This window comes from Cavia porcellus, unplaced genomic scaffold, assembly GCF_034190915.1.
Source record: "Cavia porcellus strain 051 isolate PalLab524CR breed Dunkin Hartley unplaced genomic scaffold, mCavPor4.1 scaffold_6, whole genome shotgun sequence".
Taxonomy (NCBI): Eukaryota; Metazoa; Chordata; class Mammalia; order Rodentia; family Caviidae; genus Cavia; species Cavia porcellus.
In genome coordinates this window covers 56,692,786-56,753,733 of record NW_026947489.1, presented here as the reverse complement: position 1 = coordinate 56,753,733, position 60,948 = coordinate 56,692,786, and the positions used below count along the sequence as shown (strand labels likewise).

At 43.8% G+C, this 60,948-nt stretch overlaps 3 protein-coding genes and 1 pseudogene across 3 annotated transcripts in view; 2 read left to right on the top strand and 2 right to left on the bottom strand.

Annotated features, from left to right (window-relative positions):
- Positions 1–12,416: 12,416 nt before the first annotated feature.
- LOC100734813 (GTPase IMAP family member 5) lies at positions 12,417–13,376 on the top strand. Its single transcript, XM_013152011.2, is given in 1 exon segment — positions 12,417–13,376. A coding segment is annotated over 1 exon segment (846 nt). The 5' UTR covers positions 12,417–12,530.
- Positions 13,377–16,835: 3,459 nt separating this feature from the next.
- LOC100733970 (uncharacterized) lies at positions 16,836–33,021 on the bottom strand. Its single transcript, XM_063249738.1, has 9 exons — positions 32,532–33,021; positions 31,843–31,999; positions 31,133–31,359; positions 30,098–30,145; positions 28,166–29,042; positions 27,165–27,198; positions 23,581–23,943; positions 18,930–18,978; positions 16,836–17,742 (listed from the first exon to the last, which is right to left on the bottom strand). Exons 4-9 carry the CDS (start codon positions 30,138–30,140, stop codon positions 16,856–16,858), a joined length of 2,253 nt encoding a protein of 750 aa, XP_063105808.1. The 5' UTR covers positions 30,141–30,145; positions 31,133–31,359; positions 31,843–31,999; positions 32,532–33,021; the 3' UTR covers positions 16,836–16,855.
- A 12,550-nt stretch (positions 33,022–45,571) lies between these two features.
- On the bottom strand, positions 45,572–46,719 carry LOC100733691 (GTPase IMAP family member 7-like; annotated as a pseudogene).
- A 10,898-nt stretch (positions 46,720–57,617) lies between these two features.
- Positions 57,618–60,948, top strand: part of Gimap6 (GTPase, IMAP family member 6) — a 5,758-nt gene continuing 2,427 nt past the window's right edge. Inside the window, 2 exon segments of the mRNA XM_013152288.3 lie at positions 57,618–57,942; positions 59,819–59,894. Of these exon segments, the coding sequence (XP_013007742.2) occupies positions 57,778–57,942; positions 59,819–59,894 (241 nt within the window). The 5' untranslated portion in view covers positions 57,618–57,777.

Here is a 60,948-nt window from a genome sequence, read left to right as displayed (position 1 = left end):
TGGCCCTGACCCCGTTCTGATATGGGGACACGGTTCAGTGTGTGTTTACTCTCAACAAGATAGAGAGGCTAGATGGCTACCTGAGTGCCTCATAAAACAAGTAGACAGTTCTTCAAAGACCCCACGCAATGCCCAGGAATAATGTCATTTCTTGAGGCACACTCCCCTGTGTTCTCTTACAGGTGACACAATTCCTTGGAGCCCTATGCTGCCTACTCAGCCTTCTCCTTGAGCCGTACCACACCCATGGTGGATTTAGACCCCTGCCAAACAGACTACAACTGCTGACAGCCATGCACACAACCCCCTGTGACTGCGGAGGAGGCTCTTCTCGTTCTGGAGGAACATAAACCAGCCAAATAGACTGCATCTGGTGTTATGCGAGACAAACTCCAAGAAATAGAAGAACGACTTCAACAGTGACAACAACAAATGGCTGCCAACCCCTTCTCCTCAATGTGTGTGTGGGGAGGAGCTTTTCCCTTACCTAGCGCCCCTTTTGGGTCCCCTAGCTGCCCTATTGCTTCTCCTTTCTGTGAGTCCTTGTATTTTTCAGAGGATTATGATGCTCATTAATAACTGGATAGACGCATTTATGGCAAAGCCCATTCAGGTACACTATCATCAATTGGAGATGGCAGATCAACAAACCTACTGGGAAAGAATTCCCTCAAATGGCCCATATGACAATGTAGCCTAACTGCCCTGGGGCAATGGACAGGCAGTCAGAGACAGGCAACTAGGACATGCATGTTAACTCCATCCGCCGCCTAAGACAGGCACAGGACCAACTGCTGTCCTGCAAGCCCGTGATAGGTAAGGCCTGGTTGGGTTCATGTAATGAGGTCCTTGACCTAAGACAGACGCTGTCCTCACAGGGCCTGCCATACTCCTGATTAAATAATATAGAAAGGGAGGAGATGTAGGGAGCCGCGTGACAGCCCCATTGCTGCCTCCCTGCCTCTCTCTCTCCTATGGGCACAATGTGTCTGCCTACATTAACCATAATCCTCTCCTGCTTATGTCACATACCCAGACGTGACAATGACCCTGTTGTATTCATCCCCGTAGCCTCTTCCTGTCCCACCTCCCGCCCTTGGCCTATAAAAGATGTAATCACTTCCAGAATAAATGGGGCTTGATTGGACTCTCTCAACTTGCCTCAGTCTCTCTCTGTCTCCCCCATGTTTTTATTTAATCCCCATTTCCCCTCCAGGTACACCCCATGGATTGATCTGCGGGCCAGATCAAGAGAGGACCAGATAGAGGGAGATGCATCCTCTCGACCCAGGAAGAAACCAAAGGGAAAAGAGCTGGTCAAACCCTCAGTCATGGGGCTACTATTAGAGCAGCTCAGATTTGAGGCCACGGCACTCTCACTGGAGCCACCCAGACTCATGGTCGTGGTCTGCTCATCACTGGAGCAATACTACAAGCCATTAGAAATTTTTCAATACTAAAGTTTTCAATACTAAAAGCCATTAGAAAAAAGAAACAGATCACCTATAAAGGAAAACCCATCAAAATCATGGCAGACTTGTCGACACAAATCATCATATCAAGAAGAGCTTGGAGCAACGTATTCCAAGCTCTGAAAGAAAATAACCTCTAACCCAGATTGATAAACCCTGCATTGATGTCTCTCAAAATTAATGGAGAAATAAGATGCTTCCATGACAAAGAGGAACTGGGGGAATTGTGACCACCAATCCAACCCTACAAAAAATACTGAAGGACATTCTAGAGAGAGGAAAAAAAATACCAGGATTTCAGGAACAGTGGCAGAGAGGCCTCAATGAATGGGGCAGACAGTGGAATGAAGGAGAAAAGTAGACAGCCAGTGGCAAAAAAGTAGCATGGCAGAAATGAGGCAGAGAGGTTGGCCATAACTGCTAACATAGATGGCCTTGATATACTCAGAAAAAGAAACACAAGAAGAATAGATTAGGAGATAGGATCCATGGAGATGCTCTGTATAGGAAATGTAATTAACCTGAAAGAGGGTTTATGGACTGAAAATAAAATATGGTAAAATAATGGTCTATGTGACAGGGAACCAGAGAGAAATAGGGGCAACTCAACCAGCTCCTGCGGATAGGTTGGAAAGACATGATACTTTTGTGCAGTAGAGAACTACTCAGCTATAATAAAGGAAAACTTTGAGGCTTTTGTAGGTAAAGGAATACGACTTGAGATCAAGTCTAGGAATTAGAAGGTTTAGAACCACTTAGGTAAATAGCAGGTTCCCCCCAGAATCTAAAAACTGAGAGAGTTGGTGGGACCCAAAATGTGCAGTGCACCTTGTGGGAGTGAAAAGAGAGGAACTGTCTAAAAAAGGAAGGCAGGTAATATTGTTAATACTGTATCAGGATTTAAAATCCACACTACTCTTACTGCTCTGTTTAGATGGATTATATTCTGTTCCAGTTTGTCTACTTGTACTAGATTAGGCACAGACAGCTATCCTGAAAATAGCAGAATATAGTATGGTAATCATCCTTAATTTCCTATAATATGAAGCCCTGTATAATTTACACTGTCTTATTATGACTGATCTTATTTGAATCTGGTTTTTTAGATTGCTGTTTTGTGTTGACTGACTTTATTTGAATCTGTTATGATTGATAGTATCAAGTCTGAGAGTACAGGCAACTACACTGAAGATGACAAGATTCACTATGATACCCAGTCTGGTTTGATTATTACCTGCTTTTGAAGTCTTATAATGTCTCCAATGTTTCATTTTTATTAATATCGTTAGAACTGCTATATTTAATTATACAGACAATTCTATTGAAGATAACAAGAGACATCATAGTAACCATTGTAGATCACCTTGTATTACAGTTTTGTATGATTTTTTTGTTTCATGTTTTTCTAGGAATTTGTTTTGCTTTGTCTTACTCTGTTTTGTTTTTCCCTATAATACAGAAAGGATAGATATACATGTAGAGACTCTGCATATATAAATAGTTTATGAGAACTGATTGTATAACGCATGATGAAATGAACAGCTACTTTGAAGAAAAAGAGATATTACAGTACACAGTGCTGATTCCGTAGTGTCATGATGTGAAATCCAGCAATACTATTATTCTTTGTTCAGAGTGATTTTAGTCTGTTTTGTTTTCTTTAATTTCAACATATGTGAAGATATGGACAGCTATTTTGAAGCGAACGAGAGACATTATGGCAGCCATTGTTGACTTCCCTATTGTCTGGTCTTGAAGATCTAAAATGCCATAATCATTCTGTTCTGATCATTTTTATACTATGTTGTTTTATATGAATTCACTGTACGTGAAGATATGGACAACTATTTGGAAGAAAACAAGAGACTATATGATAGGTAGTGAAGATCTCTGGTTGTCTTGCTTTGAAATCTATGTCTCTTACATTGCTTTCTTATGTTGTTTTGTTTAATTTTACCCTCTTTAAAATAAAAAAACAAAAAATCTTAAACAGCTTTAGGTAAATAAATAAACAAAAATCACAGACTCACAAATAATTACTTTTAGGTCATACCACACTATTAGACATACTGGACCTAGCTGAGCTACAGCTATAATAATCTGCTGTAGATTTATTATAAATTAGTCAAAACTTTTTTGGGGGATGACCAATCAGCATAGATATTTCTTGCAATACACTAACATCAGTAAGGAGGTGAGAGAGAAAAACCCTTTACTATAGACTTAAGAAAGAATTGGAAGGGTGAGGAAATAGTTTGAAAATTTATTATTTTAAACTTTTTATCTTCTAATTCACCTTTAAAGAAAAAAAATCAACTTTTAATTTAACTACAGATTGAATATCAAGAAAACCAGAGTCCATGTGGTAGGAGGCATTAAGGCTGTCTAGCTCTCTTTTTGGTAACCAACAAAAGAAATGAAAAGGGTTGGAATTGTTCCCTTTTTATATTTAGCCAAGCTTTTGATTTAAATTTTTTTACAATTTTGGTTATATTTCTTTTCTTTGTTTGTTAAAGACCTGAGAAACAGGGCCACAGCTCCTCACCCTGATCTTTTTTCAAGCAACAATCGGCCTTTAGAAGGAACAGCTTGGGCTCCGTCAAACCAAACAGCAAACATACATATTTCTTTTCATAAACTGCACCCTCCACAAATTTTTCCTCAACATACTTGAGGTTCCCAGTTCTGTCTTTATCTCTATCATTCTAGCAGGGCAAAACTTTTATCATATGAAATTCTCTCGTGTCGTAAGTATATCTCATACTTATAACCTTATTTATATATTTTTCTCTGTCCTATTTATTATAAACTTTTTATAACAAACTTGGTTATAGCTCCTTGGATTTTGAAGTATCCCTCTCTCATTTTTATTTTCTATCTTTCTCCTTTGGACTCAGACTATCACATTTTTGAGTTTGACTGGCTGTCAACAGATTTTCAAGTAATCTTGAATTAGTACTCTTATCTCAGACCAGGCAAGAAAAGAGCAAGTTAATGATTTAATTCAAGTTTTTTTTCATCTGTGGAAGCCTGCCTGGGTCTGGAAACCTACCGAGCTCCTTCTCCACTCAGGTTAGAGGGAGGATACCCTGAGGGAAGGGCAATTGGCTGAGAAGTAGGAGACAGCCATGACCTCAGAATGTCAGCACTTTTGAAAGAAACCAAATCTCTTGATGTCATTATGGCTCCAAAAATCTCAATGCCAAATCTGTCACTTCTTAATAAATCCTTTAGATTCTGAAAATTACAATGATAAAGTCCTGCTATAGGCTTTTAATTCAGATAGTGAGATGTTATGATAAGTGACATGATCTTACCATTGATGCATATAGAATGTTTTACTTGTATTTCATCATTAGTGTATTTCAAAACATCTTGTATCATATTGCCCATTACAGTTTCCAACATTGGATTGCAGTGCTGGCATTCCGTTCAATAGGGTTTATCCCTAAATGGATTTTCGGGTGACACTGCACTGAATTGGGCTGGTTCTATAAGAAAAACTAAAAGAAAGCATAATAGAAATCATAAATACACAAAAAATGTAACATGGCACATAACATGGGTAAAACACACCCATTTACACTTTGACACATATGCACACATATTTTGATGTTCATTGTATCAAGGGGGTGAACACAAAGATTTCCTGCTCTGTCCCCCTAACACAGTTACTAATATGCACAGCCAGCCACTGTTACACTAAAGCACATTTTTGGTAGAGAAATCTGGTTGGGGTATATTTTACCCACCATGATGCCCCAAAATGTCCAGGCAGAAAAACTTGCCATAACAGATTTAGGAGAACAGCAGGGAGTGGTATTTGTAAGATATCTGACAATGATTAACAATCCTGCTTTACTTAGCACATTATGGATTTAAATGAAATAAGATTCTCAAATTCTTTGGCGATTTTATTTTATTTGATCATGGGCATGTCTGTAGTAGAAATGGGCATGTTAGCAATTAGAAAATGCATTGTGAAATAAAGCAATGGTTATTCCCTAGAAGACCTTTAGAGAGGAAAGGTTATTTTCATAGGACAAAGCCACAGTGTTTGTATACTAGATACACATCTAGTATACACACCCCTCACAGACTCTTGTGGGGATCATATTTGCTGTTTTTCTCTGTAGTGGTAGAGGAAATAATAATCTTTCTTTATTATTGGTAGGTTGTTATCGCTGTTAGATCTTTCACCAGCAATTACAAGAGTTTACCCTTTGAAAACCAGCACTAGTTCACACTGACTAGACAGAAGGAGGTCAAAGAACTCTGATAGCCACAGAACTCGGAATATGGAGAGGAAATTGGACAGGAAAGGGATGTAAATGGGTGTGACATAGCATAGGTAATATTTTGCATCTATAACACACAGGACCTTATTTAACCAATAACGAAGGAAATATAAATAACAATGTAAAGATCAACCAAATATAGAACCAGCAAGGCTAGAGGAAAAAGCATTCAGTTGACCCAAATAGGTGGGAATCCTGTCCCAGCCTGGAGGTCATGGCTGAAGATGGAATCAAGATTCTTGTTTCAGTAATTGGTTTGCATTTTCTCTAAGGCACACAGTTGGTCAGGACCCAGTGTTCCCCCCACAACCGGGATGCACTAGCGTTACCTGCGTGGATTCAGGCTAGAACCAGGGAGGCTCAACACAGCATGTGTAGATCTGATACCTTCGAGCAACACCCACTTCTTATGCATTAGGTAGTCACAAGACTATAGCTTAATGAGTTGGCCTCTAGTATAAAACTATTCATGGTAAAACATTAAAGCTGATAAAAGTCTCCCAAAATAATTATTTTTATTTCAGGCAAATTGATCTTTAGTTCTTCGTATTTTTTTCCTAGCAAAAGTGAGATAGCAGAACACTCTAGAGCCAGGCATGGTGGCTCATGCCTGTAATCCCAGCACTTGGAAGACTAAGTGTGAGCATCACTGTGAGTTTGAAGCTGGCCTGGGCTACAATGTGAGTTCACCTATCTCAAAGTGAAAGCTTGTCTACAAAACAGAACAGAACAGAACATTTTAGGCAGCAAAACATTCTGTAGTACACAATCCTGTCTTTCTGTTCTCTCTTGCAGGTGGGCATGTGACTACCTTATCCAGGGTCATGGTGATTATAATTTGAAAAGTTAAAATTACAGGTTGAATCTAGGAGAGTATTCTGGAAATCAAGCCTGGCTATCATTGCAAGATGTGATCTGTGTGTTATTCAAGATATATCTGCCTTCCTTTCTAGATGAAATTGGGATCCAAGAGTTATATATATCTGCTTATAGTTTCTTTTAAAAAAATTAATGTGAACCCAACTGTTCAAGAAACTGGTAAAACTCTTCCCTCTGCCAAAGCCTCTGTTGAGTGTTGCTGTGCCTAAATCCCTCAATGGGCGGTCTTGGCTATCTCCCTGGTTCCTGCGGAAAGGAAGTCCACCTGGGTCTGGAAACCTACCAAGACTTGATCTCCTCTAGGGTCAGGGTGAGAATAAATGGAGGGCAGGGCAATTGGCTGAGAAGTAGGAGGGAGCCATAGGCGGCCTCAGGATAGCTGCTTTGTGTGCAGGGAGCCCCCCTGAGCTGCCTTGGGTTTAGCCTGCGCTGCCATGCCCAGCCTCACACACCAGGCCATCTGTGTGGGCAGAGGGGAGGGGAGGTTGGAGAGATGCGCGTGGCCTGCCTGGGCCAGAGGAGGCAGCAGGAGTCTTGGCCTGGGACTTGATGGCCCAAGTGTGTCGGCTTCTCTGGGTCTCTGTTCCCTTCTTACTGCTAGTAGAGAATTTGTTTTGCCCAGAAGCATTCCAGCAGGGTAGCAGGAAAGAGAAACAGCTGCTGTTTCCTCTGGATATCCGCATCAGAGTCACCCTCCAAGGACCACTGTGCAAGGAAACCGCCACACCTCGCCTTTTCCTGTCTTGTGGGGATGTGATAGCTCTGTCTCTGGCAGACAGACTTCATAGGCTGGTTCTCCCTGCCCCACCCTGCTTCCCCTGTCCTGGGGATTGAATTAAGGCCTTAACACTGTGCTCTTGGTTTTTATGCAGCAACTAGGAACCAAAGACAGGCTGCCTAGGACGGGAGGATTGCCCAAGGTCGAGGGTAGAACTTGAAAGCGTTCTACATCTGCTTGGCTTCTCCTCCTTTATTACCCACTCCCCGTTTTCTGTGGTCTTCCAGCCCTTCTTAATTTCACCGGTAGCAGCAGCGGGAGCCAAGTGGGACCTTCCCACACCTGTTTCCTAATTCCAAACTAGGATCCAGGATTGTATATCCTGAAGTCCCAAATAACAAATGCTGAAAAACCACAGCAGAATTTCTTTAGGACCCCAAACGGGTTACTAGTGTGCGCTAAGGCAGTAGCCCTGGTGACACTGGGAGTTTTCCCTCTCCTTTGTACAAGGGCACTGCCACATGTCCATGGCGGAGGCTGCACCCAGATCTGGAACACCCGTGGGGCTCCCCACACTAAAGGGCATGGCAGACCACACAGAACCCTTCCTCCCATCCCCATCGGCCCCAGAAGTCATGGGATGCCCTTCCCTTTGAAGAACTGGCTGAACGCTCACCTTTGGATTTTAACGCTGTTTCTTTCCTGTTGCTTATTGTTGACGACTTGACTGGATGAAAGCAGTTTTTATTTTCAAGAAAAAGGTTTTAGGAACATGATTCAAGTTGATATGCCCTCACACGACATTTGCTTTTCATTTCTGATAAAGAGGCGCAATTTTTTGAAAAAGAATTCGTTAAAGCACATAATTAGCTGGAAGGTAGAAGCACTAGAGGCTTTATTCCTGGAAACCCACCCTGCCTTACACCCCTGAGCAGTGGCAAATCTTCACACTAAGCCTTGGGTTTTCCTAATCAGGGTGCCACTGGTCCTCAGAGACTCGGGGGACGTGGGGAGAATAATATCATCACTTTCTGCAAATGGAGCCAGAAAATCTGCCTCAAGCCAACTCTCCATTTTGAGCCATTTCATATTTCATGTTTCCCAGTCCTTCCCAGCCTCTTCCAGTTGGAGATGCTACAGGAGAGGCACAGGGCATGTCTCGCCTCTCTCGTTAGCTCTGAGGGCTCCGTTCCAAGGCAAGGACATGGCTGGTCTTGGAATTAACCCAGCCATCCTCCTGGGGCAGGTGTTGTCTGGTAAACAGAGCTGCTTACCAACACTGTGAACGCACTGACAAGACTGATGGACAGGAAGTGATGGAGGTGGCCTGGTGGCCAGCCCTAAATGAGATTTTAGGTGGGGATGGGAGGACAGTGACATCCTGGGCAAGGTTCTCTATAGGGGACAAAGTGGGGTGGAGTGGAGCCAGTAAATGGTGACAATCACTTAGTTCAAGGTGCTGTGACTCAGATTAGAAAGGTAGCACCATGACTGGAGGAAACATAAAAGCTTAAAAAAAAACCATGAAAATGAGGAACCATCAGTATTTCCTCCCCTGTTTTCACTTCTCTTTTTGCTCAGGTGGATTCTGAGAGCATGGCAACATAAGATTCTTATTCTTGGGGGAAATGTTCTGCTACCAGTCACTCCACCAAAAACATCATGTGAGTAGCTTGTGATGCCCAGTGGCCATGGGCACAGCTGTGACCCTGTCCTGTGACCAGCTGACCTGAATGAGGCTCAGCTTGCCTGGTTTCAGTCAAATCACTGCCCCGGTTCCCTCCCAGTAGAGCAGGGAGTGTTATAAAAATTTGGCTGGCATAGAGATGCACACCTATAATCCCAGCACTCGGAAGATTGAGGCAGGAGGATTGCTGTGAATTCAAGGCCAGTTTGGGCTCCATAGTGAGTTCAAGTCTAGCTCAAATGTAGCGAGACCATGTCTCAGGAGAAAAAAATAGCAATCTCTCCTCTCCGAATTTAATACCATCAGCCTCAACTTTCCTCCCATCTCATTCTGCTGCCCCTCCCATATAGAATTCCTGCTCCTTAGCACACACACCCAGCTGCTTACCTGGGGCCTCCTCAGAAGCTCCTCCTTGCTGTCTCCCTGGGGGCCACCTTCCAAGGTGATCCAGTGGTAGGGGAGGTAGGGGATGGAGGACAGTCTTGATTTCAAAACCATCAGCATCATAAACAAGTTGATGCCTGAAACACTGGCTTCTCCATTACCCATTTCTTGTCCCATGTGTTCATGTCTCTCAAACCTCCTCCCCAGTCTCATCCCTTAAAAACAGGAAACCCAGCCAGAGCTGAGAATGAGTCCAGGCTTTTTGTCCCCAGTTTTGGTAGACAGGTTTAGCTTTTCTAGAGATGCAGAAACATCAGGATGTGTATATCCAGAGATTTATTTCAAGGAATTAGCTCATATGATTTTAGGGCCTGGCAACTCCAAAATCCACAGGGAGGCTGCAGACTGGAAACTGAGGCAGGAGCGAATCTTGCATCCTTCAGACAGAATTCCTTCTGCAAAAGCCTTAGTTTTGCTCCTTCAACTGATTGGACAAGGCCCACATTGTCATAGATGGTAACCTTTCTGTAATGTAGCCACATCAGCACAACAGCCTCATGACAATGTGTGTGTCAGATCACCGAGTGCCATGGCCTGGCCAAGCTGACCCAGACTGACTCCCATGCTCAGTTTGAAAGTTCCACGGACTAGAGAGGGACAGAAAATACCCAAGGGATGTTTTTCATGCCAAAGATCAATGCCAGATAGGAACATGAAATGAACACAGACTCATGAAATGAACACAGAGGACTTCAGTGTGGACAGCATATTTCAAATTGTGCATGCTCGGGGTGGGCTTTGCAGGTCAGATTAGAATAGTTTCTGTGGGATTGAGATGAAAAACAGAGTCCAAGAGGCAGGAAGTTTCTACTGTTTTTCTTTTCTCGATCAACAGACACTCTCAGAGGAAACAATGAACAAGTAAATGGGGAACTGTCTGCTAGAAGCCATATTTTGACACTGAGTGTTTAAATTAAAGCAGTCTCAGACTTATCTATTGTCTCATGTGTCCTGGCCAATTTCTGGAGGAACTGGCACCTTTCAGGATGTGCTCACTAGGAATACTAGGAAAACCCACTTGTTCCAGAAACTTTATTTTTTTATTTTGGCAGCCCATTCTAGACCTTAAGATTCTGAGACGCTCATTTTGAAAGATTAACTCCTTGAACTTGCTACAAGAAACCCCCTGAAGCTTTGCCCGCCCCCAGCAGGGTCCCCAGCTAGGTTTGGGGGTTTGTTCAGGGTTTTCCCAGTAGTGAGTCCTGGGAAGTCATTCTGCTTGCACGGAGTTCAGGAAGAAGGAGAGGGCAAACCAAAGACCATGAGATAGACGTATTTGAGGTTTTAAATTACATATTCCCTAAAAGCCGCATGTACTCAGGTAGGCTTTGGAAAAGTGTTTGGGCTATGGGGTTTCCAGCTGAATTGCTGCTGGGAGATGGTTCTGGTTGGAAGAGGTGGTTGCTGTGGGTGCAACCCAGGAGGTTATGTCTCCCTTTCCAGCTCTTATCTTGACTCTCGGCTCCCAAGGTCCCATGAATTGTGCAGCTTTTTCTCTTCTCTGCCCCAACGCCAAGCTGTTCTGCCCTGGAGCTGACCAACCAAGGACTACAACCATGAGCCAAAATAAATCTCTCCTCCTTACTGTGGCTCTCAGGTGTTTCCCCCCAGTGATGAGGAGAGTGACCACCAGAAGGGCCATCCGAAGGGCCATCGGCTGGAGGAAAGATGCTCTGGGGGCACCGCTGGTCCAAGACTGTGCCACCAACAAGGAAGCCCTAACATTTCCTTCACCTCAACACCCTGCTCTGAGCCTCACGAACCAGTTCTTCCCTCCAATTGCTGGACTCACCTCTACCCTGGCCGCCTGATGGTCTACCACACCGGAGGTGAATTGCTCTTCCTGATTTGACCAAGTTTCACCACAGAGTCCTGTGATCAGGACTCTGCTCAGTACTCGACACACCAAGATGGTGGCCTCCCTGTGCCTCCATCCCCAGGGCATCTGGGAAAGGGTTCTTCTGGGGGTTTACTGAGAAAGGCTAATTGCCTGGCCACCTTCAGATCAGATAGCAGCACTAAGATGATGCAGGCAAAGAAGGACACCAGACAGCCACATTCTCAGTAGGAAATGACAGGCTTGTTCAGTCTTTGGGATGTTTGCCCAGTGTCTCTGTCCCCAGCTGCTGGAGACAGGTCCAGGAAAGGTGAGCACGTGCAGGGTTCCTGTTGGGGCTGTCTTGTCTTCTTCAGCATGAAGCTCAACTCACTGCTGGGAACACCTGGGGCCCCCCACCTGGGTGATCTCGGCAGGGCTTTTGGGTTTGGTTTTCTTGCTCAATATCCTCATCGATCAAATGTGATGTTGTGTGTTGTCTGTCATGTCCAACTTCAGTGTGAACCATCCCTGTGTGTTTTCCTCTTTAGAAAAACATAGAAAGGATTCAGAAGGGTGGAAAAGGTGCCATTCACAGTCAAGGAGGTCACCCTGCACAGAGCTCTTCTCAACAGGCTAGGATCCCTGTCAAGCTCTGGGGCAAACTTCTACCTGGCAGAGAGGTACACGGCTGAGTCCACGCCAATACAAGGTGAGCTCATGGGATAAGGCACTGCATACATATTGGGCCACTATCTGTTACCTTCTCCTTTTGGAGGGCAAGTTTTCCCAGATAAAATCTTGCCATCTTCTGAAATAGAATTTGAGCAGGATGGGAGGGGCAAAAGCTAAGGGGCATAGAGCCCAGTGCTGTAGGAACTTCTGAGCACTCTGCAGCAGCCTGTAGTGGGCTTGGAGTCTGGGACAGTCACTGGTCCAAGACTGTGAAAGGTCCTGGAAAGGGTGGCAAAATCCTGCAGTCCCTGGAGGAAAGATACCTGGACTCTGTGGCTGGCTGGGAGAATTTGTCCCACAAGCCCTGTACCGGTCTCCTTTATTTACTACATGTGGCTGTCGGTGATGGGAAGATAGGTGGGGGCACCCTAATTGGTCTGGGACACCAATTCTGCTGGGATTTTATTCTTTGGAGTACTTTGTCTCCAAGTCTTTCTCACATGTGAACTTTACATACAGTGGATGAAGAGAAGGGTGCTTCATGGGGTCATCAACCTTGAGGGTCATCCTGGTGGGCAGAACAGGCAGTGAGAAAAGCGTTATGAGCAACAGCATCCTCTGCCGCCCAGCCTTTGATTCCAAGTGGGAGGCCCAGATGGTGACCAGTGCATGCCAGGAGGAGATGGGCACCTGGGACAGGAGGGCCATCCTGGTGATTAATACACCCCCTATCTTTGAGGCAAAGGTCTGGACTTAAGAGACAGACAGGGACATTGGAGACTGCTACCTGCGGTCTGCCCCAGGGCCCCATGTGACCCAGCTGGGCCGCTTCACGGCCCAGGACACCATGGCAGTGAGGAGGGTGAAGGAGGTCTTCTGGGCAGAGACCATGAGGCACATGGTCATCTTGTTCACCCACAAGGAAGACTTGGGGGCCGAGTCCCTGGATGAGTACGTGCAGAACACGGACAACCGTGGCCTGCAGGCCCTGGTGCGGGAGTGTGGGAGGAGGTACTGTGCCTTCAACAACCAGGCAGCCGGCCAGAATCAGCATGGCCAGCTGGCCGAGCTCAGGGCGGCGCTGGACAGGCTGGAGCGCGAGCTGGAAGGCTGCTTCCTCAGCAATGACCTCTTCCTGTGGGCCCACGTACTGCGGCAAGGTGGGGACGCTGCCGGCTAGGAAGACCACAGCCGCTACCTGGCCCAGGTGAGGCAGCAGGTGGAGAAGCAGAGGCGAGAGCTGAGAGAGGTGGAGAGCGGCTGCCTGTGCAGGGCATTCCTCCGAGCCCAGCACTGGATGACTTTACATGAGGAGATCTGTGCTGGTTGCATTTGGTGCACTCTAATTGTTCTCCTGATTTTTGTGATCATATTGATTCATGTGTGATGCTTTGCATCTTAGAGCATTTTCTATAGTCTGACCTCACATATGCACTGCTCCCAGTGTCACTGATTCAGAAATCACTTCTCAGCGGGCAGGCACTGCTTCTCTGGACCATGCCTTGGGCTCCCTTCTGCACAGGTTTCCAGGTATCTCTGCCCTGACCTCCGAACTCAGTGGGTCCGGGTGTGTTGCCTAGAACATCAACAGCTGTCTTGCCATTAATTTGATGTAGAAACAAAACTTCATAGCAAGACAGGAGGATGAAACAAAAACAAGCCCCCGAATCACCCAGCCCTACCCTATCGCTGCACTTTCAATTTTATGAGCCAATACATTTCCTAACTTTATAAACTACGTGAGTTTTGGCGTCTCTTATCTGTACCTAATGACAAGTGCTGCACATTCCTTTTTTCACCGTTTAAGTCCATCCGAACTTCCCTCTTTTCTTGCTTCTTTGAGGAAGAGGGAGGGAGCAAGTGTCTTTCCTGGTTCCCAAGATTTGGAAGAATCTCTCTAACTGTGGTGTTCCCTGTACTGCAGACTGAACTTGAATAAGGAGAAGTGCTTCCAGGAGTGGAAGGGAGGGCAGGAATGTGATGGCAAAAGGCAGGGCTCTCCCTGGCTTTCCACATCAGTTAACGGGAGGTCAAAGTGAGCTCAGGTCTACACACTCCAAGGAATCCCTTTGCCCAGGGTTGTCATGGAGGAAGCTCTAGGGGTGTTATGGCCCCTCCCTTGCTGCAAAATGGCCCAACTCTATTCCTCAGGAAGTCTGTAAGAGGGGTGTCCATGGGCATCTGGCAATGTTGTTGGTGGACTGCCTTTGGACCAGGACGGGGAGAAAGCCATCCGCATCCCTGCCAAGAGGCATCCCCTGTAGTCTGTTCCCAGTACCTATCCATTTGGGGCCAACTTGTGGGTGGTCAGAAAGATTTCCCTAGAGGAAGGATGACCCTCCCTCCTCCCGCCTGCTAGACAGGAACCTGGGGACATCATCGTGGCACATCTAGAGCCAAATGCTGAACCCTGCTCCTCTCAACCCTCATGTTCATCCTTGCTGTGAAGGCAGCTGCTTTTTAGGGGGCTTCCCCAATGCTGCCATCAGTGCCCACCTTGCTAGGATCCCCCTCTTAGCACCTCCGTGCCTGTCTTGCCCTCCATGCCCACTGCCAGCAGACACCCAGGTACTGATGACCAGTGTGGCATCCTTTCCTCTGAATGTGACCCCTGTCTTGAGCCTTATGTAATCCACTCCTATCTGCCTTCCTCCCTGCACTGCTGTGCCCATTGTGAGCGGAACCCCTGGTGTTATTTATCTCATGTTCCTGGCACCGTGCAGAGACCCTGGCACTCAGGATGCACGAGATAAATGTCTGTGACGTTGAGTAGAAGTTGGTTAAGGAGGAGATAGAGTCAGGTGGGAACAGGTGATGTGCCACAATGAGCTGTGGTTTCTTCCCATTTCACGATATCTATTGTACATTTTAGACCTTATCTATTATTTCCCACACAAGGGAGACAATACAAAAAGGGGAAAGGACACTAAGGGAAAAAGGGGAAAAGGCAAGTCAGTTATACTATTAGTGCCTTCCAAAGGAAGGTTTGTACTAACATCTCCCGAGATCTGCGCCATGTTGGAATTTAGGACGCTGTGAAACCAAGCAAGCAGCTCCTCTCCCTCGTAAGCAATAGTGAGCCTTCTGGTGCACGGGCTTAGAGTCAAACATCCCACTTCCTCTGTTCCCCTTTAGTAAATGGGAACCAGAGATCTGAGCATCTCTTGGGAGGCTGACCATATGCAATATAGCAAATAAGGGGAATTTCCTTCTACCATCTTTTTGAAGGCAAATATTTTTACTACTGTTTTGCTTTATTCTGATTAACGGTACTGTTCTATTCAATATTTTGTTTTGATAAGTTCTATAATGTTCTGTACTTCATTTTATTTTGCTATACGTGATTGAAAGAATAACTATTGTGAAGATAACAAGATATATTGTGATACCTATCACTGTTATTGGGGTAACCTGCTGTGAAGTTCTGTACCAATTTCACTACACTGTCTCAGTTGGCTTTATTCTGTCTTGTTCTGTTATATGTTACTATCTTCAAAATAATAAAAAATTTTTTTAAAAAAGATGCAGGATTCTGCAGGTTTTATGGGACACAGCCTCTTGTTCACGGTGACTTTGCTTGCACATCCAGTTTAGCAGTGGTGATGTCTACCAAGGAGTCCCCCAAACCAAAGCAGGCACTGCTTCTCTGGACCATGCCTTGGGCTGCCTGCTTTGCGGCCCTTGCCATCCCTGCTTTAGGGTTCCTTGCTCCGTATTTCCAGGCTGCTGAACCTGCTTTCCATATGGCAAGGTTGCTGTCACCCTTTGCTTTGCTGTCCCTCATGCCCAGGATCCTCGTCCCATCCTCTTTCTCACTCCCAAGTTCCAACTTTGTGCATCAGACCTCCCCATCTTCCTCTCAAGGGAACTGAGGGTTCCCTCCATTTACAGCCCATGACAAGGTCTGGAAAGAGTTTTTTAATAACATAAAAACTTCCACTCCCACTCCCAGCTTTGCAGACAGCATTTTTCTATTTATAGCATCACATCCACAGAAAGCAGGGGTTCAGGACCACACAGGTTTCTGGCCTTCCTTCTTGCAGGCCCTCAGAGGCCTCATGATGGTCAGTATCCAGCTAGCTTACTGTTAGTGCTCACCACTGAATAATGGATGAATTGACCGATGGATGGCAGTTCATGTTTGCAGTGCATGCTGACCACATTCCCTGGGGGAAATTGGCACACACAGAGTGCACCTTCATTTTTTTACATTTCCCCTTGGCCCATCCCCTACCACCATCTCTTGGTACCCTTCCCACTTGCAAAAGATTTACCTTTTGACTTCCTATTGCAGTGGTACCCCAGCTGACAAACTTGCTCCACGATTTGGGACAAGATGGCCATGTTTGCATTAGTGACCTGATGCAGAGTTTGCAAACAAAAAAAAATTTGCCCAAAGCTTCCATTTGTGAGCCAAATAGTTCAGAAATTAAAGTATTTGTGAACCAAGTATCACTGTATCTATATTTTAGTTTGCTTTTTTGCTTATACTTTGGGTTTCTTGTGTACCATAAACCATGGGATGTTTAGGCTTGTGGGTCTGATTTGTTTTGTGTAACATAATGGTCTTAAGGTGTATCCATTTTCATGCAAATGACCCAAGTTTATCCATCGTTAAGAGCACAGTAGTACTCTATTGTGTGTAGATATCACATTTTGTTTATCATAATTTTTTAACTAAACAAGAACATAAAAATTTTCCTTTGAGTTATTTACCTAAAAACACTTTCAGGAAAACATATAACATGTCTCATGTAAGAAAGCAAAACTTTACGAGATTACATAAAATGTAAAGCACCACACACATAAAGCCTGAGATAAGGAACCTGGAAAAAATACCTGAATGTACAAATTACCAGAAAATGTTTATTTCCCCTGAAGAAGAGTAAAGTTAATTAAAAGTACAAGAAAAATCAAACCACATATAATAAGACAGGCAGATATTACAACATGAGACCCTACCCAGTGCTGGGCTCTGAGGAACGCCCTGCACAGGCAGCAGCTCTCCATCTCTCTCAGCTCTCGCCTCTGCTTCTCCACCTGCTGCCTCACCTGGGCCAGGTAGCGGCTGTGGTCTTCCTGGCCGGCAGCGTCCCCACCTTGCCGCAGTACGTGGGCCCACAGGAAGAGGTCATTGCTGAGGAAGCAGCCTTCCAGCTCGCGCTCCAGCCTGTCCAGCACCGCCCTGAGCTCGGCCAGCTGGCCATGCTGCTCCTGGCCGGCTGCCTGGTTGTTGAAGGCACAGTACCTCCTCCCACACTCCCGCACCAGGGCCTGCAGGCCACGGTTGTCCGTGTTCTGCACATACTCATCCAGGGACTCGGCCCCCAAGTCTTCCTTGTGGGTGAACAAGATGACCATGTGCCTCATGGTTTCTGCCCCGAAGACCTCCTTTACCCTCCTCACTGCCATGGTGTCCTGGGCCGTGAAGCGGCCCAGCTGGGTCACCAGGAGCAGCACGTGGGGCCCTGGGGCAGACCGCAGGTAGCAGTCTCCGATGTCCCTGTACATCTCTTGAGTCCAGGCCTTTGCCTCAAAGATAGGGGGTGTATCAATCACCAGGATGGTCCTCCCGTCCCAGGTACCCATCTCCTCCTGGCATGCACTGGTCACCGTCTGGGCCTGCAGCCTGGAATCAAAGGCTGGGCGGCAGAGGATGCTGTTGCCTGTGGCGCTCTTTCCACTGCCTGTTCTGCCCACCAGGAGGATCCTCAATGGAGGCCGCACTGCAAACCTGTTGTCTTCCGGTCCCCCTGTGAAAAAAGAGTTTCGGTAAGTGAGTAAGATGCTAGGGCACAGATTTCCGTGGATGTCTTACAAAGCTGTGCACACGCTTTTCAGAATGGTTAGGTACCCTTCGGTGCATTTCAGTGTCTGAATGGGGCTTCAGATGGCTCTTGGATTATAAGGGGCCCCCCACTGAGGAGCCCATATCTGGACCCATAGCTAAGCAGTCCGAACTGCCACATTGAAGAGATTCTCTGTGTACCTCATCTGGATTACAGCCAATAGATTTTCTCTGTGCAAGAGAAGTGGTCACTGTGCCTTTCCCTGGTGATATTTAGGACCGTTCCACACTGACATTGCTAAATAAAGGAGAGATAGAAGGCAGGAAGTGAGACAAGAGAATGAGAAAGTGCGATCATCTCTCTCTCTCTCTCACCCACTTTCCCAGGACTCTGTGTAGACACGGGCACCCTAAGCCACAGGGCAGCGTGGTGACCCCTGCCAAGGACCCGCTGAACACCCTGGGTCTTTGCTCTCCGGGGTGAATGGTGCTTAAATTTAAGAAAAGGGAGCTTCAGAGTTAATGTAAGGACAAAGCTCTGGTGAAGACTGAAGAAGGGGAGAAGGATGTGTAGAAGGATGTGTGTGAGAGAGATCATTCGCTTGTTAGAGAAAAAAAGCACAGAAAATACAGCCAAAGTGGTGCTGAAGAGGAAAACACCAAGACAAGGGCTGAAATCTTCAACACCGAACGGAGGACAACCTGAAGTTTTCTAGAGTTTTTAATAGCCCACAGGAATGCTAAATACATTCTAGGCTGCTTGCAATCTATGATTTTATTCCTTCTACTCTGTGTTGGTTCTTTTCCTTTGTGGTGTCTCCGTAGGTAACTTCTGTTTCTCAGCTTAGAGGAGATGAGAAAAGAGAAGCTGTGCTCAGAATTCGGTCCCGCACCCTCTGCCTTTGCTTGCAGCTCCTTTCCCACCTCCCTCCATCCTGAGCACTGGGAACCCACACAGGCAGTGGTGTGATGTCAGGGGACCGGGCACGACAGCATTGGGAGGTAAGGAAAAACGCCAGCTGCCTTTTCCTGCTTCAGTCCAGAATAATTGCATTTCCATTCCTGTGTTTGATGTGGGCAGAGATGGGGTGCAGGACACAGAGAACCTCCCTGAGCTGGTGCTCTTTAGAACTGAGGCAAAATCTTTCTTACCTGCAGCCATGGCTCCGTATGTGGTCTTCTGCGAGCCCTCCATGCTCTTCTGGAACGGAAAAGGAAAGGAATGAAAGGCAGAGCCCAGGTGGGAACTGGTAGGGCCTCTGGATTCAGATACCTGGAACGATGACCCTAGACAAGACATTTTCACTGCTAATTCTCCAGTCTGGAGCAGATCTCACTCTTGGACATCTATAAATGCCTGCACAAATGAGGTGGTCCTGGAACATGCTACAGAGATGCCCCGAGGCTTTGGGTGCCAGCATGAAGCAAAGAAGGGGACACTGTGAAATAAATCAGCTGATTACTGCCCCCCAAACTGAAAGGCAATAATGAAGGTGGAGGGGAGCTGAGCGCCATCCCCTTGCATCTGTAGGAGCTGGTGGAGAGACGCTGTTGTTTCAGGATTAAAGAGAAAGAAGCAACATCCAAGCCAAATTCAAGACAAACTCATTTCCCACTCAGTTTTGAACCAGCGCCTTTCCTGCTCAGACCTGATGTGCTGGTCTCTCCCTCCTTACCGTATTTGTATCGCAGGGGATTTAACTGGAACCTAGCAGAAGCATTGGCAGCAATGTTTCAAATGTGGTACTGTGTTGTGTCATTCTTTGTGTCTTAGAAAAAGTCAAGCACAGGGCCGGGATATAGCTCAGTGGCACAGTGCCTGCCTGGTCATGAGTTTGATCCCTGGTACCAAAATAAAATCAATAAATAAAAATTTATAAAAGGCAAACACACCTCAAACATGATGAGCGTGTGTTGTACCACTGCCTGTGCTTTCTTTATTCAATTTTAAAGATGCTGTGGTTATGATGCACATTTTTTAAGTGTAGAAACACACAGAACAATAAAAAATGCTCACCATTTGCAGGGAACCTGGTTAAGTGTTTTGCATTTTATTGCAGCTATTCTGTTCTACTGAAAAATCAAAGCATTGCAGATGCAGTTTACTTTCTTCTTTTCTAATTTCCAGTCTCAGTCTCCTCCTTCTTGCTTTTTTAAGGCAGCTAACATTCTGAGGTGTTTTTCAGTCCTGGGGATCAAAAGTCCAGCATCACACACTTGCTAGGCCGCACCTCTATAGTCAGCTCTCTGGGGTTTTTATATATCAGTCTTACTTGTATATTTACCTCTACAAACTATACACCTGTGGTTTTTGTACTTTAAACTTTTACCCAAATGGCATTATTTATGTAACATTTTGTCTAATTCTGTATTAGCAAACACTTAGGCTGTTCAGGAATATTTGCCTGCTACTACAAATGATACTGCAAGATAACCCAAAACATACACAAACAATAGTTTATCTAGAATGTGTATTTCCTACCCAGCTGGATATGGCCAGCTCTGACTCCAAGTGGCTAACACCACTGGCAAAGTGCTGGCAAAGCTTTTTAGAGTTTTCGTTGACACACGCACCGAACAGGTTCACTACCAGTGACCTATCTGTACCATAACATGAGATTCCCCAAATTCTCACAGGCACTTGGGTGATGTTACAGTTAATGTGCATCATCCTTAGACATATAAACATGAAAGTTTTCATTGGTTTAAACTTCAATTGACCAAATGCCACATGATTAAAAAAACAGCTTCCATAGCTTATTTGCTATTGTGGTTGCTCTGCTATTTGTGTTTTGCACATTTTTCTGTTTAGTCAGTGGATTTTCTGTCCATTTTCACATTATCAGAACACATGAAGGCAGCTCCTTTCCTCCCTTTCTCCTCTTCCCTCCTCTCCTCTGCTCCTTTTCCCTCTGCTTTCCTTTCCTTAAACGCACACATCTCCTCACCACCACCTCCCCCACACAGTTTGGCCTTTGCTGAATCTTGCCAAAGTCTTTGATGCTTTTTCCACTTTAGATGACATTTTCTGAGACTGGAATCAATGCAATGATATGGTAAAATTGACAATGGCAGTGGCGATGACACTGATGATAAACTGCACAATTGTGACGAGCTTCTGTGCAGCCACTTGTGATTTGCACTCTGTTTTAATGTCCACTGCTTTAAAGGTACTAAATTCCCTGGGGTGTGATTAAGACTGCATTAAAAGTTCTATTGAAATCTCCTGACACAGCTTCAAATGAGCTGGCCAAGTTGCATACTTGCTGTGAGTGGAATCCCTAAAACAACTTCTTTCATACGTCAGCTCCCTTGACTTCACAGTGGGGAAGAGATGATTCCGGAGAAGTCAGGGAGCACCCTGGAGCACCACATCCGGTGCTGCCAACTTCCCATCAGGGCACCCACTGTTGCTGATGGGTGGGAACCTAATACCCAGCACAGAGAGTGGTACTGCAGGACCTGGAGTGTGGATTTTCCAATTAATAAATGAAAATAAATAAGATTATCAAAGATAAAATTGCAGGCAGCAGAAACTGCTCTGAATTGAATTATTTCAATTTGCGACAACCTTGTGTTTTTGACTTGGTTCTCTGTGTGACCCAAATATGCAATGGGCTGTCACAAAAAACAACAAAACTCAGTTACATTGGTCAGAGTGAGGCAAAAACAGTCCCCGGACCCACTTCTGAGCAGATCAGGCTGCAAGAGAGAAGACATATGTCCTATGAGGAAGAGATTCTCTGGCAGATGTTGACAAAGCATCCAGAGGTGAGTCTGGGAGGTTCCTGAAGGAGATGCTAAAGTCAGTCACAGACAAGGCACACAGAGGACTGAATAAAACATAGGCAAAGACTGCAGAACACATTGTGACCCTAACGGAATGTGAGAGTGGAGCAGACACAGTGGGGTGGCGTGGGGATTGAGAATGGAGGGAGATTCCTCCTCCAAAGAAAAACTCCTACCCATTTCCCCCACCATGGGACTCCGGCAGACAGAGTGCCTGCAGATGGGCAGCAGCAGCGTCCACCTTAGGAAGGAGGACAAAGCAAATAAGCATGGTGTACATCCTGGTGCAGAGGGTTAAATCCTGTGTGGTTCTCTCTTATGAGAGACCTAAACTATAAACAACTTACTTCTAAACTTTTTATTTTTATTAGTTCATCTCTGAAGTACATTCTGACTACATTCTTCATGGGGAGTTAGGACATGTGCATAACACATCTTCATTCTTTTTAGGTCTCTTTCTCCTCCCTTCTCTTCATCCCCAAGCATAATAAAGAGCAAGATAAAAGGTAGATGATGTTCCGGAAGCAGGGAGGTAAGCGTTGTGGAGAAAGGCAGGGAATCCAGGGATGGAGGAGATAGAAAGTGGAAGTAAAAAGGGTTGAGAGGGACGTGTGTATGTACCAACTCCCCATGAGCACTGTATCATGTATCACAAATATATACACAAATAAATTTTTTAAATGCACATTGATTTGAAATTTGCATAAGCCTGATTTTATCATGATGATAACCTTATTGACCCAAACACAAGAAAACAGAATCCCCTCTGCTTCTGTAGGAAAGATAAAAATATCTTATCTTTCTTTTTTATAAGTATGTCCTCCACCTGGCTGTCCACTCTGAGTCCCTGTATTTTGAGAATCAGGGTCTCCAGGCTGCAGGTTAGTCACTATAATTCCTTCCTAGGCTCCCTCCAAGTCTGACTGACAAAGAGATTCCTCACACTTGTGCTGAACAATAGGCTGCTGTTCAAGAGAGGTATGGGTTTAGTAAAGGTGATGGGTATTTAGGGAAGAATATGTGGATTTCAGAGAAAGAGGAAGTTCTCTGAGGGTCTCTTGTGGCACTCCAGGCTCCTGGTGGTGGGCAAGGTGAGAGCCCTCATTGCCCTGTGAAGCCCTAAAGTCCAGTCTTGTGCCCTTGGGAGGAGAAGCCACCAGGTTGAGCTGGGCTGTGAGAATGCAGGCAGGTGGCCTTGCAAAGATGTCCCCACAACCCTGGGGGAGCTGGAGAAAGCCCAGGCTCCCTGGAGAGTTCCACTGCGTTCAGGGGGATGAGCAGTTAGATGAGCTTTGTTCCTGAGAGACCCAAGAAGACTCAGTGGGCAGCAGTCACGCAGGGGAAAGCCCAATCTCCCAACCCCTGCTGTGTGACATGTGATGGAAGAATACAAAAAGTGTTTAAATTTTAAAAAGCATTGCTGCATTGCAGTAAAAGACACAGCCGTTAACTTCCCTCAAAAGACTCCTTCTTGTCCCAAACACAGATGGTTCTGGCCACCTCGGAGGCAGTGCTGGAGCAGTTCAACTCTATGTCAGGTGTCTTTGGTGTGCTGCATGGCTGCCTTGGGGTGTGGAATACATTCAAACTGTCCATGGCCTTTTTCTGGGAAAGAGCGCCAAGTTGAACAGTGCCAGATGCGGTGAAGACGGGTACATTGTAAGGTCTCTGCCAGCCTGACCCCGCTGGACAGCGCTCGGCAGCAGCATTCACGATATGTATATATGTATTTTATATATTTTTTTATCACACCTCCTAAAGACATTCAGGAAAGAGCACTTCCAGAACTGCTTCAGAAAATGGCAAGTACCGTGGAATAAGCATGTGTTAGAAGTAGGAAAGTACCTTTTCCGGGGGACTGATAGCACCCTGTCTTTGGCTCTAATACATTTTTAAACGTTAGCAGTCATCGTGCAGTTTGGCCACCTGCGTGTCCACTGTCGCCCTCTTCCACCGACCCCGACCCGAGAAGGACCCGAGCGAGAGCGTCTGCACCGCGGTTCTGCATCCTTACCCGGCACGCTGGGCTCCTCCTGGGTCCCGCCACCTGCTGCAGCTCGGCGGCGGCGCAGGCGAGGCCCCAGCAGAGGGAGAACCGGATGGGTGGGGGCGCTCGACCCGCCTGGCGCCCGCAGGGGGGGCTGCGGCTGCGGCCGGCGATCGCGCCACCTGCCGCCCGCCTCTGCCACAGCCACAGCAGGGCGGCCCCGGCCTCGCCCTTCCTTGGGGACCCACCCGCGAGCGCATTTGGAGACAGAGGCCGCGCTACGTTTGGGGACTGTGGGTTTATTGGGGTGGGGTTGAGGGAAGAAAAGACCGCTTCGCTTTTTTTTTTTTTTTTTTTTGTCCTCTTCCTTTTTATCGGTACCGGGGATCGAACTCATGACCGCCTGCTTGCAAGGCAGGTGCTTATGCCGCTGAGCTAAACCCAGCCCGGAGTGCTTTGCTTTTCTAAACGCAGCTTTAAGACGAGCAGGGCACGTAGAAGAATTATCTGCCAGACACAGACTGAAATCTTAATAGGGATTTAGATGGAGTTTGAGCGCAGAGATCTCTCTGCTCCTGTTTGCTGGCATTTGGATTTAGGCTTAGTATCCCACCCTGACTGTTTGTCTTAGATTTGATGCAACAAGACCGTTTCCAGCTACCCCAGAAAACCCCTCCAAGAAGGAAAGAAAGAAAACGGTTTCATTGTTGAATAAGCATTAAACCGGAATATGAGACATGTCACAGTCGACCTGCTAAGAGACTGCAGAGACAGAATAGGGCGGCATCTAGTCGCCTAGCCAAGGGGGTACAACTCTCCGAGGTGTGTCCCCAAGCCACAGCTAGTAATCAGGGCAAGGACTTGTTATTTCAACAGTTCATCTTACATCTTTATGTTCATGTTCCTTGTGTTGAGTTGGTGCATGCATGTAACACATTTTATTTTATTTTATTTTATTGGTAACTGGGATTGAACTCACAACTTCGCACTTGCCAGGCAGGTGTTTATGCCACTGAGCTAAATCCTTGGCCCCAACACAATTCAATTCCTTTTCTCATCCCCTTCCCTCCCCTTCCTCCCCTCTCCATCTCTTGACCTCCTTTCTATGTAAGAAAAATAGATCTCTCTATTTCCTATTATCTGCCTTTGTTTTAACTCTTTCAGGAAGATACCTAACAGCTGAATCAATGCAAGTTCGTCTTAAATTCACCTTGTAACAAACTTTGTTAGATAACTGTGTTTGTCCAGAGGAAAAATAAACCTTGTATGCTTATGGCAAGAAAAAGTTTTGCAAGGTGGGAGTGTAAAAAGTTAAGCTCCTAGCCAAAGTAAGTTCTTAGACACTACTGCTGGTGTTTGAGAGACACCCCTGATTTGAAATTCAAAGTGATGCCTCCAGGTGCTGGAGGAAGCCTGGGGGAAGGGTTGTCAAATGGCAAAAAGCTTTTTTTTTTTTTTTTTTTTTTTTTTTTTTATCTTAAAGGGGCAAAAGAAGAATTGACAATTACAAACTCTCTTCAGTGAAGTCTAAAAAACTCATATATACAGGATAGATGACTGACCTTTGAAAGTTTAATACTTTGGACGCCTTCTAAAGTGCTTCTCCAGTTTGGGTGGATTTTGATCTTTTACTTTTGTCTTGATTATCCTGTAGGACTAGTAAATTCCAAGTTGTAGCCACACTCCTACCTAAATTAAGTTGACTCCCATCATGGCAGTGGTCTGAAACCTATGACTAGTCAAATATCAAAATATGTCCATGAGATTTTGGAAGACTCAGTAATCTAAAGAATAAACCAAAAAGTGTTATGTTTATTTTTTTAATATGAATTCTATTGAGCAAAATTATTACAAACTCCATCTCATAGCTTTTGGTTATTTGGAGAATTTCAATCTTATTTTATAAAGACATTTCTTCACAGTACAACTTCCTCTTTGAGGTCCACATTTCTGTCTTCCTAAAATTCATGGAAAATTTAGTAAAACATTAGAGAAGTTACAAATGAAACCTCATGACCTGCTTTCTCTATAAGGGATGAAGCTCTTGTTACTGTTTTATAGCATTATTTCTACAGCTTTATTTCTTGTTCCTAGGTGTTTGGATATATATATGACATTAAATTATATTTTAAAAGGTAAAGTTAAGGGCCTTCCACATGTACTTATTGCTTTGCTTTGTTTTTTAAACCTAATGATTAGGAATTAGCAATATTTTAGAGAAAATGCATTTTTGGTTGTACTTTGTAACTATGCTTGCTAATCACATCCTGACTATTATGGGGTCCGTAATGTCCCAGGAGCTTCACACACTCGGAGGCAGACTCTTGGAAGGTGACTGAACTATGGGTGGCTACAGCTGATCTGCTGTTAGGAGCTGAGGCCTGGGGAGAGGCAGGTTACTGGGGTGTGACCTGGGAGGGTGTATATTCTTCCCTATGTCCTCCTGGGCCTCTCTGCTTTTTGTCTGCCATGGCATGAACAGATTCCCTCTACTGACACCATTCCATCACGTGCTTTCTATGTTTGGGCCTGCCAAACAGAGAGTGAGACTTCTCAGTGTAAGCCAAAATAAATCTTTCCTTTAAGTGGTGAACATTGAGTATTTTATCCCAGCAAGGAGAAAAAATGACTAAGATAGATTTTGTACCAGGATTAGGGTTGGTTCTTTGAATATTTCTGGCTATGTGGGTTAGAAGTCTTCGGAACTGGTTCATGGAAGGAGTTTGGAAAGCTTTAGTTGCTGGTTGAGAAGCCTTGAAATGCTATAATCAGAACTTGACGAGAGATTCTGGTCAGAGCTCACAAGATCAAAATGCTAATAAAAAGGAAAATGGTAAAGGATGGGCTTAAGGGATTTCAGTTGGGAACAAAAGACTTCATTGGCATTTGGACTTGAGACCATGAGTGTTATGTGCTGTTGGAAAGTTTTTCAACATTTTGCTCCCGTCCTGAGACTTTATGAGACTAATATTAGATGTGATAGAGTAATTAATCTGGCAGAGGAAATTTCAAGGCAATCAATCTACTTTCAGGTTGTGGCATGGGTACAGCTGTGGGCTTTTAACCAGTCCTTCATTGAGAAGCAAGAGCAAACAGCACAGCTGAGTAACTTTAAATGCTTTGCATTTCACTAGTATGGATGGTCCAGTAAAATTGGGGCTTCTAAAATTTTGGCGCAGGATAGGTTAGTTGCTGAAAAGATGAGCATTAAAAAGAAGGCAAGTACTTTGTATCAGGACAATGGGAAGTGTACCTTGAGGGTATTATGTGAAGCAGCAAGACCCTGTTCTTTACTCTACAAAAATTAAAGACTTCCCTTTGAAAAAATAGCCTCAAGGAACCCAGCTCTTCATTGGCCAACTAGGAAAGAGTTTGCTGGAGCTCAGCCATCCAGGTATTCTGAAGCCTCTGTATCCATAACCCAAGGAGGCCCTACTGCTGCTGGCAGCAGACCTTGCAGTCATTTACATGATCCTGATTTTATGGACATGCAAAACACGAAAGTCGTGGGTCGGGGGATCTTCCAGAGTTCAGAAAACATCTTGGGAGGCTAGGTGATGTGCCTCTGAGAAGGTAATTGTATGAAGCTGTGAGACTGAAGCCAAAGGTACAGTGGAGAACTTAGAGAGTACAGATGCCAGGAAGCTGGAAGTCAGTGGAGGAAAGCAGACAGAGAGCAAAGCCACCCCAAAAGAGAGGTCAGGAGATCTGCAACCACCTGTGTCATAGAAGAAGGACACCCTGTGGCTTCTGTTTGAGCTTGCCAAACATAGACTGAAACTTCTAAAATGTGAACCAAAATAAATCTTTCTTCCTTTAATTTGTGGGTGTTGGGTATTTTGTCCCAGCAACAATGAAAGTGACCAGGACACTGACTTTAAGTGATGCCTAGATTCCCAACTCAGATGCACTCAGTGCACTCAGATGCACATCCACAAATCTGCTTACTACAGTAATGATGTCTCAATTACCATATTGTGTTAATGAAATTTAACCTACAAGAGCTTTCATTCATGTTATTTTGTCACATGTGTAAACTATAAAGATTCATATTCATGTGTACATTTCAGTGAAAACCTTAGTCCCAAGTCTCTGAGCATCTCAGGGCATGTGCTCATCGCTCTGTGACCTTTGCTGTCCCTATCATGTGGGTGATGCCCCAACTTGGTCATTGTACCCACAAATGTCAAGCTTTCCTTTGATCCAGGTATATTTCACACGTTAAGGTCTACAGAGAATTCAAAACTCATAATATTTATTTTAAAAATCACATTTATATTTACAAGACAAAATTTTAATGACAACTCCAAAGTTATCAGTCACCTCAGTTTTGCAAGAGAGGAAAAATGCACTAGGATTATGAAAGTCTTCAGGAAGTTTAAAAATTAGACAAATTAATTTAATTACACATAGTTAAAAGTTGAAGCTCAAACACTTCAAAGTGAATTTTGAGCCTCGGCAAAGGTGATGCCCTGTTTTAAGTTTCCCATGTCTTCAAAACTCTGGGTGTGAAACTGCAGGATTCTTTTAGTAATGAAGTTTTATTTTCTTCTTCAGCACTTAAGTATTTGGTCCTTTTTTGCCAAGTTATTGAGACTTGTAAGATCGTGGCTATGCAGGATTCAGGTCACTGACGGCCTGGGGTGCGCGTCGGTGGAACAGCACATACACCAGGACGGCGACTCCCACGAAGATGCCCACACAGGATCTCCAGCAGATCCAGGGGTACTTGGGCCACCCCAACAGCCTAGCCAGCAGCCTGGCTCTGAGAGACCGGGACATGTAAACTGCCAGCTTATCTGCCACACGTGAGACCTGATCCTCCGGGCATGTCCCTTGCTGCGTGTGCATGAAGCTGTACACCTGGTTGGTGTAGGGCGCGCCCCCACGCTTGAGCACCAAGGCCTCAACCTTGTGCAGCAGCTCCTTCACCTGCGCCTCCAGCTCCTTACCAGTGGCCCGATTGTCCAAGGCGTAGGCTTGGCCACCACACTCGTTCACCATGTTCAGCAGAGCCTGGTTCTTCGTGTGGTGCAGGTAATCCTCCAGAGAGCCGCCAGCCAGGTCTTTCTTCCTGGTGAAGACAACGATGGTTTGCGCCATGACTTCCTCCCCGAACATCTCCTTCACCTTCCTCAGCGCCACCTGGTCCTGGCGAGTGTAGTGGCCCAGCTGGGTGACCAGGAGCAGTGCGTGTGGCCCGGGGGCAGACAGCAGGTAACAGCGCCCTCTCTCTGTGTACGCAGGGTCTGTCAGGTCAACTTCGGAGCTGAAAATGTCTGGGGTGTCGATGACAACCACGTGGCACCGGCCCCACTTCCGGCTGGCGGCCTCACAAGCCCTGGTCACGGTGGTGCTTGCAAGCCTGGACTGGAAGCGCTTGGTGCCCAAAATGCTGTTCCCAGTGGCGCTCTTGCCGGTGCCGGTTCTGCCCACCAGGATGAGCCTCAGCTGAGACTCCTGCAAGGACCTCGGGTCATGATCTGAACCTAGGATTGCAAATGTTACAATCTTACCAAGTGTAATGAGCAAATATGGTGTTTCAATTAAGAGTATTTATTACAGTAAAAGGTGTTGCTGGGAATCTCCGTCCTGGTTCTCCCTCACTTCAGGAATACCCATCCCAGCTCTCTTGCCACTTTCCGGAGCCTCTTTCTTGAATGTCTGCAGTTGTATTGTGTGGCTGTCTGGATGTCTGGGATAGAATCAAAACATCTACTTTGCACGGTCATCCTGACTTTGGGGAGAAGGCAGGAGTTACACTGTGCCACATCCAGGGGCTAAGGCATTCGAGAACACTTGGTAATGCTTTTACCAACGAGTCTGCCTTTCTGTTGGATGGCACCAGCTAGTGGCATTGGCTATATTTTTCATCACAGCTCATAGACACTCAGGAAAAGAACTTCCAAAGCGGCTTCAGAAAGACGCAAGAATCATGGAATAAAGGGGGAGCCTTCTGAAGAGGATTAATAGCAATGTGTCTTTTACTATGAGTTTTTTAGATAACCCTGAACAAGTGCTTGGTCAGCATTAAATCTCTTCTGCAAAATGAGATTAACACAGAGCTGTTTCTCATGGGATTCTTGATACTTTCCTTCCTTCCTTCCTTCCTTCCTTCCTTCCTTCCTTCCTTCCTTCCTTCTCCTTCTCCCATCTCTCTTAAACCTGTTCCCTAAGGAAGAATGTCTTTAACCTTCCTTCCTTGTTTTTTAACACAGCCTTCCTGTAAGTGATGCTCACTCTAGCACCTTATTTGATACCTTCTGTACTGAGCATCACTCAAATACTTCTTTTGGTACTTTCTGCATCCTTTTGCTACTTCCTGCATCCTCCCTGTGGAGACCAGAAAGGTTCATTACCCTCACTGTATCCTGGAGGAACCGCAGGACAGCTGAGTTAAAGAACATCTCACAAAAGCAGGTCCCAAGCTCCTGCTGTTTCCTGCCAGCCTTGATGCCCTGGATCTCTCTGTGTTTGGTCCTGAGTGAGCCCCACTCCCTCTCTCACCCTGGGAGGAGGATGTGTTGCAGAGATATGTTCTTACCATAGGCACTTTCTTTATCCCTTGCCATCTTCCGATTTCTCATCTTCCCTGAAAGAGACCCAGACATGTTTAATGCTTTTTCATGTGTGCATTCTTCCAAATAATCATAACATCTACACTGTCTAAAGGACTGGGGGTACCCCAAAGTGACCAGATGTGGCTCCTGCCTACAAGGGTCTGAGCATCATTTGTGTGTTTTGGAGGATGAGCAGGTGGTTAGAGAGAAAGCAGGTGCATGTTGTCAGTTATAGGAAAGTGTACTAATTCTTCTTGAGGGATAACAAGAGTTTTTGAAGATAACAGCATGATGAATTGGGGAGGACCTGGGACAAGAAAGAGTTCAGAGGCTTTGAGACTTGTCGTATTGCAACTCACCCCAAGGTTAGATTGCTTATGGGACCACAGAAATATCTTTTGCATTTGAATATGCAACTTGGCCAGAGTCCTGACTTTAGGTTGTAATTACACCATGAGGATATTTTGTGAGGTTGGATTTGTTGTTTCAGGGACTTTAGATGCAAATAAGTTATAACGTCAACCCCACACAATGGGTGGATTTAAATTAAAATTTTTCCAGTAGTCCAGGTGACGTGACACATGCCTGTATTTCCAGCACTTGGGAGACTGAGACAGGAGGACTGTCACGAGTTTAAGGCCAGCCTGGGCTACGTAGTGAGACCCTGTCTCAACACCTGTCCCCCAAAGATTTTCCAATAATGATAGGTCAATGATAGAACTATAGACTTTAGACTTTCTCCTGGGAATCAATGGCTGGGCAAGACTTAGGTAAATTCTGATGACTGGAAAATTTCCTCAGTGAGTTAGGGACCCATTCTAGGCTTGCTTGGCCTGGAAAACAAAAGGAAATTGTAACCATTCTTTTGGAAACTGGAGAACACATCTATTTCCCAAGCTGATCTCTGCCTCTGCTGTCTTCAAGCCAGAGCAATTAATTTCAGTGAACTTTCACCCAGCCAAACTTAGGACCCCAGGGTCCCCCCATAATTATAAATATGTGTAAGTATTTACTCTCACCTTGGGTTGCACTGTAAGTGATAGATTGGAGTTAACTCACTAGAATTCCAAAACCCCCCAGACTGCGACAAGGATGGGAAGGGGACTTCTATACTTCCTCCCCGTGACTGGAGATCACCCACATTTGTGTCTTGGTTCTTAATTGCACTTCACCATCGTTTCAAATTCTTCCTCTTTATATCTTCCACCCTGGTTACTGCAGGTGATGTGATTCTCCCCAGTTGGTACTATACATGAAGAAAAGCAGAGAGGTTGACCAAACAACTTGTCTGGCCAAGGGATTTTGGGGACAAGTTTACAAAGTGTTCAACCCAAAGCGAAAATTGTGCAGTCACCCCCGAGCCATCTCCCCACAGCTTTCATTGAAGTTCACCCCCAACTCCTATAACCTATAGGAGAGCAGAAGTGAAGCTGTAGTCACAAAATACAGAGCCAAGAGCAAGAATGCAGCTCAAGGACAAAGTCCTGATGAAGATGGAAATGAGAAGGGGGCTGGAGGGAACTCAGGTCGCTCAAAGAGCTTTCCACAGTTTGCAATGGATGTAGATTTTAAACAAATTTTAAGACAGAAGTAAGCCTAGCTGAAATTTGGGGTGATAAAAACTTCTTAATTGTTTAGGAGTATAAAATAGGTAGAACTGTAACTGATAATAACTTGAGATCTCAAAGTTCATCCAGTTCCTTGCCTTCCAAACCCACTGTTTTCTTACCACTTGAGTGTTCTGTCCAAATTCACATTTCTTGGGCCCATTTTTGGAGATTCAGATTCAATGACTGGGATGTTTCTGACAGTCTGTCCACAACTCCATGTTTGGAAGTCAGTTGTTTTTTAAATTCCAATGTACAGATGAGGCAACTGAGGTACCTCTGCAGATGGAGCAGGAAAAGCTCAAATTAGGGAGCAGGCATTTAAGGGACCTACAGGGACAGGGTTTGAAGAACCCTTTTCTAACTTGAGGTGTCTCCTGAGGGTCCTCTGCTGCAGGTGGGGAGAAGGAACTGAGATCATTTACTTGTACCCATACTTGTCACATTGGAATTGCCCCCCAAGGTTGGATTGCTTACAGGGACACAGAAATACCTTGCCTTTATGGATATGAAACTCAGGGAACGTTTAATGCCTTTTAAACTATCTGTTGTTCTTGGCAGTGTGCCCAGCACACATTTTTCTTCCTCCGTGTAGGAAGTGTGAGAAGAGGAAGGTCTTACTCCCTGCCCAGAACACGTGTGTTCAGGGAAGATGCTCCTAAGACTTCCTCTGAACTTGAAACCGGGACAGGGCATCTGTGAGATCTCAGAAGCAGGATCTTGTCAGGCATCTCCTCACCTGAACTACAACCTTTCTGGTCTCAGTGCCCCCACCCAGCTCCCAGCTGCCGGCTCCCAGGCTCCCACTCACCTTTTCTGGTGACATGCTCTGAAGTGGCTCTGAGAAGCCTTGACTTCCTACTTTCCCTTCTGCTGAGAGTGCTGGAGGCTCTTTGCCCCGAGAGCGCGAGAGAGCTTGCAGAGGAAGTCAGTGAGCCTCTTAGCTCAGGAACTCAGGGAGTGTCCACGATGACGACTTAGACAAAATCATTTGTATCCATTGTGCATTTGCAAGGCTTCTACATACTCCACCCACTGTGTCCAGACTGTGTGCGTTCCAATAAGCTCTGATTTCAAAAACCTGGAAAAGGAAGACTTTTGTGGACCCCTGAGAACTGATTTCATTTCTAGAACTGATTACTGCTAATCCTCATTTGCAGTTTGCTTTTCAGGGATTTTTTCCCCTCTGCAAAATAGGCACAGGAAGATTGTTGCTCCAGAACAAAGAACATGATAACTGATCTCAGTGACTGCCTGTTGGTTGGACATTCATGTGGCCATTGCCAGCCCAGGGCTACCAGAAGAATCTAGAAGTAGAGTCTCTCATTCTCTGAAAATGAAAGGCTCTGTATTGGAGAACCCAACGCAGAAGATATGTGGAGGAAAAAACATCCTTCCCTTTTCTTTAAAAAAAATTTTTTTTTTATTTTAAAGACAGTAAAATCAAACAAGGTACAACAGAGTGAAGTCAATCAAAACAAAACAATGAAAGGCATACAGGACTTCAAAACAAGATAATAGGAAATCAACAGTGGCTACCGGAATTCCCTACTCTTAAGACAATCCTATTAGGAGGCTTGTTTGTTCCTCCTGGTTGTTTTCACTGGTGTTAGTTATTTGGTCTTCTCTCAAGAGAATCATGAGGTCACCAAAAGAGTCAGTCATATTGTGGCAAGGTTACAAGCCTGACCCAAGACCTGCTTATATAACCTACCTATCATATAACCTAAGAAAAATGGGCACAAAAATTGAACAGAAACTTCAGAAAGAATATGCAAGAAGGGCCAAAGACCACATGTAAAGGAACCTAATATTTTTAGTCATCAGGGAAATTTCAGTTTAAATTAAAAGGATGTTAACACCAAGAATTTGGTAACCCAATGAGCTATTGACTTCATTATATATTTTAATTGTAGGGAAGTTAATATCATTAGTACTAATATGGCTTATTGGCAATTAATGAACTAATTTATTTTATAATCAGTGTAGATATACTTTGTTTAGTCTTATTTCATAAAACACTCGTATCTCAGGTATGAATTGTAAAAAGTCTTTTAATGATGATTGAAATAATTCCTTGATTTTTTCTTTTGATCTGTTATTAGTGTAAATTATGTTTGCTAATCTAGGTCATGTGGGTGTATTCCAGGGCATGCAGATTGTTGACATAGAGATAAGACAGAGATGAGGGAGATTAGTAGGGAACCTCCTGAGAATTAACCCTTGAGAGGGAAGGGAAGAACCCAGGACTAGGCAAAGAGAAGCTAGAGTGAGAGGTAGTCACAACAAAATGCTGACTCCATAGGGAACTGCAGAGTTTGAGTGGACCTTGGGAATGAAGGTGACTGGCTACTTCTGGAAAAGGCACATGACCTGAAGGCATTGTCCTTCAGAGGAAGGCAGTTTCTGGAGAGGGCTGACAGATACACAGTGACAATAAGCAGCTAGAAATGCTCCTGGTAGTGGGAGCTCCTGGCCATGGGAGGGATAGATCCTCTTTGGATACTGCTACCTTAGGAGTACACACTCACATATATTTCTCTGCTTCATCCTTGTAGCCTTTACATTTCTTCCTAGCCCGTGAAGACAGAAGGAACGTTTCCCCTGTTCTGCACCCAGCAAGTGCTGTGACTGGAGTCTCCAGTGATGTAGGTCAGCAGAGGGGAGGCAATAGGGAGGCAAAGGCCACAACTGAGTGAAGGAATGGGCTTTACTGATGCATTTTATTTGCAGGGTTCCAGGAAATTCTGGAAAACGGTTGAAGCCAAAATAGTAGACCATAAATATCTTAAGACCATATTGAGATATATTTGGCAATGGTTTTGTGGTTTACAACAGGGTGTTTATTTATAAAGCAGTGCTGCGTAGAAGGACGTTCTGTGATGATGGATGGAAATGCTCAGCATTTGCACGGCCCCATTTGACAGCCACAAGCAACTGAGTTATTCAGCATTTGCCACGGGGCTGATGTGATAGGAAAACTGAGTCTTACATTTATGTGCTTTTAGTTCATATAGTTAGATATTGAATGATGTGGCTGGTGGTTACCATTTGGACAGTGTAGTTACAGTGCATATTTTTAATAAGATGATATTAAAACACTGGGTTTGTTGACAGAGTGGGACACACAAGTAAAGATATGAGAAAGATATCAATGCACACTGAAGCAAATCTGGCTTGGCACACTAGAAAAAAGTTGTTTACGCTGCCTGGGAGCCTAGGGGATAGGATGTATGTGGGATATGTTGCAGTCATTTCTCATCACTTACAGCAGTTTAAAAAAATTTTTTGACTGGTACAACCACTGTGGAAATCAGTGTGAAGAATCCTTAAAAACCTAGGATTGGAATCGGGCGTGGTGGCTCACGCCTATAATCCCAGCACTGGGGAGGCTGAGGCAGGAGGATTATTGTGAGTTCAAGAGCAGCCTGGGCTACAAAGTGAGCCCAAGGCCAGCCTGAACTGCACAGAGAGACCATGTCTCAAAAAGACCCCCCCCCCAAAAAAAAAGAGAGAGAGAGAGAAAAAGAAAAAAGAAAGAAACCAACCTAGGATTGGAGGTCCCATTCTATCCAGCTATTCCCCTTCTAAGTATTTTCCCAGAAAAATTGCAAACCTCATGCCACAGCAATATATGTGCACCAATGTTTATAGCAGCAGTTTATAATAGCCATATCTTGGAAACAACCCAGACGCCCATCAACTGCAGAATGGATAAAAAAGATGTGGTATTTTTATAAAATGGAGTACTGATCAGCCATAAAGGAGGATAAAGTTGAGACTTTTATAGGTAAATGCAGGCAACTTGAGATAATACTCATAAGTGAAATAAATCAAACTCACATTTGTAAACATCGCATTGTCTTCTTAGTGTAAAAAAAACTGAAAGAGTAATATGATCCAAAATGTACAATAGATATTTTGATAATGAAAGGGAAAGAAAATGTTCAAAAGGAAAGAACAACTGGGATAGAGGAAAGAAGGAAATAAAGAAGGGTAAAGATTGTACATATATAAGTATACCTATGTGTGTATGGCTGTATATATATAAATATATATATATACACACAACGTAAATAACTATATTGCCAATCTCTATTAGTTCATCAAAAAGAACAGTTTGTGTTTTCATTGTTTGATCACCTTTTTCATGCCTGAATCTTGTAACCTGTTATCCCAGGGGAATAACAGTATGCAATGTATTAGTGTTAATTTCTTAGTTTTTTTTTGAAATTCTGTATCATTTCTATCCTTTTTTTTTTTAAAGATAAATTTTAAAAAATTCTTTTTGATGATACCAGGTATTGAAGTTAGGATATCATGCATGTCAAGGAGGTACTCTGCCACTGAGCTACATAATCTAGCCCTTAAACTTAAAAATTTTATTTTTATAGTTTTGAAATTATAGTTATTGGGGATCGGGTCATCTTGAGGTCAGAGGTTTGTGAAATGTGGATTCAAAAGCCTTCTCACTCATTGCTCATTGTGCTTTACATGAGCTGAATTCCATTTGATTTATTGGGGTCCTTTTCCACTTCTGGCTTCTCCCTTGTCTGCCCCTTAGTGCATGTAAAGAGAGAGACTGTGAGAGGAACCCTGGCCGGGACCTTTGAGGTGAGGCCACTATTTCTCAGCTCACCCTCTTTCCTTTGCTCCAATCTTGTCAAAAACCCCATTTCCTCTCCAAGAACTCTACATGCAAGGCTCTTTCATTCTCGCTTATCTTCTCTGAGCTCTTGTGGTTATGCTAAGTGTGTTACTGCTAAGTGAGAAAAATAACCGATTCAGTACACAAAGGGAAACCCACAAGACCCACGTTGCTAAGAAGACAAGACACATCCTGGGGCAGGGCCAGAGCTGTCGTGCCTGGTGTGATCAGAAGGAAGGGAGTGAAATTCCCCTCTGACAAAGCATGCCGCTGCCACCCACTGTCCTTGATCTAAATCATTCCTCTCTTATGAGTAAAAGTTTTCCATCACAACAGTGGCCAGCCACAGAGAAAATAACACCGGAAAGACTGAGAAGGAGGTCAAGGGAGCTTAATAAAGATCAAAGTGTCTTGGGTGAAGAATTAAGGATTCAGACTCTTAAATGGTGGCTTCTTCAGGACGGCTTCTCTGATGTGCCCTGTAGACCACTGCGGTTGGACATATGGCATCTTATAAATGATTAGCTCTTCAGGCCTAATACTACAGATCCTGGCTTGAATATCACCTATTTAAAATCCAGAGCTTAAATAGTGTCCAAGAAAATGAAAATAATTATATTCACAATAATTACAAAACGTACTGGGGAATAAATTTAATTAAGGAAATGAAAGACTTCTACAATGAAAATTACAAATTGATTAACTAAATTGAGAGAGAAACCAATACTGGAAAGCCTTCTTTCCAGTACTGATAGGTCGGTAGAATTTGTGTTGTTAAAACATATATACTATCTAAAGTAGTATACGAATTCAGAAAATCTCCATTAAACAGCTCCATCACACAGCTTCATAGAACTAGAAAAAAATTTTTAGTTCACATGGAGGCATAAAAATTCATCACCTATTTCATAGAATATGGTGTTATATAACCATTGTAATCTGAACAGAATGATATTGACATAAACCAGACAATGAAAGACCACAAAGTCTTCTGAAATAGACCCAAGCATCTACAGCCAACTGAAGTTTGACAAAGGAGGCAAAAGTATTCATTGGGAAAAAAGCCTCTTTAATAAACCATGCTGGGAAAATTAGAAATCCATATCCATTGGGATGAAACAACGAAGTTCTCAACATACTAGAAGAAATGTTAGGGGAAACACTTCAAAATCTTGATATAGACAGTAATTTTTTGGCTATGATCCCCAAAGCATAAGAAATAAACGCAAAACCTAACAGATGATTTTATACAGTGTAAGAAATTAACAGAGTGAAGAGACAAATCTCAGAATGCAAGAAAATATTTGAAATCTGTCAGAAAAAGAATTAATATTGATAATATATAAAAACTCAAAAAACTTAACAAAAAGAGATAATCCAAATAAAAATGCACAAGTGATCTTAGCAAACATTTCTCAGAAGAGTAGTATAATAGCAAACAAACATATGAAAAATAATATCTGTGGCTACCAGGGAAATGTAAAATAAACATAAAATGAGATATCGTTGTACTTCATTTATGATGACTACTATGGAAATATCAAAAAATAAAAAAAATGGCAAGCATCTAGAGAAAACCAAGTTCTTTTACACCACTGCTGCAAATATAAATTAGCACAATCATTATACAAAGCAATAATGAAGATTTTGCTACAAATTACCTTGTGATTGAGTTATCTCATTCCTTGGTATATACCCAAAGGAAATGAAATTAGAACACCAAACAGATGCTTGCATGCCCACATTTGGGGCACCACTCAACATTGCTAAGATACAGAGTTAGCCTAGGTGCCCAGCAACAGATGAGAGAACAAAAAATCTGATGTGTATGCACAGTGGAAAGTTATTCAGCCATAAAGAAAAACAAAATCCTGTATCTTGCTGCAAAAATGGATATGACTGGCGGAAAGTGTGTTAATGAACAAAATAAGATAGGTACAGAAAGATGAGTCCTGTGTATTTTCTCTCATGGGTGAAAGTTAAAAGAAGTCAAGCTGAGAGCAGAGTAGTGATTGCCAGGTATTGGAAAATTGGGCAAGAGGGTGCATAAAGGGGGCTGGATTTGATCTGTGCACATCACGTACATCTATTGAAACATCGAACTGGTCTCCATTAATCTGAATAAATTAGGATTTGTTAATCAAACATTTTTAAAAATAACAACAAAAGGATAACAGAATGCTCTGTCTGTTTCTGACTTTATCTCTCTTCCCTACCCCTAAGCTGTCCCACATACATTTTCCCCCAGCATAGAGTTCATATGTGAGCATTTATGGCCAAAAAATATCCTCAGTGTTTTCAGTGGAGTTTGGAATCAGAGAGACTTGAGTTGTAGTTTCTGTAAAAACACAGATCATTTAAGTGACCTTAGGCAAACTCAAGCCTGATTCCCTCCATTGAAGATGAAAACATTTAAACTACTCGGTAGAATCATCAGGATTAAATGGAAATACACATGTAAAACTTGAATATTCAAGGGTTAGGTCAGGGTTTTTTTAATCCTTGACCTACACCAGAGTCACCTGAAGAAGTGGTTAGGATTCACAGGGCTAGGTAATAACCCTGGAGTTCTTGGATTGGGCAGTTTTATTTATTTATTTTTACTAGAGTTTGTTGTATGCTGTGAGCAGTTGGTGCATGTGCATAGCACACCTTAAATATTTTTTTTCATTGCTTTTCCCTGCCTCCCTTCCTCCATCTCTTGATCCTCTTCTCACATGAGAATTATGTATCTTGTATTTTGCTTATTTTTATTCTTTGGGTTTCTCATTTAAGAGAAGCCACGCTGTATTTAACCTTATGTGTCTCATTTATTTCATTTAACATTATGGTCTCAAGGTGTATCCATTTGCCTACAAATGACTCAAGTCTACTTTTTATGTCAGAGTAGTACTCCACTGTGTTTAAATATCACATGTACTTTATCCATTCATCTATTGAAGGGCATATAGGCTGCTTCCAAGATTCCGCTGCTGTGAGTTGTGCTGCTAAAAACATGGGTATGAGTCAGGCAGCTTTAGATAGAGCCTGAAAATTTCATCTGTGGCAATTCTCATGTCGCTGCTGATCTTGGTACCTTAGTTTGAGAATTACTGTCCTGCAGCCATTGCCTTCATTAAATTGGATCACCACAACATCTAGTGGAATCAAGGACTGTACCTTTGTTTCCTATGTGGCACTTTAGGGTATGCTATAGTTTTGATAATTGTCTCCTGAAGACCTATCTGTTAAAGGCTTGTTCTGCAGTCTGTGATGGCATAAGTATTCCTGCTACTTTTAGTCCTATTTACTGTGAGAATTGGAAACAAAAAATGGAGTGGAAAAATATGGAAAACTTTTTGTTTGGTCAGAAAAGAAGCATGTTTCAAGACTGTTATCATTTATACCTAAAACATCCCCCCACCCCAGAATTCTCACATGATTGGATCATGGGGATACATTTATCAGTGGATTAATCCACTAATGATTTCATCATTAATTGTGCTGTTAGGAGGTGGGCCCTGGTTGGAACAAGTAGCTCATTATGAATGTGAGCTGGAAGGATGTATTCTTGTCCCTGGCCAGGAAATTGTAGCAGAATAATGGAGCCATTGCTGTGACTATATCTGTCCATATGGTTCTAAAGCCTTTGGAGCTGGTTGGCAGGACAAGTTTGGAAAATTTTAAAGATATAGGTTAGTGAAGTCTTAGAATGTTATGAATGCTGCTTGATGGGTGATACTGCCCCAGAGCTCAGAAGACCTAAGTACCAATAAGAATTCGGACAGTAAAGATCAGGCTCACGGGGTTTAAGTTGGGAGTGAGGACACTTTTGGAAACTGGACTAGAGGCTATGCATATTTCATTCTGGCAAATAATTTGTATATACTTTATTTATGTCCTAACACTTTGAGTGAGGCTGAATTTGAAGTAGTGTACTAATTAACCTGGTGAAATAAATTTCAAGGTAGCCCGATGTTCAGGCTGTGGCATAGATATCGCCAGGCACTCTTAGATTCACAATGAAGATCAAGAGCAAAGAGCACAACTGAGATGTAAAAAATGTGCAGCTTGAAAAAAAAGGAAGTGTAGCAGCAGAATATAAAGTTGGGGCCAAGGAGAACATGCTTTTTAAAAAGATTAGAATTAAAAAGTAAAGAAGCCATTGTAGGCTCAAGGGTGGAATAGGTTAAGCTTCTCTGAAAACCTTTGCTTTGAGAGGAAAATCCCAGGATGTCTTGTATTCAGGACTGCCTGAGAAAGTGTTTTCCAAAGTCCAGAGTTACACCAGCACTCAGATCCCCTTGCAGACAAGGTGGAGCAGACCAGGCTATGGTCAAGCTAGTGATGGACTGTGGCACCATCCACATAGTGTTGGTGTATAAAATGGAAGGACTTTAGGTTCCTACCATGAGGATTATTCTGATGATAACAAAGGGCTGGGTGTCAAGTCCATTAGCCCACATCCTACTGCATTAAAACTAATAGAGAATTGATCACAAAATCATCTCTACCTCTTCTCATGGAAGCATCAGTTCTCATCAGTCCTGAGTTGTACCAACATTATGACTACGTTGTTAGCATTAGGTCTTCTATGTTAGCATGGTGACTCTGGTTTCTCACCCTGAGCAGCCTATCAGCACTGAACACTTCTGTTTGGACCTTCACACTTTGTGTCACTAGTACACAGCAAGGCAGAAAGAACAGCCCAGGAAGAAGGCAAGATTTGGGCTGCATTTTGCACCTTTGTGCCTGACACATAAAGTCTCTGAGGCTCACTCATTTTATGGAAATGATGAACGGTTACTTCCTCCCTATTCATGGAAAGTCCTCCAGTATTATGGGCCATACCAAAGTGGCCCAAAGAGTAAAATCTCTGCTCAGTCATTAAAACCGGAGAGCCCACTGACCTAGTAACACCAGTTCAGTTCTCTGAGAGCTGGATGAATACACTTGGAGCTCTAGGGGCTGCTTCTGAAGACAAGAGATGTGTGAGAGAGACCAGAGGCAGTGAGCAGACCATAGGAGGGACGAGGCTGGTATGGGGAGCTCTGTCAGGAAAGCAGTGTCAGAAACAGTCCTATGGGCACTGAATTTCAGAAGGTAAATTTTATGTATATCAATTATATGTGAATAAAACTATTTGTTAAAAGGAAAGGAAGGAAGGAACAGGCATTTTATTCTGGGGTTTTGCATCTCTAGATTCATCACAGAAGTGCCAAGCTGGAGACTGGTGGGTCATTACGTCAGCTCTGTCCTCCTCTGGGCACAGGATAACCCATGAAGGAGGCTGTGCTGTGAGACCTGAGCACTCAGCCCTTTTTCCTGATGAGCCAGTTCCCCGTTGCATCTCACACAAAACACACTCCATGTCTCACAGACCTTGGCTTTGGAACTGGTCCTCCATGTCATGCAGGGAGCAGAATCACCCAGCACCGTGGAAAGGAAGAAAAGCAGATAACACTGGGGTGCTCCCACCACCCAGGCTTCACCTGGGCTCTGCCCAAGGCTTCGAGCACCTTCATGTCTCCCTTCGCCTTGTAAGCCCACATCTTTTCTTTACCTGGGTCAGACACCCCCTCAGCAGTTTGTACCACTTCAGTAGAAGTGATGTGGGTTTTTTTTCTGTGCATTTCAGTGTGACCCAGGAAGTCTGTGGTCTACAAGACCTGTCAATCTACTTCTTAGAACTGTTTCCAATTACGAAAACAAGATTGTTTGCTGTCAGTTCCCCTGTATGTGCAAAACCTACCTGCCACCACACCTGTTTCCTGACTCCCCTCCTCCACTGTTTCTAACTCATGAGATAAAGCTGTGGCTACTGCACAGGACAGTCAGAGGCCACTGTCCTCTCCCTTGCATAGGATGGTGCTCAGATGGGTCATCCAGGGGGCAGGCTGGCATGAGGAGGGACTGACCATGGTGACAGCTGAGGGCAGGCAGAAATGTCTGCCGTGGATGTGCAACCCTACAGTGGGGACCTCATTCAGAACAGAGTTACAAGGAGCACGTCAGGCCCCTCAGGACCAAGCCCTGACTGGAGATCAGGCAACTGAGTTTTAAAATCTTAAACTGGTGTCACTTTTATTTTTTAGATTGACTGCATATTTTGAAGTAATGACTTGAAATTCACTTAAGATTATTTCAAAATTATGGATAGCCACAATGATTCTACTTTAATATAAACATACAAAAGCCTGTCTCCTGTTCTCTTTAGCTATTATTTCTTGTGATTAAGACAAGATTGCTGCCTGGCAAGCGTGAGGTCCTGAGTTCGATTCCAGGTAACAAAAGAAAAAAGAAGACAGAACTGGGAATGTCGTGTTCAAGATAGCAAAAAGGTTGTATTTAGCCTCTGCCTGGTCCACAAATACTCCTAGTTAATCAATATTAGCAAGGCAAACAGGTCATAAAATCACCATTATGGTGAGAAGCAAGCACCTGGAGATTTCATTAAATGTCTGGAAGGTACAGGTTGCGGGGTAGGAGATGTCTTAGGTAGAACATCTGCATCAACAGAAGCCCAGGGTTGCTGGAGGTGAGTTATCCAGAAATGTCACCTGGAGTATCCAAGGGAGCTTCAAGTCAAAAATATCAGCTGTGGTTGGGTGTGGTGGCACAGCACTCGGGAGGCTGAGGCAGGATTGCTGGGAGTCTGGGCTACATAGTGAGCTCAAGGCCTGAATTACAGATCAGATCCTGTCTCAAAAAGTAAAAGAAAAAAAAAATAACAGATACAAAGGGCTTGGGGCCACTTTCCTCTCCCATTGAGAAAACTGCATGATAGCCAATATACTTAAGAGAGTCCAAGCATAAGCACATTCTGGGGCTGAGGATTTAGCTCAGCAGCGTAAGTGCCTGCCTTGCAAATATGTGGTCGTGAGTTCGATACCTGGTACTGATAAAAAAGAAAAAGACAAAAGATAAGCACATTCTAACCCCCAGATGCTGAGACCATATTACACCTCATAACAAGGGAGAATTAAGGTGACTGATCACCAGATTTGGTGAGGAATGAAACTGGGCTGTACAGATGGACCAATGCATTATTGCAAAATTTCTGACCAAGTGCTGCATAAGAACATATCAAGAGTGCAAACAAGCCAGGTATGGAAATGTGCATCTGTAATTTCAGTTACAAAGCAGGTGGAGACAGAAGGATGGAGAGTTTGAGGTCAGCCTGGGCAATTTAGCAAGACCCTGTCTTAAAAAAAAAAAAGCACACAAATTCAAGGGGCTTATTCCATGACAATACACCAGCTCACTAATCTGTGTGGGGTAAGTGGAGGAGATGGAGGAGAAGTTTCTGTAGCAGAAGCCTCCGCTCTGAGACCTGGGCCAGGAGGACATTCTGTCCCAGACCATACTAACCCTAGATGTGGCTTTTCAAGGAACAGGGCTGGGCCATCCCTGAGATGCTCTGATTATTGCAGCCTAGCAGTGGGCACCAGGAGGAGGGAAACCCAGTGCTGGCACCCACTTGTCCATTTCACAGCAGAGCGGTGAACTGCTCTGAATGCAGGGAAATGTGGGCTTTCTAAGGAGCCATTGGGCTGGGGAGTTACAAAGTAGATGGATAGAGGAAGAGGCGTGAAAGGGCGGGCTTCAGAGCTATGTTAATTCTTGGTTTTTTTTGTTGTTGTTGTTTGTTTGTTTGTTTTTTTGTCTTTTTCATTTTTATCGGTACCGGGGATCGAACTCACGACCGCCTGCTTGCAAGGCAGGTGCTTATGCCGCTGAGCTAAATCCCCAGCCCCTTGCTATGTTAATTCTTATAGATACAGTTTCCATTACCCTGTTATGGTATAACTGGGCCTTTGCAACAAAAAATGCTCACAAAGACCTATTTACAATGAAAAAGAAAGCTATACTTGCATCTATCTATCTATCTATCTATCTATCTATCTATCGTGTGTGTGTGTGTGTGTGTGTGTGTGTGTGTGTGTGTGTGTGTGTGTGTATGTGAAGAGGATGTGAACAGTGTAATTTACTTGGCATTTTTTGGGTGCACTCTGCTGGGTTCAGCTAATCACATGTCCGCAGGAGGCTCAGGATGGTGGAACAGTTCTGGGATTGTTACGCCTGTTCCCAGTGATGATCTCTGGGCTCATGGGCCGTCAGCTAGGAAGCGGCCAGTGACAGAGTAACCATCAAGGGGCTGAAGAGCCAATAATAGACCCTTAGCTGGGCTTATAAACCCCTTGATAGCACTCACTGGACAAACAGAGCCAAACTGAGTAGAGGGGAAGTGGGCTTTGGTGTGGGCTGCAATGGGTCTGCATTCAGTCACAGGTAAGCATGTTACACAGACGAGCATAGATCTACTACAGATGTTTGGGGTAGGAGATTAGCATGGTATCTGCTGGTCAGGTGTCCAAGTGATTGCTGCAGGCTGGGTATCTGGGAAATGACTGTTTCCTCAGGAGGTGTGTACCTTTATTCTACTGTCTAATTACCACTTAAAAAGTTATTAGTAGCCTTTCTTATATCTCAGGAGATCCTCACAAAGTGACCTACAGAGAAACTGGGCAGGTACTGAAAACATAGGCAAAAGTGAGCAAATACCTCTACAAGACCAGAAAGCTGCACTCACAGAAGGCAGCAGACCTCCCTGATGACAGTTTTCCCAGTCAGCACCGCACTGTGGTCCCCTCCACCGTCAGGATCAACACTGGCCAGAGCACAAGGCCTTCAACCATCACTCAGGGCAATAGTGAGATGGGTCCTTGCCTCCCTAGGGTGCAGAGCTGCCCTGATTACCTCCCTGTATTCATTTCTCTCCCCTCATGCCCATCTCTGGGCGTTAACCACGCCCAGCGTCAGTAAACCATTTCATGTGTTTTTAAGATAAAGGAAACCGAGACACTGCACTCATACTGAAAATTCCTTTATGAACAAGATTGTTGGCAAGTTGTACCACTCTAAGGGCCCTCCTTGGGAAGGGACACTTATTATTCCTCTCTCACCCCTTTTTCTCAATGGTCCTGCAACATTTCTCGTGCACTGCTTGGAGAGTTAGAAGCCCAAAAGGAAAGTTACCCTGTGCTTCTTCTAGTTTCCTCCATAGCGGATTTTTTTTTTTTAATGCTGACCTCCTGATCTGAACACTTTAGAAAAATTAAATTCTGAATACTTTAGAAAAATTAAATTTCACGTCAGATGACAATGTAATCCTTGGACACAGAAATATTTCTGATGCAGATGGGCCACAGGCCTGGCGTGAAATTGTCCCGTGAGGATGCTGAAGGACAACTCTTGGACTCTCCAGATTGGATATGTATGGCTGACTGTGGTTGTGGGTGGTAGCTATTCAGGTCTGACCAAGCCAGGGATTAAATTTGTTCATCTTTATACCAGATACATTGAAATACTGCCTGAACATAGCAATTTTTTAATTCTTTAATTTTCTTGGTGTTGGCGGGGAGGCACAATCAGGGAAAATGTTAGAGAAATGGAGTGATGTTTACAAAAACATGAGGAAAAAAAAGACATGTACATTGTCTTCCGGAAAACAAAAATGCCATACATTTACATTCATATTCTTAATTTCTTTGACAATTTGGGTAGATATGTTATTCTCTGCTTCTTCCCTATATTTCTTAGCTTTTCTGCATGTTTCTTGTTAATTTTATTTTCTCTTTCCTTTTCCTGCATATTCTTCTCGTACTTCTCACTATTCTTATTTCTTTTCCTGCTTGTTGGATGTAGAATTTCCTCAGCCTCTGGTCCCTTCTGTACCCTCTCTATGTCCTTGTAGGTGGCATCTGAAAAGTAGGCCCCTCCGTGGTCCTGCACCGTGTTCCCTGCCAGCTCCAACAGCTCCTGCACTTGGCCTTCCTTCTCAGCCGGGTCTGCTTTGTCACTGATGGTGAAGCAGTGGTCCCCACCCTCCTCCATGACGCTTTTTAGCTTCTCGTCTGCATCTGCCAGGACATCACTCAGGCTCTTGCTGTCCAATTCATTTTTGAGGGCAAACAAGATCATGTGCTTCATGGCTGCTCTCCCAAAGACAGCTTTGATCAAGGGATGGTTTTCTGCTCTTTCTCCACATAGTGATCAAATTGCAGAACCAAGAAGATAGCGTGGGGTCCTGGGTGGGAGGTGATGACACAGTGGCTGATTTTCATGCAGGTGGTTTCCAGGCTCTCTGTGGTGGCAAAACCCCCTGGGGTTTCAGGTCTCAGTAACGGGTCGTGGGCAGACATTTTAGAAACAAATTTGTATTTCTCAAAGCGGGTGTTTCTGTTGTACTTTTCCCACATTCGATTCTCTCAACCAGAAAGACCCTCAAAGAGCAAATGTCATGCACAGCCATGTTCACATTGGGACTCTGTCTGAATTTAGCACTTTGTGGTTTAGAGAGATGAAAGAAACTGAGTACACTTCTGTCCTTTATCTTTCCCCGCTCCCGCAGTCGCACGTCATCTGAGTCTTCAGGGCCCAAACGTTCTCCTGTTTCTCTTTTTTCCATTACACTTCTGTTTATCTTTCTGGGATGGATCAACCACTTATAATTTAAAATCTAAAATTTGACCATATTTTCTATTTGTTCTATTTTTCTTTTAGAAGGGAACCAACTCTATCTTTAAGATATCAAATCTGAGGAATCCCAGCCGAAGAAAATAGGCTTCTTGCCTAGGAAAGAGCACTCATTAAAAGGCAAACTGCAGTCTGTCATGGACTGACAACTAGCGGTCACTTTGTAACCCGCAGCTGAGCTGAATCAGCGTGGTGCTGGGTATGGAGGGCCCACCCGAGGACTGCTGCCAACAGCATAAAAAGGAGAGCTGGAGAGGAAGAGGTGGTATTGTTGGTTTTCCTATTGCCATGGGTTCTCCTGGAGGAGCTTGTTGGGCTTTTGTCCTGATGTAAACTCAGCTGTTATCATCAGAGGAGCTCAGGACTTGGTCGCTGAGAAGGGCTGCAGTTCACTTTGGGGGAGCTCTGGTTCTTACTTGAAGCATCGTTTCCTGATTCCAGAGGGGGAGATGTGTGCTCTACAATCTCCAAGAGAAGCTTGTCATGCTGGCTCCTTGATATAAATTAGCTGTTCTCATTGTCAAAGAAGCTTGGGACCTCTTTGTCACTAAGGATGGCTGTGATACTTTCTAGGGGAGCCCTGACCCTTACTTTGTTTTCCTTGCAAACCCTGCCTATAACACAGTCGGACATGTACAAAAGTCTGTGGCTGCAGTGAAGAAAGTTTGTCCCCATTAAAGTTTGTCTTACAGCACACAGTTGACCCAGAAGAGGACACTCAACAGAGAAAGAAAGAAGTGTCTAAAAATGAAAACTTTCTTTAAAATTGTATATCCTACTTATCGCAGAGTTATTTATTTGCCTTATTTTCTAAATGCTGCGGAAAAAAAGAAGACAAATTTTATGCTGTTATCTTTAAAATACAATTTAAGAACAATAACCCATCTTTATGTTCTTGGTAACATCAGTAAGTTAATAGCTTAGGTTAGTTGAGTTAGTTGCACAGACAAATTGATTAAAAAGTACACTTTGATGATGTAACAAGAGATTCTGGAAATCCCCAGGAAAGAAACACACAGAGAAGCCCCACAAATGGAAAGACCAATGACCAAAATAGAAACTCCAAACAAAAACTCAGGGACATGGAAAATTTAGTGTATGCTAAAGGCAACATTCCAGAGCTGTTGAGGACCATTCAGTATAATTGTTGGGGGAAAACCATTTCATAATTAAATTGTATTTAGGGCTTGTCCAAGACCTATTGCCTTACCAGGCAGCTGGCCATGGTATGCAGGAACATAATTCCATGTGGCTCCAGTCATAGCTGAGGCCTCAATGGTTCCATGATGCTGTGACGCCTCCGGGTAATACTGTACCAACTGAAGACATGCTGGTTCCTTGAGAACTCATTAGTAATAAAGATAGAGTTTCATCTTGGGGAAAGGATGAACTCCTTCCTAACCTGCCATCTTTCTCCACCATCCTCATCAACCTAAAGATCCTCATTAGCATGAGGCCACCACCAACCTCTGAGTCATCTGAGAATCCCCCCAATTATTTTTAGACTCAGAGATAGTGGCTAGGTTGGGTGCCTTTGTCTCTGCCCATCCTGAGGCACTGACCTCCCATCCTCCCGTCATGCATTACTAAATTTGCCTCTGTTCCTTATTTCACCCTTTTTCCAGGTCCCCAATACACCGACGCCCCCTGAGTCATCTGGTAATCCCGTCACCATTTTCCTCAGTGTAAAATATGATCAGTAAATACCGAGGTTCTGGCTACCTTGTGGCCTTTTGCTTTCCATAAACAGCTAACTAGTCATCCCGGAACGCATCACACTACTGGTTGTCTCTTGCTTTTTCTTTTCACCATGCACTATAACACCTTGCAGGAAGCTGGGGACTCACTGCAGGGGTCCCTGATACAGAGCAGTGGCAGAAATAGGGGGTGTTGGCATAAACAGATAAAAATTTGGAAAACAGTATGCGATTCTTTCTTCACCCCAGTACAAGAAGAACATTCACTGGTTAGGAACTGATTGTAAAAAAAAGAAACATAATATTAGAAGAAAGCCACTTCAAAACCTGAGAGTGAAAAAAATATTTCTTGGGCCGCAGTTTAGCTCAGTGGTTGTAAGTGCCTGCCTGCCAAGTGCGAGGCCCTGAGTTCAATCCCTGGCACCAAAATAATAATAATAATAATAATAATAATAATAATAATAATAATATATTACTCAAAATACAGTTGCAATAAAGAATAAAATGGATAAATTTGATATAAGAAAAGCAACTTGTAAACAGCAGAATATACTTTAAATACCATAAATACCTGCAAACATTATTTATATTATATAATATAATATTTATAATATATTTATATTTTTTATTTATATTATATATTATAACTATATTATAATCTCCCACTTGTACCACAAAGTGTTAAATTTCCTAGTGCAGAGTCTTATTCAGAGGCGAGTAGACTAAAGATTCTAGGAAAAATAGCAAGCAGTAGGAAAACAATTCCCAGAACAAAAGAATTCAAATTGGACTTTAAATTCATAGAAAGTTACTCACTTTGCTCATGGAACCAAAAGACTCATGGTAAAATGCTGGTGATGGGAACGGACTGACTAAAGGGGCAGGAGAAGGGGTCACTAGGCCACTCTGAGTGGAAGTGTGGCCCTGGAAACACTAAGGGACCCAATCTGGGGACATAATATTTGGTCTGAAGATTATAAACCTAAAGAAAAAATTTACGTACATCATTTAAATATTTAAAATAGAGCGTTTTTCTCAGCAGTATCTGAGTTAGCAACATGCACAATAGACCCGAGCAAAGAAACAAATATCTTACCAATAATGGGGCTTATTTTAGGGATAAAGATACAAAGGTGTGGGAATGAGGGAGAGGGAAAGAAAAACAGGAATGGAGGGATGAAGAGAGGGAGAGGGGTGGAGAGAGAGAGACAGAGAGAAAATTTCACATAGAGGGAAGAAATATGGCGGTAGGAGATTCAGGAGCAGAAACCAGACTGCTTTGAAATCACTGCTGGACTTGGAAAGCTATGACTTTTGTATTGGAGTTTATGGCAAAAGAATTTTGAAAATTAATTTCAAAAAACCAAATATAAAATGACCCAAGTGAACAGACTATATGTCATTAAACAAGTTCACATCACTGAACACCCCTAGAGAGTATATCCCAACATCAGAATGAACAGGGAAATGCCTTTAAGCTCCTCTGGTAATCTCGGGTGTAGTAATAATAGTGATAAAGTAGGCTCCAGTTATCACACAGCTATGTCTCTCTGTATTGGATGCATGGGCAGAAATTTTTGCACACATGCTCCCGTACACAGGCTGGTGTAGCCATAAAAAAACCAAGAAACGATGTCACACTCAGCCATGCGGACCACTTCTGCTCAATCAGAGTCTGCAGCAGGTTTCCTCCCTGAACACCAGGAGTTCCTGGGAATGACTAACTCACACCTCTGGGCAGAAGTCCATAAGGTAACCGAGGATCATTTTATTGGGCATTAGGTGCAGTTTGATTTGAACAGAGTGGTTCATGTACTGTGGATGAAGTTTATGCACAGTAAAGTAATCCAGGAAATCTGAACACTGATGACAGCATATCCAATAAAGTTATAGCTTAGTAGCATCATTAGTATTATGATCATGATGGGAAATGATGCTGCAGATACAAACTCTAACTTAATAAATTATATGACGTGAATTATGGCTTCAAAATGGTCCAGATGTTGAGGTGGGAAGAGGGTTGAGAGAAACATGAATCTCAAGTGTCCAGGAATTGTGGAAGCTGGTGATGGATATGGGACATTCGTCACACTTGCCTTCTGGAAAACTGGGACATTTCATTTATTAAAAGATAGGAAGGGCCAAGCATGGTGGCATGCTCCTGTAATCCCAGCACCTGGGAGGCTAAGGCAGGCGTTTGAGGCCAGCCTGGGCTGCAAAGCGAGTTCAAGGCCGGCCTCCCTGAACCGTGTACAGAAACCTTGTCTCCAAAAGACAAATTAATTAATTAATTAATTAAAAAATGTGAGATGCATATGTGTGTTGTATCCAGAACTGGCTATCACCTGCTGTTCGAACCCTCCCATATGTCTTCCCCAGGAGTCCTTACTCCTCCTAATCACTCCGCCAGGAAATTAGTGTCATTTTAATTTTAGCAGTCAGGAAATTGTGGCTTCTGGACATCAAATCCCCTGCTGAAGGAGACTGCACTTTCAGGTCCCCAAGAGCAAGGATCCCAGGTGAAGCCCAGCCACCTCCACCGTGCTCCCTTTGCGAGGGGCCCAAGCTGGCCCCTGGTTCTCCTCACGGGACTATAACGACAGCTGTTATCACATCAGAGACAGCACAGGAGGAAAATGGGAAGGGTTTCTTTCCCAGGAAGGTGAGCAGGAGCCACCTGCAATGGGGACCCATGGGACGGCTGGCTATTCTCAGCTGGCTTCTCTTTCTGCTAGACTGATAGAATATGGCAGAAGACACTGTTGGATGTCATATTTTACCTTCTCCAGAGGTTCCTGCAAGGCCCCGGTACTTCCAGCCAGGGGAAGGGCAATAAAGGAAAAGAGAATGTGCTCCTAAGTAGGAGACTGCTGCTTCTGAACTCCTCAGCTCTGCTATTAAAAGTGACAATGAAACTGATCACAAAAGTTGTCATAAGGCAAAGGTAAGTCCTGTTAAAGAGGCAAAGGGTGGAACCTATGCTAGGAACCTCTCTGCACCCCTCCCACCACTCCAACTCTCCTCCCACCTCCATTCTTGCCCAGCTCCTTGGCCTCTTGTTCCACAGGCTCACCCTTTCCTGCAGAATGGATGAGCTCTCATGCCCTCTCCAAGAAAACTCCTTCTTCAGTCTGAAGAAAAGCTCTCCCGCAGACCCCGTGATCCTGGGCATGGTGGTACACACTTGTAGTGCCAGCGCTTGAGAGGAGGATCCTTGTGAGTTTGAGACCAGCTTTGGCTACAGAGTGAGCTCAAGGACAGCCTGAACTGTATAGTGAGATCCCTGTTCACAAAGAAAGCGGACTGGGGATTTAATTCAGCAATGTGAGTGCCTGGCTGGCAGGCTCAAGGTTGTGAGTTCAATACTCTGGGCATGGAAGCCAGACTGGGTGGGGCCACCATGGAAGTGTCATACACTGAAGGACAAGAAAGTGCTTTCCTGCAATATGATTGCCACTTTGATTCTGTCTGAGTGAAGCATCTTCCTCCTTACACCTGATGCTCTCTTGAGACCTCTGTTTTATAGGATAGAGTTAGCCCTGAAATGACCCAAATTTTATTCAATACTTTATACTCCATATTCACCCACTCTTTTAGCATGGAATAAAAACACTGTATCACAAAAAGTCACCAGATTCTGCCCAGTGGCACCTCTGTACTGCAATACCTGCACTTCGCTCCCATCCCACCCTTTTAGCACTGAATGAAACCCAGTTTCCATGGTGGTGCTGCTGGCCAATGGCTCTCAGCTGAGCCCTGTCCCCACCCTTAGCCGTCCCAGAATGATTTCTCTGAGCTGAACAGGGTCATCTCATGCAAACCATCCGCCATGTCCTATCCAGCTCACACCCACGACTGGGCGATGGAGAAGGTGAAAGGCCTGCCCTGTCCTACTAAGGGATGGCTCCATGGGGCCACTTATGCTCCTGAGCTCCTAGGGAGCTGGCTCCCTGGGTTTTGCTATATTTCACCCCCGCTGGAGCCCCCTGATTTCTTCTCTGTCACCTAGTTATTGGCCCCAGGGGCAATCCTGCATCAAGTTTTCATACCTATACATCTTCATCTCAGACCCTATGATCCTCAGAAAGTGCTGTGTCTAAGTCACCCAAAAAGCACTGTTTGATCTTTCTCACTGAATTGGTGGGAGCTGAGGGCTCATCTGAGGGTTTCATGCTTAGGATACCAAGGCTCTGGTGTTGGAGAGCTGAGGGGTTCACTAGTGATCTCTGCATCTAGCAGGCTTGTTTCTTTTTCATGCAGGTCTGGCTTACTTCCTAGGGTTTTAGACCTCTTTGTGCAGACGAGTTAAAAAAAAAAAACAACTATAGGATTTTAAAAGTGCTTAAAGGACTGGTAATATAGCTCAGTGTGAAGGTCCTAGGTTTAAATTCCAGTACTATAGAAACAGAGAAGGAAAAAAATAAAAAGTGCTGATATTGTAGTATATTCATAAGAGCCATTGGAAAGAATTTGCTGACTTTTTGTGATAGTTTTTCCCATTCAGGTGTATTATACAGCTGTTTTTTAAAAGCTTTTCCTCACACATTCTATTAGATTTCTTTTTTTTTCCACTTAGCCTCAGAAGTTTCTTAAATTTTTCTTTATAGCTCTTATACATTTTAAAACAGTTTATCTGTAGATTTTTTAAAGCATTGTGAGTTATAGTTAATTTTTTCTTTGTGTGATAGTGAATTATTATTAGTCTCATTTAGTTTGTACCTATCACATTAGTAAATTTTCTTTTCTAATATCTTATCAGTTGTTCTCTTTATTTTCCCAGACATATAGTCATATTATCCAAGATACTAATAATTTTATATCCAGTTTACAATTTTATGCCTATGTTTTCTTTGCATTCATGATGCAGTGTATACTTTCCAGACAACTGCAGGGCTAGGAGTCAACACTTGCATATTTTTCTTTCACCTACATTAGCTTGTGACTGATTCCAGGACTGATTCCATGGTCATGGGTTTGAAATTGAGACATGTAAAATTAACTTAGCACAAGAACTAAGTTGCTTTTTTACTTCAGTTGTTTTCTTTTCACAAATTTTAGGTGTGTGAATTCTAATTTCTCCCATGTCTGTGTCCCCTGAACTTGTTCTGTGTGGGCCCAGGTCTGAGATTGTATTTTGCTCCTTCACCTTGACAATTTCCTATCTTTCTCTGAATCAGCCCATTGCTGCAACCTGGGTACCTCCTTGCTTTGGCTGCCAGGCCCTCTTGGTAGTGGACTGGACTAGACACCTGGGTTCTTCCAATCTGGAGTTCCTAAAGTGGTGGAGAAGCACAGAGTGTGGTTCACCGATGCTCTCTCAGTGGCAATGGACCCTGGGGTCATGGCCTCTTCTCCGGGCTGCCACTGGGCTTATCAGGTCTCTCTGGGCCACGAGCACATAGTGTCCGGGCTTGGCTTCTTCCCATTAGGTCCATCTGTTCACAGATTTGGGTCAGCTCTGATATTTCTTTGCTGATTTTCTGTCTAATTGATCTGTCTCTCTGTGACAATGGGTATTGAGGTCTCCCCTTACATTGTGTTATTGCTTATTTGATTTTCCATGTTTACCAATACCTGTCTTATATAGTTGGGTGCTCCTGTGTTAGATACATATATTTTTTTCTGATTGTTATGGCATTTGTGCTGTTTCCAGCTTTCTCATTGACTCCAATAAAACTTGGATTGTTTTTCTTTGCTTTGTCTTGCAGCTGTTGGATTGATTTCTCATGGTTTCTTGCTATTTTTAAGATATCTTTCTTTTCATGATCTCTGGCTGAAATTCTGTCTTCAAGATCTGAAATTCTATCCTTTCCTTCATTCAGTATGTTGAATATATTTTTAATGAAGATTTTAATCTCCTGGATCTCTGTTTGGATCAGTTTCATGGATTCCATTTCTCTCCTGTGTTGGGCATTTTTAAAGATCATCTATTCTTTTTCTTGTTTCCTCTCTAATATCTTTGACTTTAACCATCATTTCTTCTTATATCTGAGAGATCATTCTATCTGTAGCCTTTTCCACTGTTTGTTTTTCACTTCTGTTGTCATTTCAGAAAGCTTCAGTGTTTGACTTCCAACTTCATCCATCTTGTTGAGTTCCAGGTCTGTCCTGGGTGGGCTGGGGCTCTGGGCTGCACCCTGCCTGTGTCTTGCCATTGTCCACCTTCTCTTTTTTCTTTTATCTTGACTTCCATGTTAACACCCAGCAACCTCCCATGATATGCAGCTCTACCACTAGCATTGAGGCCACTCCCAAGGAGGAAAGGGAGATGCTCATTATCAAGGATAACTTCAAAATGTTTAAGAAGGCAATCTCTGGAAACAAGAAGAAACTGAATGGAGGAGTCCAGAATTTATTTCAGTCCCTTTCTAGAATCAGGATGTCTTTCTAGCTTTAGCCCAGTGAATAACGTTATTGGAGGCATGTAAACTCCAGGGCCATCTGCTTTTGGGGGCATAACCTTGGCTGGAGTGCAAGTGTAGCACACACACTACTGTCTCCATCTATTCCAAGCACATTTCCTGAGCCTTGTGGCATCAGCTCATCACAAATCCTAGGCTTCTGTTTTCCTTTGTTGGGTATCTTTAAGTCTGTTCCATGTAACAGTCTGCTTTTCTCAAAGTGCACAGACTTGAATGTTAACCACAGCTAGAGGATAACTTTGTAGTAGCTTCCAGGCTAGTATTTGACCCTGGGCAAGTTGGCAAGTTACTTTACCATCAAGATGCATAACCTCCTTATGACTATCTTCTCATCTGTAAAAACTGAACACAGAACAGTTTTCCTCCTCACAGAATTGCTGTGACAATTAACGAAGTTAACATATGTAAAGCTGTTAAAGCAGTGCCTGGTTACAAGAAGTACTATGCAAATGTTAGTATTTAATTTTACAATGGTCATAATTTTGAAACTACCTATCATAGTTACTTTTCTCATTGTCGAAACAAAATACCCCACACCCTAAGGTAAAGGAGGAAAGTTTTATTTAGCTCGCATTTTGTAGAGGTGTCAGTCCATAATTGGCTGGCTCCAAGGCAGAGTGGCATGGCAGAGGGGCATTCAGAGGAGAAACAGTTCATGTTGAGCAGAAGGCAGCAAAGCAATAAGGGATGACCACAGCTCTTTCTATCCCTTATATGTTCCCTGAGCTACTCAAGGTGGGCAGCACTCCCACCTTAAGCCTAGTGGCCTTCATCCTAGCATTTGCACTGTGAATCAAATCCCAACATCACACACTCTACATCCAGTCACCTCTAAAATAAAACCTCATCTATGACTACATGAGGCTTTGAGGGGACATCTATACCCAAGCCATAACACTTTGAATGCTTTTTATTTTTTTATTTTTTAGCTATTTGTAACTGTGACTTTTTCTTCCCAGGCTACCTCAGAGTTGGATGATGTCCAAGAACATCAGTGTTCAACAGGCACCCATGTGCTCTTCTTGCACCCCAGCTTCCTTGCAGTTAAAGTGGGGCCAGGGTCCTGGGTTCTGGTCAAGATATGTGGTTTAAGAAGTGAGACACGAGAAAGATTGTGAAACATATTCTGTGGAGATGTTCCCTGTTTAAGAAATTAGCACAAAAAGGTCCTTCCTGAACAAAACAAGTACAAAAATTGCTACAAAAGAAGTAGTAGCAATAAAATCGAACACAATTTAAACTAAAATGGTAAGTGTGAGCTAACTTCAAGGAAGGCTGGTGGACCCAAAACCAGATGGAGATTTCTGCTCTTCTCTCTAGGGCACACATTTTGATATTCTCAGATGAAATCAGAGATCCCAGAATGCTGCCAATGTGATCACCACCCCCCTCTCCTCAGTTCCCAGTAAAAATATATGCAAACCTTGTCTGGAGTAAAGTCATCTTGATTTTAGTACCAGGGGTTGTTATATTTGAGTTAACCATCAATAATTGTGAAACTTCCTCTGACAGAGAAATTACCAAAAGTGAAGCTTAAAAAAAAAAAATCTAACGTCAGAGTCACATTCTATATCGATCTGATGAGGCCCAACTATGCTGGAAAACTTCTATGACTAAACACTGGGCTGACTTCTGGCTTGTTCTGCGAAAGGTCTGGGCAACTCCAAGATCAGTTTGTAGAAAATGACAAATACTGAAATTGATAATCTTGTTTCAATAGGGGAAGCAACAGTATTTTCATTACTTGGGCAGTGGGGAGAATGGCAAAACTCAACATGTGACTTTTGAGAATTGCTCATGTTAAAGCATTTACATAACAATTTAAACTAGAACATGAGATTTCTGCATTATGTAGCTATTGTAGCAAATACTCCTTGGTGGTCAGTCAGAACTGCATGAAAGAAAATAAGAACCACTCTATTCCACTGAGTGAGATTTGGGGAAAATCTTAGCATTTTAAAATCACATAACTCGGGGCTGGGGATTTAGCTCAGCGGCATAAGCGCCTGCCTTGCAACCTTGCAAGCAGGCAGTCGTGAGTTCAATCCCTGGTACCAGTAAAAACGAAAAAGACCAAAAAAAAAAAAAAAAAATCACATAACTGTGTTATCACCCCTGCTGAAATGTTTCTAGTTACTTCTTTTAAAGGCTGTTTTTTAATTATGGTGGTAAGAGCTGTGGAGAAAATCCCAGAGAATACATTTTTTGAGAATCTTAAAGTTTCTTCCTAGAGTGTACTCTGTCTCTGAAACCCTGTCCCTCCCCGTTACATGGTCCCCTGTAGTCATACAGCTTACACAGACTTTTGCTTTTGCCTTTGTTAGAATATACATTGTCAGACAATAATTAAAATTCTTGCCAGTGACTTATGCCTTAGAAAGGATGAGTATTGGAGCTTGTTTGAAGAGAAAATATTTGGAGGAAGGAAGGATTAGAGAAAGAAAACAGACAATGAATATTTGCTTAGTGTTGAACCTGTGGGGTTCTCTGGGAGGAGGGCAAAGCTCAAAAAGGAAAGATCAGTAGTTTGTGTCCCAGGCACAACTTTTTCTGAGATACCCGGTGCTTGTTAAGCCTCTTAGCCTAGTTGTTGAGGAGCAGCAGAAAAGCAACCCACCACAGCTGTTCAGTTTCTTTGCTCTTGAGACCACATGCACCTGGTTTTCTGTGTTTCCGCCTACTTCCTGTTTTTGTCTCATAGTGAACTCGGTTGTTTCCATTCTTGAGCTCAGATCACATTTTGCTGAAGAACACAGGCAAAGCATTGGCCTCATGATTTCCTACATCTTGAAAGCTTTCTTTAGGCTTTTCTGTTCACATTCTCAAGCAGACTTCTGTGTGGTGGCCCCAAAAGAAGAAATATGGAATTGGCAAGATTCCATAGCCCAGCGAGATGGGAAACACGGTCACTCTTCTTCCCTGCTGGCCTGTCAGATGGTAAGTTCACCTGCATGTATCCTCGTGTATGTGCTGTGTTCATGTGAATGTATGTGTATGTGCATGTGTGTGAATTGTGTGTACATCACGTTTGGGTGTGTGCATGTGTTTACATATGCATGTATTGCACAGTGCTGTTTGTGTAGATGTATGGGTTGTGTATATATGTTAGTGTGAATTTATATGGCTATATGTGTACTTCTGTGTATTGTGTGTCAACAGGTATATGTGGGTGCATGTGTGCTATGGTGTGATAGAAAGAGCCGGGACTGGGGAGACTCTTGTTTCCTGCTATGAGCTCAATATTTGGCAACACTCTTCTGTGAATTTTGATTTCTTTTCCTGGCCAACATAGTAAAGGAGGCAATATCAACTCCATCTTCTGAATGGGAGGAAAAGAAAAGAACTAGAAAGTGTGGCCAGTGTATGTGTGGTGCTGTTACAGATGGGACCAAAGGTGAGGCAGTGAGGCTTGCAGGATGAAAATCCTTTCTAGGCTGTGCCAGGGCACAGTGCAGGTTTGCAGCCTACTATGCATAGGTGCAGAAGGCAGTGGACACCTCCCCCGCCCCCATTCACAGGAGCCCACTGGGCAGGTGGAAGACTGTGTTCTTACCAGCATGTAGCGTGTGGGTCTGTATGAGGCTGTCCGGAAGTCAGCAAACCTTCCTGGGCTTCCTTCATTACCAACCTAGACTGCTAGAACCACAGCAGAACACCTCCCCTGCCACCACCCTGTACTGCCAATGCCTGAGAGTTCGGGAGGATAAAGTGGTTTGTCAGGTGTACAGAGTAAAAGGCGCATCCAACAGTGGTAATGAGAAAACCATGTCTGTTATGATCCTCTGGGGTTGGGCTTCCTCTTACCCACAGCCTTTCCCTGGATATGTGTAATCTGCCTCAGAATGGCTACATATTCTGAAAAAGCAGTCATGAGCTGGGTAGTTTTCTCCCTGGTTCTGAAAAAAAATATATATCAAGTAGATACAGCCCCAGGGGCTGCTGAAATAGAGAATTGTGTTAGTCCATGAAATGAAGACACATTGCTCTCTCACCAGATGGGTAGTCCTGGCAGGGGATGATGTGGTCCTAAAGTGCAAAGAACTCAAAAGTTGCTATAAAACTTCTGTGAATGGGGGCCAGGGTTGTAGCTCAGAGACACAGTGCCTGCCTGGCAAGCATGAGGTCATAAGTTCAATTCCCAGTACCAAATAAATAAATAAAAATGCTATGAATATGTTGGGACCTTATATGGAAAGAGATCTCAAGGCATCTTCCAGTTTACATCCAAAATTTACCCCGAAGGAACGTCGTGGTCCAAGGAGTGTGGGAGCATCCTAACTGATGGCTGTGTCTCCACTGAGCATGGAGGTGTATGTCTCCAAGGTCCTCAAGGGTGCCATCTTCTTCACAACAGTAGCACCTGGCTGTTTCATGCCTCTCTTCCAAACCTGCTCCAAAGATCAAGCCTGGGTGGCCCATTATGGCCCCAAAATGCAGAATGAGCCACTCCCACAATTTTCTATTCATGCCCTCCAAGCACACTGTGGGACACACACATTCAGGGTCCCATCAGATTCTCTGCTCTTCTTCCCCTCCTCTTCCAGACTCTGTCCACCCAAATTCTATTCACTCATCAGTTCCAGGGCAGCAATTCCTTTCCCCAAGAAGTTGTTTATAGTCAAGATGGAGACCAGTGGGAGTGGGACAGGGTCTCTAAAGCGAGCAGAAAATGTCTTAGATCTCTCCTACCTTGTCCTCACTTAGTCTCCCTTGACTTTAACCCAGTGCAAAATCTTCCCTCTCACAAGAAAAAGGTAAAAGCGCCATAAAACTTATTTGGAAAATCAGTAAATTTCGTTATTATTTTCTCTAGGTGGAAGAGTATGTACTGATTTCAGAGATTTTTCCAAGCCTGCCTCTCCAGAATGCTACAGAAGAGCTGTCAGGAGGTAAAACTGCTTCCTTAGCAGAGGTACACTGGAGGACAGTGCCAAAGTGGACAGTTGGTGTCCAGGAGGGGACAGGCTCCACAAATAGAGTGCTTAGAGAGGCAGCTGAAGGCTCCTGCTGCAGAGATATAGCCACCTCAGCCAAAATTAAGGAAAAAGACCTCTGATAAGTATGACAGGCAAAAGGAAATAAGAAATATAGGTTCCAAAGAAAAAAAGTCTTCAGACTCTAGGTTTTTCTTCTTGGGAAGGATGTGCTATGTGGCTGTGGGTGTGATGAAAACAACCAGTCTTGAGTCAAGGTTGGAAGCCTGCAATCCCTGGGTGGGAGACATAATTTAAGAATGCTGGAAGCTCACCCATTTTCCTGTCTACAGGAAATTATTTGTGATTTGTTATGTATTCAGTGTGAATTATTTTTATACTTTATGAACCTTAAGGACCTAGGCCATTGGGAAAACATCATATTAATCTACTACATAAAAAAATTTCCAGTGCAATGAATATACTTTTACCTTTTCTTACAGTAAACAAGGTTAGATACTAACTTAAATACAAGAGCTCAGATGATAAATTTGGCTTTAAAGACCAGCGGTAGAACCTGGTTGTAGCTGCTCTAATGGGAGCTACTCCCCTCACCAGGTGTGTATTGACTAGGCCAGCAGGAAAGAGCATCTAATCATCCATACTTCCTCTGACTTCCTGCTCAAGATAAGAGGCTCTGACTCCCCAGGGCACAATAGTTTGCATATCAGAAACCAAAGCAATAGCCCCCAACACAATTTCACTGCTACCTTAATTGGATTATGTAAATAAGCCTTCTGCATGTCTTTATCTCTGCAATTTCCAGAGATGCCAATCTTGCACCTGGCCAGCCAGCTCAAGTTACAAAATCCCACCCCCCCCAACTCATCCCTGGGCCATCCTCCTTCTTCACAAGATAATAAATTCTGGGAGAGGCCTAGGATCAAAGTCTTTGTCCGAATGTCCTCACAGGGATTGGATTTAGGACCCCTTGGCTGCCCTTAATTTGGAACATGTCTTGGTGCTTTTA

Coding starts and splice junctions, on each gene's coding strand:
- LOC100733970 (XM_063249738.1), bottom strand. CDS start 30,140: ATGAGAAATCGGAAGATGGCAAGGGATAAAGAAAGTGCCTATG. Junction 27,199..28,165: donor AGTGACCTGAATCCTGCATA/GCCACGATCTTA, acceptor ACTGACTTCCAG/CTTCCTGGCATCTGTACTCT. Junction 17,743..18,929: donor ATACGGAGCCATGGCTGCAG/GTAAGAAAGATT, acceptor CTTTTTTCACAG/GGGGACCGGAAGACAACAGG.